The sequence below is a fragment of the Ambystoma mexicanum genome, chromosome 6q (genome assembly GCF_040938575.1).
Source record: "Ambystoma mexicanum isolate Mex_15411 chromosome 6q, UKY_AmexF1_1, whole genome shotgun sequence".
Classification (NCBI taxonomy): domain Eukaryota; kingdom Metazoa; phylum Chordata; class Amphibia; order Caudata; family Ambystomatidae; genus Ambystoma; species Ambystoma mexicanum.
The window spans coordinates 1,231,195,904-1,231,267,992 of NC_090937.1; positions in this window are offsets into that span (position 1 = coordinate 1,231,195,904).

A 72,089-nucleotide genomic window follows, 5' to 3' on the forward strand; every position below is an offset into this window, starting at 1 on the left:
CACAAGTGATATCCCCAAGCCTGGTGCACAAGCAGAGGGTGCCAACCAGGGCCCAAGCCAAGTGATAGGAAAAAACAAAGCTGCTTAGCCAGCTGGAGCATAGACAACAGGATTGTCTGTATCAGCAGGCCCTGCACTTCATTGCCCCCACAGCAGCCCAGACATGAGAGCGGAGAGTTAGAGTTCACAGTGGGATGCAGGGCTCATCCGCTCAAATCACAGCCAGCAGATTAAACAATAATGGCAGGCCCACATTGCCGGCATCCACTGTGCAGGGCTATAGCAGGGGCAGGCCTCCACAGATCACAAGATACTGCAGTGTCCCAATGGACTCATTGCCTCAATATGACCAGCAACATCAAATGCTTCAGCGCCTCCCCAGTCCCATTGAGCCCTATGGGGCAAAAATGGGAATGGGAATGGGCCAATGTTCAATGGGGAATTACCGCCCCGCCAACCTTGGAATGGGGTGGTTATTCCCCATGGAATATTGGCGGACTCGTTACGATACCGGCACCAACCATGGTGCTAATAGGGCCATGGTTCAGCGCCAGTATCGTAATTAGGGCCCATGTGTTTTATAATCTTATGTATAAATATTTCGAACTATAATATTTTACAATGTATCTTGTATGAAATTGTATTTTCTCTGTTGTTTCTAATTTGTGCAGAATAAAAGCTATATTGATTGATTGATTTATTTGATTGATTGTTCACCTTCGTAGTCAATGAAAAAGCGTTGTTGTTTTTGTGAATACAGTTTACTTACCGTTTGATGGGGCATGTTTGTAGTTTGCACAGTGCCTCCCTCCCCACACCCATATTATCCCTCATTTTCCTCTCCTCTTTTAATGAAGAGCTTTGCATGTTCAGCCCGCTTCTCCTTCTTTGTGTTGGTCCTTTCCGTGTGCTGAATTCAAGGACGTGCTAAGCGCTCTTGTATGGTGCAAAGTGGGAGGGACCAGCACAAAGGACGATGTGTGAATTGGAAACTTTTGTCAAGTGCCGTGCAAAGTGTACTTTTTCGGAGCAAATTCAATTTGCACCGTGCTAAACATTTTGTAAATTAGGCCCATGATGTCCTATGAGTGTATCATTGCATCCCTTCCACAAGTAGAAGCTTGAGTGCACTTAAAGGTAGGTAAGTTCCGGGGAAGATGAAGTGGGATACAGAGGTAATGCTCAGATGACTTAGCAGTCATTTACATTACTACTAGTTGTGCTCTTTTTTGGTCACAGTAATATTGAACCTCTGTGCCCACCGTAAATGAGGAAGGTGACCTGAGCTTGCTTAGAAACTTGAAAAATGATGATGGTTAAGTGGAGGCTATACCACCAGTTAAGGAGGGGCGTGGTCAGAATAGGGGAAAAAGGTTCCTATGTGAGAGATGGCGCTTCAAAGGTAAGTATTGTTATGAGGAATAGTAGAACTTGGAGTAGTATAGTTGCAATTGTTTTTAGCACTATTAGTCAGTTTTCCTTTGACAGGCACATTCAGCTTTTGAATGTGAGGCTGTTGAATAAGAAACTAACTTTAGCAACATTTTCTTCTGCCCTGAAGTAGGACATAATCTATTCAGCTTTGCTTATTATATATAACAGGCAAGCTAGAACATAGTATGCATCTGATTCAACACTACTATTACGTTACTGGCAATACCTTTTCTAGGATGCACATTTGATACAAAACTGGCTATTAGAAGTACATTCATGCGTAACTTTAAGAATATATTTCTTTTAACAGAATTTAAAAATGAAATATATTTATATAATTCCAGGCCCAAGCATTTTTATATTCGACATACTCGCAGATTCGCAACGTCTGTACTAAGATACATGTTTTTGCCAAATGTTGCAAGGTGTGGGGCATTGGCCTGGAACGACAGCTATACTAGAGCTCCAAGTCTCTGCCAAATAGATATATGATCAGTGTACACTAAGCACTTGGATTCTACAACGAACAGTTTTCCCATGCGATGAAAAAATATCTAATGGATAATATTGATAACAACAGATGCAAATACACTTTACCCTAAAATGTTCAATGATGTGTCATACATGGATGAAGTCTTCTGAACAGAATGCTAACAAATTAAGAGAATAATGGCATTCTAAGCACATGGCAAACAATAATTCAATGCAAAAACTTTCAAATACGATAATGAAGAAAATGTTCTTAATTGCCATCAAATGTGCCCAGTGCAGCTTGTTCTGAACTCCATCTTCTGAACTCAATCTTCTAAAGCAATTCCAAAACCTATTCTCTGGATTTCAACCTCCAAGAACCGCTAATAACTTATAAGCAAGACTGGTTATCATATGAGAACCATATACACAAACAATGACAACTAAAATGAACGAAGTAACAATATGCATCACACATATATGTGATACATGTATTGTCCTGTAAAGCGAAGATTATACGTTAGTTGCTATTTGATTGCTTTGAAGTTTTCTTAATCTTGTTAATAGCATTTGCCACCCTAGTTGTGATTTTTGGCAAATATGGAGAGTAACAAAAAAAGGTAACACAAAGGTAAAACAATTTGTAAAAAATCACAATCCACAGAAATGTACATTTCCTTTCCAGCACGTCAATCCTGCTGTCTCCTGTCGTTTCCCATTCTCGCTAACCTCCACGATCCTAGAAAGATTGTCATACCTTTGCTTCCAGTAGCTGTTACTCATACGGTGTCATTGTCCAACGTGTTTTCTATGCACAGTGTTGAACATCACTCCTAATAAGTAAATACAATACTTCCTATTAGTTTCACATTAAAATAACGACCGCCACATACAAAGAAATTAAATAAATGGCAGAGAGCTTTGGGTCATTTATTCAGCATGTTTTCAGTGCCCAGCAAGTAAATCAGTATTCATATTTCAAAATGATTCATTTTTATTTGTTTTCATGATCTTCTTAAAACGTGTTGATTACTCTTTTGTTTAAATGTAATAACACATCATTCCTCACACATAAACAATGTATTACTTGGTAGTGTTTTGTTGTTATCATTTGGAATCAATGGGCAATGTTTCATTTTTTACAATATTTGTTTTGAGGAATTAATAATCCACTTTTGTTTCAACATTATATTTATTTTTGTTAGGAAAAACGTAATGAAACGACAGGCAGTATTACAGAAACTAGACAAACATTGCCCTACTGAAAAATACATCCTTTAATGCATTTTTATTCCAATGCAAAATGAATAGAGAAAACATTGTCCCATGTGAAAATACATACAAATAATGCGTTTTGCACTAGGGCAATGTTAACACTAGTAGTATCTGCATTTGCACCACTGCACATGGTCTGTAATAGCAAAATGATTCCAAACTGCCAACCAATTAGGGAGCTGACCATCTATGTGATATCACACCTGACGTCTACTGAGAAAATTACTGTAATCTATGTGTTTATACCTGTACTCCTTGTTTAATAACAATAATAATAATAATAATAATAATAATAATAATAATAATAATAATAATAATAATAATAATAACATGCTAGTGCTGGCTTCACATCATTAAGGCATTTCCATAATCAAGAACAAGAAAAAGCTGATTTTTTAATTTTAAAAAGAATTTTTTAAAAAAAGGAATTTGGAGCAAATGTATTTTATTGTGCATCCCGCTCTACCTGCCTGTTGGCTCAGTCACTCTGGGCAGAGAACACACTGGCCGAGGTGAGATGTGCATCAGGATGCCTTTTTCGTCGCAGGCCAGGCAGCAATTCAAAGATGGCCACCACCTTCCCTAATGATTAAGAGGCTTCCCTTTGACTTCAACAGCTGCCACCTGCCTGCCGATTGGCTACTGGCAGAACAAATCTGGCCTAATGTGGACCGGCAGGATTTAGCTGGCCCACACCTCAAAGGCCCACGTTCGAATGCCCTGCTAGCTGCCTGGTCGGGTCTGGGTCCTCCTCTACACCCCACATGAATGCATGGTGTCCGATGTGATCCGGCACTCTTTTAGAGCTCACTGAAAAAATTGTCAAACTTTCACTCCATGTGGGTTAGTCACTTCTACTAAAAAATGCTTCCTACACCTCTAACTGTCCCTTCCTCACTCCCTCTCACCTGGACTCTTAGTCTCATTACCTCTAGATGTGCCTAGTGGCTTCATTGTGTTTTCATATTGTCCTGCTAATTTCAAACTTAGCTGTGCTCAGTGGCTGCATTGGGTTTTCATATTGTCTTGCTAATATGAAACTTAGATGTGCCCAGTGGCTGCATTGTGTTTTCATTCTGTCCTGCTAATTTGAAGCTTAACTGTGCCTAGTGGCAGCATTGTGTTTTCATTCTGTCCTGCTAATTTAAAACGTAGCTGTTCCAGTGGCTGCAATGTGTTTTCAAACTTATCTGTGCCCAGTGGCTGCTTTGTGTTTTCATTCTGTCCTTCTGTTCCTGCCTTGTTCCGTCTCTTCTGTTTCCACCCCGCCTGTGTTCTCCCCCAGTGTCTCCACCCCTCCTCCGTTCCTCTCCCATTCCCCACCCACCCCCTCTCTCTCCTCTTCCCCCTCCTCCACATCACCTATGGTGCTCTCTGTTTCTCCTATTTTCTCCAACTCTTTATTGACTATCCTACCCTTTTCACTAAGTCTGGTAGGATTTCCTGGTCACCAACCCAGATATCTCTATCGCTGATACCTACACAGGCGCTTCCTCTAGACAGACCCTCACTGACATTGTCTTTGTCATTCCTTCACCAGACCTATGACTCTTCAGATGATCTCTGTGCTCTCTCCTTTCTCTTCCTCTCGCATTAATGGTGGCACATTGTGTGAGGCCCTCCAAGCTTCCTTCCACTCCTCTAAGGTCATCAATGAGCACCACACACCGTGGGTAATAATATGCAGTGCTCAGATACCTGAGGGTTTGTAGCGCTATATAAGTGCCACATTATTATTATTATTAATTATTATTATCATTAATGTTTACCTTAAACACTTGTGTATAGGCGCGTTATAAATGCCATATCATATCATATCATATCATTAATGGCACTGTCTTGTTCCAATGCCCTCATTCCAACCTCCTCTTTGATAGACACTTCCCGCACCTCATCAATTTCCTTTCCTCTCCCACTGTGCCTGCTCTCCCTTCTTCGGCTTCCTTGCCTCCACCCACTGCCACTTCTCTGGCACCCTCTTCCTCCTCCTCGTCCACCTTGCCCTCTCCTCCTACATCCTCTGCCATCTATCGGGCTCCTTCTACACCTCAGCAGGGAGTACCTCTGATTTGTACCCCTCCCCCGAAGTCTTTCAAGGATGGCAACCTTCTCCACCTTGCCACTCTGAACTCTCACTCAGCTGTCAAACACTCCTCTGACATCTGCCATTTCCTGGAAGAACTCAACCTTAATGTCCTTGGTCTTACTGAGACATGGTTCACAGCCAGCTCTGTCACAAGCTTTGACACTCCTTCCTGATGGCTACAAGTTCCTTTCCCGCCCAGAGCCAACCATTCCGGTGGGGGTGTAGCTTTGATCTTCCCACAGTGGATTCCTGTCTCTATCATTCCTATGCAGGCCTACTCCTCCTTTGAATGCCTGGTATGTAGGCTTTCTCTCTCGCCTGGCCAAACTCTCACAGTGGTTACTATCTACCAGCCACCTGGTCAGATCACATCCTTCCTCTCGAAGTGGGAGGACATCTCTTCCCCCCTTTTGGCCCCAGCCACTCAACTCCTCCTGCTTGGAGACTTTAACATCCACCTGGAGTCTTCCTGTCCCACCACGGGACTCTTTCTCAACCTTTGCGACTCTCTCTCTCTCTATTCTTCGCTCTGGCCTGCTTCACTCTGCAGGGTACACTCTTGATATTCTGATCTCCTCAGACCTCCCCTTTCTTCCCCTCAGGACAAGCCTACCCCCACACTGCCATCCACTTTCTCAGTCATTTGTCCATTGAAGCATGTGTCAGGTGAGGCTTTCGCTGCATCTTTCACTCCCCCTCCTGCCCCTCTGGCTGACTCACACCGTGACACAGTCCTTTCCATGCTCCACTCTACTATCTCTGATACACTCAACGTACTTGCCCCTGTCATGAGGATCCACATCAAGCCTGAAATCAACTGCAACTCCTGGTACGACTCAGACCTCGTCACCCTTAAATACAAGTGTAAGGTAGCTGAGAGGAAATGGTTGGCATCTTCTACATCGTCTGACAAACTGGCATGCCACCTGCTCTAAAGGCAATACTGACTCTCTGTGCACACTAAGAAGAGAGCTCACATCCAAGCCTGTGTTTCTGCGGTATCTAACAATTCAGCTGAACTCTTTAAAATCTCCAAGGAGCTGGCCAATCCTGCCACAGTCTTTACCTCTCCTGTCGCTTCCCAGGCTCTCTGTATGGCCTTGGCTGCTCACTTCATCTGTAAAACCCAGGACATCCTGTTCTCCCTCTCGGCTTCTCCAGCTCCTCTTTCCAGTCTCTCGGCTTCTCCTGCTTCTCCCTCCACTCTCTCTTCTTTCTCTGGACGCCCTGTGGCCACCCCGCTGCCTTCTCTGCCTTTGTTCCCTTCTACCCTGATGAGGTTTCTAGACAAGTCCAATCTATGAAAACCTCATCTAAACAGGTTCTTCCCTGATTCCATAACAATCAAGGACCACATTGACACCCTCTCTCAAGCCTTGGATGACTTCTGCAACCACGCTTTCACCTTTGGAACCTTCCCCTCCCATTGTCCCACTGAAGCACTCTCTTGTGCACCCTCTTCTTAAGAAACACTCAGCCGACCCCTTACTTCCGGCTAATTATCACCCAATCTCTATCACTCCTTTCCTGGGCAAACTCCTGGAAAAGCTAGCCATTTCCCAGCTTGAACTTCACCCCAAATTTTTGGTTGTCTCCATGACCATCAGAGCAGCCAGAAGCACAGAGATTGCTCTCCTGAACATCCACAAAGACCTTCTCTCTAACCTTGATTCTAATCTCCCCTCTGTCGTCATCTTACTTGATCACTCTTCTGCCTTTGTCATGGTCAACCACGCTATCCTGCTTAAACGGCTCTGTGATAACCTGGGTATCACTGATCAGTCTCTGCCTGGCAGACATCTTTCCTGCCTGACTGACCTTCCCAGTTTCAACTTGGGTCTTTAATCTCCTCTATATCTTTCTCCACCTGTGGTGTTCCCCAGGGGTCTAACCTTTCTCCCTGGTTGTTCAAACAATACCTGGCACATCCCGCTCACCGCATTGCTGCTCTCTGCCCCAACTTCCCGTTCTATGCAGATGATTCCCAGCTCGTTTTCAGGCTCCCCTCTGCCACCTCTTCTCCTTCTCTCATCCCGGATTGTCTGTCTGAAATCCAGGAGTGGTGTGTCATCAATGACCAGTGCCTGAATGCCAGTAAGATGGATATCGTCCTCATCGGCACACCTGCACACCTCTTTCCACCTGTGAGGGTAAGAACCTTGGGGGTATCTTCGACTCCACAATCTCCTTCTCTCCTCACATTTCCGATGGCTCTAAGAAGTCAAACTGCCAACTGCACCTCTTTAGAGCGATTCTTCCTTTCCGTTCCCTCCCCCAAAAGCTGTCTCCAGAGCTCTGGTTCTCTCTAAGCATCACTACTGTAACAGCCTCTTTTTAAATCTGCCCGCTTCTACTATCAGTCCTCTGGAACTCATCCAGAACAGTACTGCAAGACTTGTCCTTGACCTTAAGCCCTGGGATTGTATCTCTACAGCACTGAAATCTCTCCATTGGCTATCAGTAGCTGCAGGGATCAAGTTCAAGACCCTTTGCATTGTCTAAAAGGCCCTCTGGGACCTGTGACCAAAATATCTCCAGCTTTTTAGTAACTTCCTGTTTGGGGGGATTCTCAATATGTGCTAATCTCCCCTACCTTTTGAGACCCCCAGCAACTTTGCTGGATTTCTACGATTTGATGTTTTACCTGGGAAGAGTGTGAGCCCTTTTTTCCCCACTCTTTCATGTATTTTGATGTGTGTTTTTCTTTTGTGTTCTTTGGTTATGGAGTTTTGAAACAACTCCAAGGCATCATCTGTTTCTGTGTGTCACACGGCACCTTCAGTGCAGTGGCACAGGGGTGTCTTTCAAACTTCCCAAGGTTTAAATTCCTTCTCTGGGACTGACTACCGTCTCCCAGAGTATGTAAAGTTAAATTGGCTTTACTAGTCTTTTTAAATTTACTGACCCAGCACACACTATCTTCCTATAGAGTTCTGGAGGGGTTGCTTAGCTTCCCCTGGTGTTCCCCCAGCATGTTGCATCCGCCCCCTGGGTGGTGACGCCTTCCTGGGTGGAATTAAATACCCAAAACCCAGCGCACCCACGTGCGCACCCGCAAGTACTAAAAAGTACTGTTTATTGTGCAGGAGTGCTGCTGAAGCCCTTCTGGAAAGCCGTTGACTCCAGCACTACTGCCGCACGCTGCTTCCTTCCAATGCCGACAGCTCGGATACACTCTGACAGCACGTCTTAGAGTGCAACACCAACTTGCCTGACCTTGAGAGAGAAGGTGACCACAAAAGTGATGGGTGGAAGGTTTCAAATGAATGTAAACCACTGGCAATTGCTCTGGGCAACCTGCCACACCACCGTTTTTTAGCCCGTCTGCACCATTGCGAAAGGGGACTAGCCATGTGCAAATCAGTCAGCAGCTGCCGCCACTGAAGGTAGCAGCCCAGCCCGAACTGCTAGGCCAGGTCCCCTCTGCACAAAAAAACAAGCAACCCCAGACATGTTTCGGCCTTGTTGGACCTCCTCAGTGAGGTGCAGCCTGGTTCCCTGTGGCGCAGCGAGCAAGGGGCCCACGTCTGGGCATACACTCTCTCACAAGGAGAAACAAACTGACCACAAAAGTGATGGGTGGAAGGTTTCGAATGAATCTAAACCACTGGCAATTGCTCTGGGCAACCTTTCACACCACCGTTTTTTAGCCCGTCTGTGCCATTGCAAAAGGGGACTAGCCATGTGCAAATCAGTCAGCAGCTGCCGCCACTGAAGGTAGCAGCCCAGCCTGAACTGCTAGGCCAGGACCCCTCTGCACAGAAAACCAAGCAACCCCAGACATGCTTCGGCCTTGTTGGACCTCCTCAGTGAGGTGCAGCCTGGTTCCCTGTGGCGCAGCGAGCAAGGGGCCCACGTCTGGGCATACCCTCTCTCACAAGGAGAAACAAACTGACAACAAAAGTGATGGGTGGAAGGTTTCGAATGAATCTAAACCACTGGCAATTGCTCTGGGCAACCTTCCACACCACCGTTTTTTAGCCCGTCTGCGCCATTGCAAAAGGGGACTAGCCATGTGCAAATCAGTCAGCAGCTGCCGCCACCGAAGGTAGCAGCCCAGCCCGAACTGCTAGGCCAGGTCCCCTCTGCACCGAAAACCAAGCGTTCCCCTTCTGTAATGGCTTGGCAGGTGAAGAGCGATGGTCTGGAGGGTTGCCCAGAGCAATGCCAGTGGTTAAGATTTATTCTAAACCTTCCAGCCATCACCTCTTTGTTTTTGCTTTGTCACCCCGAGTGGGACGGGTATGCCCAGACGTGTGTCCCGTGCCTGCTGGGCCTAGAGACCCAAGCTACTCCTCACTGATGACGCCCAACAAGGCTGAAACATGTTTGGGGATGCTTGTGGTCTCGTGCAGAAGGGATGTGACCTAGCAGTTTGGACTAGACTGCCCCTTTTGGGGTGGGGCCAAGTCTGATTTGCAAATGGTCTTTCCCCTTCTGTAATGGCTTGGCAGGAGAAGAACGATGGTCTGGAGGGTTGCCCAGAACAATGCCAGTGGTTAAGATTTATTCTAAACCTTCCAGCCATCACCTCTTTGTTTTTGCTTTATCACCCCGAGTGGGACGGGTATGCCCAGACGTGGGTCCCGTGCCTGCAGGGCCTAGAGACCCAAGCTACTCCTCACTGATGACGCCCAACAAGGCTGAAACATGTTTGGGGATGCTTGTGGTCTCGTGCAGAAGGGATGTGACCTAGCAGTTCGGACTGGACTGCCCCTTTTGGGGTGGGGCCAAGTCTGATTTGCATATGGTCTTCCCCTTCTGTAATGGCTTGGCAGGCGAAGAACGATGGTCTGGAGGGTTGCCCAGAGCAATGCCAGTGGTTAAGATTTATTCTAAACCTTCCAGCCATCACCTCTTTGTTTTTGCTTTGTCACCCCGAGTGGGACGGGTATGCCCAGACGTGGGTCCCGTGTCTGCTGGGCCTAGAGACCCAAGCTACTCCTCACTGATGACGCCCAACAAGGCTGAAACCTGTTTGGGGATGCTTGTGGTCTCGTGCAGAAGGGATGTGACCTAGCAGTTCGGACTGGACTGCCCCTTTTGGGGTGGGGCCAAGTCTGATTTGCATATGGTCTTTCCCCTTCTGTAATGGCTTGGCAGGCGAAGAACGATGGTCTGGAGGGTTGCCCAGAGCAGTGCCAGTGGTTAAGAGTTATTCTAAACCTTCCAGCCATCACCTCTTTGTTTTTGCCTTGAGAGAGAAGGTGACTGGTATACATGCTGTGTTCACTTTGTGTTCACCTCGCTTGTATATATTGGACCATAAGGGAAGCACCCTAACTAAACATCTCTTCTATCTTTAGTTAAAGGTGTTCCCTCTGCACTTTGGCTCTGCCCCCTGGGTGGTGACGCCTTCCTGGGTGGAATTAAATACCCAGTACCCAGCGCACCCGCGCACGTACCCTCAAGTACTCTAAAGTACTGTTTACTGTGCAGGAGTGCTGCTGAAGCCCTTCTGGAACGCTGTTGACTCCAGCACTATTGCCGCACGCTGCTTACTTTCAATGCCGTCACCTTGGATACACTCTGACAGGACGCCTTAAAGTGCATCACCAACTTGCCTGGCCTTGAGAGAGAAGGTGACTGTTTACACGTGCTCTGTTCACTTTGTGTTCACCTCGCTTGTATATATTGGACCATAAGGGAAGCAGCCTAACTAAACATCTCTTCTATCTTTACTTAAAGGTGCTCCCTCTGCACGTTGGCTCTGCCCCCTGGGTGGTGACGCCTTCCTGGCTAGAATTAAATGCCCAGAACCCAGCCTCCCGCGCACGCACCCTCAAGTACTCAAAAGTACTGTTTACTGTTCACAGTGCACGGCGCGGGGCACGGGGCTCCTCGCCAATAGAAATTGCAAATTTTCCTTGCTGTAAAAAAGTTTTTGATTGGCCTGGCCTTTCATGAATGTGACAACCAACTACAGGTATTTGCTACTGCACTATTGTTAGAGGGTGACTGTGGGCACTTTGCCCTTGAACCCTGGAGATTGGGGAATAGCGTGCACAGTAAGGATCGCCCTTACAGGGTGACTGCAGGCTTTAGGCCTTTGAACCCTTGGGGGCTGATCACACGTGGACGTGAGCATATGTATTACTGACTACAGGATAGTCACTTCACTGTAAAGGGTGACTGGGAGTTTCTTGAAGTCCCCGATTTCACCTGGGTTTATTGTGTTTGAAAAATGAGATGTGCCGTTGAACGTCTTCTAAGCACCGAGATAACTGTTTTCATGTGTTGCCACAAATAGTGCTAAAAGGAGAATTGGAGATAAATAAGTTACTTATAACTTACACAGACTCATGTTATTGTAGCGATTATTGTATGTTGTGTTGTTGCTTTATTCTTGGTTGATTCCACAAAATCGAGTGTTGAAACCTTGGGGTGGCGCACTATTTCTAATAGTTGGCCTGGGACACTATGTGTTGACGGGCGGTACCTATACTCCATATAGTGCCAGCGGACACCTTCAATTGTGTTGGTCATTGCTGGCACTACGTTTTTGGATACTTCTTACCTGTAATCACATGAGAGCGGGGATGCTGGGACACTTATGATTCTAGCACCAAATGGTTTACCCTCTACATAGTGGTCGACCACCTTCCAAATCAGTGGCCAATCGCACACAATCTAAAAAATCAAATAAAGGCGCAAGTACTTCATTGTCTCCCATTGTGGAAACCGCAAACATGGAGCGATCACAAGGGGAGCGAAGTTTCGTCGCTAGCTCAAATACCGCCTCTGCAAATGACCTAATTTGCCATGAAGTGGGTTTTGCATATGCCCACGCTCAGGCTGAATTAAGACTGCCCGCTTTGCCTAATTTGACTGCTTCCCCTCCTACATTCGCTTGACTCTCACGTCCTCATCCCGAAAACATTTTTTGATAATGAGAATGAATGAGCCCCGTCCTACTGGGGAGAGTAACATATAGATGCATTGAATACTTCCCCCGCTGCCAACTCTATTCTAGCTCCGACAGTTCTTGCTGCCTTAGAAAGACTTGTACATCTTTCCGATGGCCCCTCGACTCCGGTAACTGTTTTCATTAGTAGAAGGGCGGATGTGCACTTACACTGCAAAGAAAGTGCACATTCGACATATCCAATATGTCGCCAAATCTCAAGGCTGACAAAAAACGACTTCTAACCACTGTACCTCCCAAACCCAATCCAACTGCATCTCTTTCTGAAAATATAGATCTGACTGCCCCGACCTCAGGAGCTGCTTCCTCGCCTACTGTAGGCGCTCCTGTCCCTCCTCTGGGCTTTGATTTACTATATCCATCGGATGATATGCAGACTTTAGAGGCTTCATATCCAGTATTGTCAGGGATATTAAATTTGTTAGACAGAGGACATGATTATACTCATTACGAACTGAGAGATTGTAAGTCTTCCTTGAATCAAATCCTCTTCAAAATAAAGAAACTAGAATGATTTATCTTTGCTGATTCCCTTTGATCTGAGGGTGCATCGCCCCTCCCGGGAAAGGGTGCATTGCTTGACCTTGGGAGGAGTGCATCTGTGGGCTCGGTGAGCACAGCCCCACAAACTGATAATATAGAACAGGAGAGGTGCCCATCGACCGCACGCACCCAGTACCAACAATTGCTTATTTATTTTCCCAATCATTTGCACAAATAGTTGCCGCCCCACCGGCTGCCCCTCAATACCAGATACTTACTCATGCCCAATTGTGCCAAAAGGTCATCAACAACACTGAAAAGATAGAACAACTAATTTTCTTCATCCAAAAGAATCCTATTGAGGTACCGACCGACTATGTAGAACCAGATGAAGATATCGAGGTGGGCGAAATCTGCCATCCCAATAGGCCGTCAGCCCTTACAAACCTCTTTTCAGAGTCCCAGAGTAGGATTGCTTCTCCAGAAGGCAAGAGTAAAGCCAAAAAGGGACACTCTGCCAATGCTGGCCAACTTTTTGCCTCCCGGAAGGAGAAGTGCCTCTTTTTCAGAGAACTAAAAAGAAGGGCAGACAAAAAACTTCCGGGTACCTGTAAAAACAGTGGGATCAAAACCAAATAAAAAAACTATAAATGAAAAAAACAAAGAAAATTCCTTAACTGAAACACCAGCGAACCTAGATCATGTAGAACAGTTGGGTGAAGAGCCTGAGCAAGGCTTCCCCATCGAGGAACTATCGACCGAGAGTAAAAAAGCATTGGAGCCAGTCCCTAAAGTTGAGGGTCCTGGCATTGCACGACCGAATAAGAAAGGGAAGAGTACACCGGCGCAGGCAAAAGGCATTGTAGCTCACCCGTCCGGTGTTCAGCTTTCCTCCTTTGACAAAACTCCAATCACTGTGCAAACTCATTTATCAGCATTTTATAAGCCTATGGCTACTAAAGTTGATCAAGTGGGGAAAGCGGTATGCAAACTCCCTAACTCCTACAAAGCCCTACAGACTTTGAATCCATCTGTGAACGACCAACTAATGGCTGCTCCCACCTAAATTTACCCCTTGGACAGACCTCTATCCCAAATTGTGAAAAGTATGAAAATCTCAAGGAATCACCGCACATGGCAGATCCTCTGGTTGTCGTCCCTTCACGAGAGCAATTACCCACCTCCAGATCCAGTGACACATTCGTAGTACCATCTTCTTCGATTTTGGGGTGGGAGTCTGACCCTGCCATATATGGCAACAAACGCCTGAATCGTTCTGCCTTGTTGAAGGCAGTTAGGCAAATTCCTGCATTACACACTTTGGATGACATAGAATGGATCACTCTTCCCCAAACTCACAATCATCGGATGGTGTGTAAAGTTCAAACTAACACCATTACTGACTTAGTATGGCAGTATAACCGCGAATTGCAAGTGATTGGACTTTCTCCGGTAATTTTCAAAATCTCTAGATGATGCAATCGCTTTTAATGAAACTCCCCTGGCCCAGCCCTCTGAAAATATATCATCAGTTTCTACTCCAAACACACAGAGAGTGCTTAAATCGGAAGTTATAGCCCAGTTGGCTGCCCAATGTCAGCAAGGATTGGTCATGGCTGACATCAGTGGCTTCCACATTGAATCCCGCCATGGACAACAAACCCGCCCAATAAATTAAACCACTTGTGCATTATTTCGTTTAATTCATGTGGATTTAAAAATTTGAACAAATGGTTCAATAAATCGAGCTATGTTGATAAATGTGACTTAATTTTCTGTCAAGAAACTATGGCTACACAAAAAATCATACTGCCAGGCTTCACTGTCCACCAAGTTTTTGCTGAACGTGGACAGGGAGGCCGCCCTCACGGTGGTGTAGCTATTTGTATAAATACAAAATTGCACATTATCACTCACGTAGCTCATGAACCAACTTCCTTTTTAGCTGTTTTAATTTCTTTTCCCGTGGCCTCCTCGAACCACTACCTGCTATAGTAAAAGTTGCAAATGCATTTGATGAACTCGATAGTCTTTTTGACAAAATTCTAACACAGTATCCAACATGTCGAATACTAATGGGCGGTGACTTTAATGCTGACTGCTTGAAGCTTCTCGCCCATACCACAGCATTTGATTCCCCTTCCACATCTGCTGGTAGAGGCAGTTTGTGGAATAAACATCTAGAATCATGGGATATATATTTGTTGCCTCTTCAGGTGCAGGGACCACGGTTTACATGGAAGAGGGGATTCCTAACATCGTGCATTGATCATTTTGCCATTTCGGCAAACCTTCAGGATCGGTGTAATTACATCGTGACATTAGATCCAGATCTTGGAAATCATATGATAATTCAGTTGAGTATTGACATCACCAGATCCTTCCTAAATCATGATCCAAATCAAGCCTTCCTGGAAGGAGATCGCCCAGGTCTCTCCATCAGATGGAACAACAGACTATGTGATAGAATCAATACTCGTATCCAGGGTTGGCTTGGGCGGCTCCAGGGCATAACTAAATTCAAACTACAAAATAAAATAGATCCAAGGAAATACTTGGAAATTATATCTAGTGCTATTATTACTATCCGTAATGAAAATAACAGCTCTCATTACGTAAACCCACAACTTGGTTGCCCTGAAATCCATCTTGCCAAACGTTTATAAAATGTTGAACTACGCAAACTTAAAAACACATCCTATTCATTAGAGGGTTACACGAGGCAGAAAAAAAAGATCTGCAATGCCTACCGTAATAAGAGCATGAATCTAAAACGCCATCTTTACAATCTGGCTAATCAAAAGATATTAATCTCACTCTGGCGAAATGATCGACGCACAACCTGGGCAAAGCTCAGGTCAGATTCATGCACTTTAAGCACTAATCAGGCTTCTACTATAGCCGCTGCCTCATGGGTCAAGTTCTACGAGAATAAATGTGCGCTTCCCTTGTCTTTTTACAACATAAATGCAAAAGAACCGACTATTCCCAAGCTACCGATACCTTTCTGGTCCCTGCAAGATATTGAATGCGCAATCCATGCGCTAAATTACTCCAAGGCAGCTGGCCCGGATGGTATTCCCCCCTGGGTCTTAAAATGCAATCCTCTGCTTTGGGCCACATTATTGAAATCTCAATTTGACAATATCCTAACAACTTTAGATATCCCTTCCTCCTGGCTAGGCTCAATAATTGTACCAATCCACAAAGAGGGTGCTAGGGACAACCCAGCAAACTATCGGCCCATCACCTTGATAGATGCTGCGGCCAAAGTGTTTGCAATTTTATCGCTCAGGGAACTCCACGCTCTCATGAAAAAACACAACATTCTCTCGCGCTTTCAAATTGGCTTCCGTGCCCAGATGGGGACAGCACTAAATGCAACGCTAATGGCACACTTGCTTGCAAAAACAAAGATTCCCGACTCTGGGCCCGTATACATGGCTTCAATAGATTTGACAGCCGCTTTTGACTGCGTGGTACGGGGAATGCTCTGGCAAAAAATGCGCACAATGGGTATTCTATCGCATATCATCTTTTTAATAGCAAAACTGCACGCAAACACTGTTTTCTATGTTAGAGTAAACCAGACAGGTGCAACCACCAATCCTATCCCTATTGAGGTGGGGGTCAAGCAGGGATGAGACCTGGCAGCCACATTGTTTAATTTCTACCTATGTGGCATTAATGACATCTGGGCACAACAAATTAGCTACCCAGCAAGACTAGGTCACCTAAGAATTCAGTGGCTTGCTTTTGCTGACGATATTGTGGTTTTCGACCGCACTCCCTTAGGCCTGCAAACAAAGTTGTCCCTATTTGCTGAATACTGCTCTTCCCACAATTTGTCATTTAATGCAGGAAAATCATACATACTCATATTTAAGAATCTTAAGAGACGTCTTTGCTCTTGGAAGTGGACCATTGGCAGCACACTCATTCCTAGGGCAACCACAGTTAGATGCCTAGGTTACATAATATCCGACTCCAATTCAAGTATAATGTGGAAGAATGTCCTAAATGAAAAGGCCAAAATTCTTAATACCCAAATGCGCATGGTATTCAATCAATTTTGCAAGTTTTCTTTGCTTCCTCTCTTTGAATTTTACACCCTCAACGTTGAGTCTATTATACTCTACACCCTTGATATGTGCTTGGCGGATAGAGATCAATTCCTTGATCAATTACAAGGACGCCTATGGAAGGGTGTGCTGCGCTTGGTCAATTCCCTGCCTAATGTGGTATTAAGACAGGAACTGGGCTTAACGTCCTTGTCTGCCTGCTACAACTGGGAAAAATGCTATTTGCCCCGAAAAACTCTTTGTATGAAGATTTGAGGGTAATGCTAAATGCTGCCAATCCTCCATCGGTTGGAATTTTTTATAGGAAAATGATTGCAATATTGGCTGATCTAGCACTAACCCCTGCTGAGCTACAAATCCCGGCAAGCGCATGTTAAACTCTGTTTATTTGCGTATGATTGGTGTAAAACAATAAATACTATTGAAAAATGTAAAAGTTACACAGAAGCGGCCACATTTTCCACAGGTTGCGTACCGCGCAAGCCTTATCTGTTGCAATTTCCATGCCCTAGAGCAAGAGACTTATATCTGAGGTTTAAATTATACCAACTGTTAACACTAGACAGAACAAAAAATTGGACAACGCACATTGAAGTTTTGTCTGGTGACGGTTGTAGATTTTGTAAAGAGCCTAATATGCAGGAATCCCTAAAGCACTTGATTATTGATTGCGTATATTTTGACACTGAACGCAAGGAAATATTTGGAATCGAGCTAGTGGGAGCCTTTGGCTCGCATGCATGTGGGGTAGTACCACCAAAGACATTTTACAGCTTACGAGATTTCTATCTATACTAAATATTGAATTGGAAAAAAAATATAAAAAAGAAACAAGTTGTATTCCTTTCAAAGATGCTGTTTGATCATTTCACCAACTTAGTGGGAACCTGCCCTTTTGTGTTTAACAAGCTGCGGGCCCACTCGCATGCAGGTGATATAAAGCTTACCAGCAGTTGAGTTATACTAGAGGCTTAAATCTAACAGCCCAAACATTCGACTAGCAAGTGGAGAAACTATGACATAAACAGAATCCTCCGATGCTAAGATGCTGTTGTTAAAATGCAAAATGTATCTGTATACATGTTGTTGTTAAATGGTAGCTTTCTCTAAATGCAGACAATTTATGTAAATGGAGGGAATTCCACACGAGAAAACCTTTTTAGCTGTTTTAGTTGATCATATAATTTTTTGGGGGGAAATTGTATATAAATTGTATGTAAAAATGATATGTGGAACATGAAATGCAAAAATGATATGTGGAACATGAAATGGAAATGAGGTTGTAAAAGTTTGTTAATCAAACTAGAAACAACTGTTTTGAATAAAAAAAAGAAAAAGAAAAATATTTTACCAGTCTCTTTAAATGTACTGACCCAACACACCCGATCTTACTATAGAGTGCTGGAGGGGTTGCCTAGCTTCCCCTGAGTCAAAACACACGTGTAACAGTAAAGTGTTACCCTTTCCTACTTTAAATGGCTGGTGGCAGTGGTTTAGATCAAACTACCATGATTTTTCCTGACCACTAACAACAGTAGCTAAAAATCGGGTCAGCCATGTTTTTCAATATTATGCCCAAGACCTATCTGTAAAAACAGACTCTGGTCATCTTTTTTCACCATTTCTTTTAGGAAAGGTCCTTCTTGTGTTTGTTTCTGCGTGCCAAACCAGGGTTGCTCCCTTTGTTTGTTGGCCTTTGGCAGGCTTCAGTGTTGAAGCCATCATCTGGCGTCTGAGTCTCTGGGGTGGACAGGATGTGAGGGAGGTGCCTGAAACTCCCTGTGCTTAGTCTCCTAGGAGACCTGAATGCACTCTGGCATGATTGGCCGGCTGGCTGTCCGGCAAGGACAGTCACCCTGCTGTGTGAGTGACAGCCAGGCTGGAATGAATGGGGGAAAACTGTTTAAAAGCAGGTCTCTGGGACTTGGAAAGGAGAGTCGGCCACTGGAATGAAAGAACCGAAAAGGAGAAGAAGGAAGAGGACTGCTGCAACTCCTGGATGACCGGTGAGTCACTGCTGCAGGTCCGAATTGCCTGAAACTCTGACGACAGAGAAGCCCTTCAAAGTTAACTTCTTTCCTTGAGTTTGGTGGGAACTAACTTGCAAGCCACCAGGACACCGTCCTATTCTGGTTGAATTTTCATCAGAGGTTTTGTTGAAACCCGGATAAATAGAGGGAAGGAAACCAGCTTGTTTACTTTAAGGCACTCACACCGTAAAAAGGACATCTGGCTACAGCTTTTGGCCTCTTCCCTGGGCAGTGCAGGAACCTCCCGACGTCCTCCTTCTTGTCCCCACAACTGAATCTCAGGAAAAACGAGATCTGCTCAAACTGCCAGGAACAACTACCTCAGCTACAGCTTTCTTCATTGACAAGGTACTGTGCAAACGCGGTCCGGAAATCTTTTCGGCCATAGAGAAAGTGTGTGAAACTTTCCACAACTACGAATGCTTGTCCTTCCCTTAACATTCGTCAAACTTTTCACCTAGCCAAATCCTTTAAAAATCTGTGGCAAAGACTTAACCGTTACTTACCAGAACTGTGCTATCCTATACGAAAGACTCTGAACCATTGACTTTGGCCCAGGCCTATTGAGAAGAATTGCTGGTTGTATTTAACTGAAACCCTTTGCTCTGCCTATGAATGTATTTGGGCTGTCTATTATTATAACCTTGTCTTTTCCCTCCTTTATTAAGTATCTGAAGTGCCATTTTGCTCCCACTTCATTTTTGAGCTAAACTAGTTCAATTACTTACCAGTTGTATTTTTGTGGTGTATTAGTGTTTGATATTGAGCTGCTTGTGCTAGTGTAATGTTTTATAAATGATTGAGTAAACAAATGTATATTCTTTTACTAAGAAACCTTGAGTAAGTGTATACTTGAACCACTGTATTGGTTGGTCCTTTGTGTAACTTGTTCTACTGCTCACTTAAACTCTTGAGATAAGCCTGGATGCTTGCTTTTTGCAAATAGAAGTAAACCTAATGTTGCTTCTATTAGGCCATCTGATAAACTATCTCTTCCTTTTCAAACTCTAATTTCCTTTAAAATGGCTCCGATAGGCAATAAGGACGCTGTGCCTCCTTCCTACTCTATTAATCATAGCCCCGATTTAGTCCCCTTCTGTGTACAAAGAAATGGCACTTGACCAATGGGAGATTTTGAAGGTTGTGTGAACATTGTAAATTTGACCGGAGAGAACAGGCCTCTGTATGTAGGGGGGCCTGTTTATTTCGTTTGTGGTAATTCAGCATTTCCCTGGTTGCCCAAGGATTGGCAGGGAACCTGTTATTTAGGAATCCTGTTACCGGGGGTATTCATAGCTAGTACTTTGGAGGTTTCTAAGGCTCGCCCACGGCGGGACGAGAACGGGGATACCCCTGGGCAAGTATTGGGAGATATAGCAAAATCAGTTGTGCCCTTTTGGGGACAGATAGCAAATTCTGAAAATATTAGGGGACTAGCAAGGGTACTGGAGAGAACCATCAACCGGACCATGGATATACTCTACAATATGACCTTAGAACAAAAAGCAATAAGATTGGTAGCACTCCAAAATCGGATGGCATTAGAGGTCATTCTGGCAGAACGTGGTGGAGTATGCAAATTAGTGGGGTCCGCTTGTTGTGTTTTCACACCAGATTCCTTGCCGACAATTTTCAAAGCAATACAGAACTTGCACATCCTTAGTTCTGAAGTGCATGTTCCTGTGGGAGATTGGAATATTAGCGCCTGGTTCTGGGATTCTCTACGATCCTGGGGTTGGAAGGTGCTTTCTGTTATCCTGGTTATTTTGGGAATCCTGCTATTTCTTTGTTGCTGTTTCCAATGTCTACCTAGTGTATGTGCAATGCTAGGGGGATGCTGTGCTCAGGCAGTGAGCGCAGTGGGGCACAAAATGTATGCCCCATACACAGCATCTAAAGAGTTTGTGTTACAAGAGGTTCTGATGAACGACCCAATGGCTATAGACATTACAGATAATGATTCAGGACGTATGGATGACAATGCATGGAGTTATTTACAAAGATATTAGAAATGATATTAGCACTTGGCATAGGCCAAAAGGAGGGTTTGTCGGAATTGAAACAATGTTATGCCTCCTATCGCAACAATTGTATGTGTATTGGCCTACGCCAAGTTGTCTAAACATCATATGCGAACAAACTCCACGACAAGGTCTTGACCTTAGAGAAAGTAATGTAAGTCGTCATCTTGGATTAAGCCGCCATTTTAGGTTCTCTTGTTATATGGAAGTCACCCTGAAAATCAAAATGGAGGCCGAATTACATTCTGAGTAAAATTCTGGCCGTTGTGACCTCCGTACACATGAATAATTAATATGCCTGCAGGCCACCTGTCGGGGTTGCGAACTGAGACCTTGTCCTACTTTTGACCTATGTGTAAAAGTACAACTATATCAGCGAAACTAATCAAAATGCATCTATTATAGGATTGACCTAGCAAGGAACCCATAGGCCAACTCCTAGAATGGTTAACCCGCGAGAGGGTTGGCCAAGGGCTGGATAAAGCGTATAAAAGCCCTAAATAGTCCAATGTACGGTCTCTCTAACTAATGCATCGAACCTTCGTTGAAGTTCGTTACGTTACTCTGAGAGCCGAATAGCTATCCATTTGTCAATTGACTTTGGTAACTGTTGTAGCTTTTGAATAAAGCACTTGTATGTTCTTTGTAACCTGTGTTGGTGTGTTTCTTTTGGGCTTCCCGGCCTCATATTATTTTTATGTTTTCACACAGCCATCGCTACCACTTTACTGTGTAGTACAGGCTTGTAGCAAAGGTGAAATTGTGCTTACACTTGTAGTCCTAATTGCCTGTAGTGTTCTCAAAGGGTACTGCAGGTGATTCTGCCTAACACTTCCTACTCAAGCTCTTCTTTCCTCCACCTCCAACTCCTTGAGGATCAGTCGATTTTCCAAGCAACGAGTTGTGGCAGATCTCTCTTTTTGGCTGGCGCCTCCTTCTGGAACATTCTCCCTGCCTCTCTGAAACTTGAGCCGAACCATCTCCGGTTCCGGGAGCAGCTCAAGACTTTCCTCTTTGCTTCTGCCTTCTCTCTTCCTCTTCCCAGCTGATCTCCTGTCTGATACTGTACTGGATACCTGGCCACCATGTGAACCGCGGGCCCAGGTCCCTGTCCTCCCAGTTGCACACCTGCACTGCCTCCTGACAAACCTGCACTTGGGACTTCCTCTGCAACCCTACAGTTCCCCTACCTGCACTTATCTAACACTTGTGGTCTGCACTTAACCCCTACACTGCTACCTGCTGGCCACACTTATCATTTTTTCGATGTTTTGATCCCATGTCTTGCACTTGCTCCTCTTACCTTTCTCCTGGCACTTTTCCCCTTCCTTCTCCCCTGCACTTACGTGATCACAACGTCACTTGGCCTAGTAAGATCGCTGTCTTGTCCTCCGTTTGTACCCCTCCCTTTTGTCCCGTCGCTCCTTGTAACATTTGTGTATAGGCACGCTATAAATGTCATATCATATCAAGAAAATCATTCAAAAAAGCATACTACAATAGAAATCGATTAATGACTTTTAAAAATAACAAGGGCTGTTCTGAGATAGACCTATGAAATTATTTGATGCTTCTGCACCCACTTAGTGATAGTAAGTAGCCATATGCAATGCACAAATTGATCATTGTATCTGGAGGCATTTCAGGAGGAAAGATTAACAAGCTGAGTCCTAACCCCATGCATGTGGCCAGCGTGAACTTTCAAAATGTGAAACGCTGCAGGTTTATTTGAGCTGTTCGTTCTTCCCAGGCCAATACATTGAGTTACATTACATTATTACTAATACTAGGCAGGAATTCGAGGTGATGTGATACATAGATACCTAATAATATGTTTCTAATCATCCGGTTACCTACAGAGACTGCACACAGGGTCACATGTTCACCTGTGTGCAGTCGAGGACATAGCACAGCAACAAGCAAACGTGCCACAGCGCTCAAACCTATGTTCATATATGAATACCAGTTGCTCTCTCAATACCCAGCTAGCCATTACCAGGCTGCACCCGTACTTCAGGGGCGGAAAGGTAATCGAGCAAGTCAGGGCAGGCAGCCCTTCCACTTGCTTTGGTTAACCTTCCTCTTGGTGGGTGGCAGAAGGACCATATTCAACAGAAAGGTGACACAGAGGACGTGCATCCCTTTTGAGAAGCGTATGTGCTCTGGGCAATGTTAGCCACACAACCATAAAATCCCAACCTATGCCTACTATTTTTTGGGTCCAAACGGCATGCACCAGGAGATTTGCAGGAGTAATTTTGATTCATTTAATTGGCTCTTGAGGTGAAATTGACTTGTTTGGTCGACTTTTTCACAATTCAAGCATTTAGTCTATGTTGTGTATGGATTCCACAGGAAGCCATTGGCGTCTATACTTCTTTCTAAGTGCTGTAGCCTGCTACCGAGATGTCACAGCAGAGGAAAAGGGAGCATGCATCGCATTAGAGGGCCGCAACGTTTCCTTTGTCAGAAATGGTAGTTTTCAATTTGAATGGTAATGGTTGGGTCAGGGGAGAGGGAACCTGGTATTTGTTACCTTGTAGATCGCTCCCTCATGTGTCCCTACAACACCTGAAATGCTGGGCAATGGGGAAAGCACGTGGGTGGAACAGGGACAGGGAGTCGTTTCGCTACTGGCTGTACTGGCCTCAGAGTAATAGCATAGTCAACCTGAGCGTCGCTGTTTTTGTCCTTCATTCGAAGCCACCCGGTGTAATATACCTCGTAGTTGAAAGCTACTCATCTAGAATTCCACTTGCATTCTTCTGCCACCTGTTCAAAGACTATTTTCAAACAATCAAGCATAACAGCATGCAGATGACTTCTTGTAATAACCAAATTCAAGCACTAAAAGCCCACCAGGTTGACATTATTGTGAATGCTTATTTAAGTTTCATTCATGGATGTTTGCCATATAAATTCACTTAGGACTTTGCAAGTGAATGGATGATGATGTTTAATGGGAATGTCCCATGTCTAACCAACAGCATGGCAGGTTTCCTGACAATATTCTTTCTGTGTGAACCTTCGTGATTGATGCAGATCTGTACTTGCATAATGAGAGCTGTGGGAGATGAGAGGGCGTGTACACATGTGTTAAGCATCTTTCCTTTTGACATGAGTGGACAGATACACACAGGTGGGCCGTAACAGCCACGGTGCTTAGACTACATCCTGCCTTGTATTTCATTCATAAGATTCTACACTGCACTTTGTTAACGGTAAACTATTCTGCATCATTATCTCCTACTTAGGTTGATGGAAACATTTTGTTCTCTGGTTCAACATGACAATGAATACATTATAAATTATACATTCAAATTAGCGCAGTAATTAAACATGAATATTACACTCTGCCACAAACAAATGCAACGGTTACAGGAGTTGCACAGCTATTTGTACAGTTCCTTCACTAGACATTAATTACACATTTATTTAAGCAATTAGGCATGAAAGGGGCATTATGTCAAAGATGTAATTTACAACCTGCTTGTAATTTGGCAACTGCGCAATAAGAAAAGCGTGCAAAGCTGGGCCGGGATTCGTATTTTGGAACGTTTTATTGAGAGTGCTGATAATAAACGTCGACAAGATTCACACAGAGATCTGTAGCTCACCAGACTAGAAAAGCATTGGGTAGCCGCTCAAAATATCGCAGGAATAAATGCCGTTTTTGAAACATGTTTACCTCTATTTGAAACAATATTTTTTTTTGTACGTCCTCACCTTAAAAGCATCATCACTTAAAACGAATATTTTCTGAGTCTAGAATTAGAATTGTAAATTAACCCCATCTTGGAATAGATCGGGAGAGCTTTTAAACAATTATTTTCTGTCAAGGTTTCTCCTTTTTCTGAGGTCATCATACTAGATTTTGGCTAAATACCATGAATCATAGATTTTAATTATATTTTGCGAAAGTATCGTTTAACGTAATGTTACATGATATAGTCAGCAAAATGGTTGCATATCATTTCCACAAATTAAATTACTTTGTGGTAATTTACTTCGTGGAAATTGCTTCGACAGTTTACATCGAAATCAATTATGTATGCGGGTCCACGCAACCTCCTTCCCCCTTCACTACAACCCTTACCCCTGCCCACCAGCCTTTCAAACCCATAACCCACAAATAAATATATTTCGATGTAAACTGTCGAAGTAATTTCCACAAAATAAATTGCCAAAGTAATTACCAAGTAATTTACTTCTTGGAAACAACGTGAGACCAAGCAAAATGCATGTTACACCATGTGAACTGCATGGTTAGTTTGCAGTTCCCTTCAATCATGCGTGATAAAGTAGTGATGGGATATACGAGCAAGATTCCCACAAGTCCATCATCACTTTTGAAACGAGATACATGATTGCTGGGGTCAGACCTCCCGCTACACAGGTGCAGGGTGAGCATATCACGTGCTAGGATCTGTGCGATCCATCACTCGATATGCATGTGTTATACGTGCGACCCTTTTTCATGAGAGGAAATGTAAACAAAAATAGTAGGTACTTTCTTGTCCATAGTTCAGGCAGTCATTTCCATTCTGTCTCAAAAGATCCCTTTCTGCTGTGTTTACTCCTGCAGCTGACCTGTGCAAGGGCAAGCCAGGCATTAGGGAACCAGCCCGAGAGAGCAGGCATTCCTGACCATATCCCTTTCTGAGGAGGTGAGGCACACCGTGAGTTCCAACGCATGTAGACTTTGGCCGAGCTTGGTCCAAAATTGTAAGTGCAAATGTATTTTCACATACAGGGTCGAATTTCCAAAGAATAAACGCTAAGATTGTGTTTAGCTGCTTCACAGAAAAAAACAGCGTGCAGAAACCTGCAGCTCAAAGTAAATCTTTTAGTGGCAAACACGACCCCAGCACATAACAAGATTGCACAGTCAAAGAAGTTTGTACTGCAATCATTGGGCACACCAATGTTAAAAAAAGTAATCTAGAACTACTTACAGTTAATCACCATTACCCCGACCCATCTTCGTCACAGTGCCTCCACCTATCAACACCCACCATTCGTCTTCCTAGTAACACCTTAAATCAGCGGCCCTCAAATGTAAATTAAACCTACACCGACTCTACTGTGTCTCAGTACCTGCACTAATCTGTGCACCCACGAATGTTCATGAAGCTCACATCCACTCTTCTTCAACACAGTACATCCACCAATCTGCACCCTCTAAAGACATATTACGCCAACACCCACCATTCCTCGTTCCAGAAACTCCCCAAATCTACACCCCTCAAATGTACACTAAGCCTACAGTCTACCTCTTCCCAGTATCAACACTTATCTGCATACCCCCACATTTTCATAAAGCCCACAGCCACTTTTCTTTGTCACAGTACCTCCCAATCTAGACACCCTAAATGCAGATTACACCAGCATCTACCATTATTCGTCCCAGTATGTCCCCAAATGTTCCCCTTCAAATGTTCTCTAAGCCTACATCCACTCTATCCTGTCCCAGTACCAGCACTCATCTGCACATCCCCAAATCCACACCAAAACCTACTCGTCACAGTAATTTTCTTTAGGTGTCACAGTAACTGTCAGTACTGAGAGCAATACCCTTTGTACAAAGCTTGGCTCTGATGTTCTCGAGGAAAACGCAGGCAACCTTTGTAGGTATCCCAAAACCCTACTGCATTTCATAAGACTGCTATCTCGCCAACTGTTGAATGCAGGTCTCATTGTGTTCCCTTACACTCTGGAACCCAAACCTCTTTTCTTGCAAATCGAATACAACAGTAGCTGGTTGCTGAGCACACATAACTACGATCTGCCCTAGCAACACTACAATAGTGGCCCAGTCCCATGTGCTACAGTATTGGATGGCAGAACCACCACACAGACCCTAGAAGGTGACGAGCATGCTGTTCAGCTTTCTCACTTGGATTGATGCGTCATTGCTACGATGTCAGTAAGTGAAAGAATACTTGGAAGCTATGTTTCTTGTAGTACCATGTGCTAACTTTACATTAAGTACACCTTTTCTCATACCCCGATCGTCTAGCCTGGGTCCCCCATGATGTTCTCTATCTGAAAATGAAGCACGTACATCATGATGAGGTACATGTGCTGGTGTCACCATGACCATCAGTTGCTGCATGTGACCATGTCACGGAATCCTCCACAACCCATTCACAAATAGAATTGATGGATTGATGGTCTGTGGTGGTACACTTGCATTATTTGCCATTCAGGTGAAATGGACACGCTGTGAGGAGAAGGAGAGCCCATTGACCCACAGCAGATATACTTGAAGTTTGAACTCCCACACAGCTTAGAAGACTCATCGCGTGTTGAAGGCCATTGCCATCATACACATGGGCAAGCACATGGAGTAGGGACACCAAATACCACTTGTCAGCATTCATTTACACTTAGCACAACATTCTACTATACAGGTAAGTCAAAGTGCTGAGGTGAAGCAACTGTATCCCCAATGCTCCTCTACCCTTGCTATGAAGAACACCTTGCAAAACACATCCACAAGTGTGCTCATGTCCTTTGCATACGGTGAACATTGTACAAAATAGAAAATGTTTCTTTGTTTAATTAGATGTGAACAGAAACAATTGTATAAGTAATACTCAACTGAAAACAAATTGCAAAATAAGGAACAAGAAAATATTTGTATTCTCTTTATTCTAATTTAAGTTACATATTGTCCATACATTTCTGTCTTCCCTGTTGTATGTACACATTCTATTTTCTGGAAGACTTGGCAAAGCGTTAGGTCAACAAAGACAGTTTTCCGGACTTCCAGTTTATGTTCTTCTTTTCTTATTTTTCTTGCCTTTTAATTTTTTTTGTTTTTTCAGGCTACTGTCCCCTGCTTTATGTTATCTAATGCATTGGTTGTTGTAAATGATTTAATTTGTACATAACACAATATGAACATTAAAATTCATTTTTTGAACTATTTGAATCATTAATTACATTTAGTTTGTCATCTGTTCTATTTCTGTTGCCAGGTCAAATACATAGAGCGGGATAGAATTAAATTTGACTTTAAAGGAATTTTAAGAAAAACACAAAGGTATAAACATGTCCTCATCCTCTTCAACTAATCCAGAACAGGACTGTGCGACTTTTCCTTGGCATTAAGCCCAGCAACCACATTTCTCCAGCCCTAAAATCTCTCCACTAGCTCCTGGTGGTTGCAAGGCTCAAGTTCAAGACCCTTTCCATCATCCACAATGCTTTCAGGGGTCCTGGACCCTGTTACATCCAACTTTCTCTCCCCAAATTAGACTATTACAATGTTTTATTTGCCGCCACGTCCACCAAAAATCAGAATCGACTTGAAGTGATTCAAAATAATGCCCTTAGGGCTGCCCTTAGCATTCCCAAAAGAGAGCACATTGCCAGTGCCAGACAAAAAGCATATTGGCTGCCAGTCAAAGAAAGAATTCTCTTTAAGATTCTTTCATAACACAAAGATTTCTTTCACTCACAGCCCCCCTTATCTGACAGAAATAATCACCAGAGCAACCTCAGCAAGACCCAAAGGATCACACCTCTCCAACCAGTTTAAAGGCCCCACATTCAAAGGGCCAAAGCAGGAGGTGCTTGCTTCATGTTCCTTGCTCCTAAGTATTGGAATGCCATCCCCACAACCCTTCAAACCTAGACATCCTATCTAGCATTCTGCAAATTGCTCAAAACTGAATTCTTCAACTATCTCACTCAATACTCTCTGCTTAGCGCCCCCTGTACTCTGTGCCCTCACCTCAGGAACTGGATGCTGCGAATGTTGTTTTGTGTCTTTTAGTTTAGTCACTCACCCTCTTCCATTAGGAGGTTTCCTTCCCTCTCTAGCTCCCAGTTTATTACCTCAATCTTACTTATTGTACTTCTGCACTTCTCGCCGTTCATGGTCATTTACTTACTGTTTTATATCATTGTTTTTCTAACCTGTCTGGCAAAGGGTTTAATGTCACCAAGAACTACAGACAGGTGCTGTTGTCATTGTTCTGTGTTACTAAGTAAGCACTGCTGTAACAGCGCCACAATGTACCTGGGCCGCTTTGTGCTCTTTATAAATTCAAATAAATAAATAATTACCTCCCTGCTAGAATTCTTTGGTCCTCCACCTCCAATTCTCTTCAGACTAGATTTTTCTGCAAGCAGAGTTTGGGGGTATATCTCTTTCCTGGACAGTGGCCTCCCTCTGGAACAGGCTCCCTGCCCCTCTGAATCTTAAACCATATCTCCTTAAGTTCCGGAAGGTCCTCAAGACCTTTGTCTTCTCCGCCTCCTTCCATCTCCCCCTTCCCTGCTAGCTCTCACTGCCACTGCAACTGGTTGTCTGTGCCCCTTATGAGTCTCCCTCATGGGGTCAGGCCAGCTTTGACCAGTATTCCCCTGCACCACTCCCTATCAGCACTTGCCCTCTGGCACCCTTCCCTGACCAGCCTACGGAGGTTGTCCACCCCAAACCCTCTGACTATTGATCTCTTCCCCGGATTCCCCTGGCACTTGTCCTCTTGGGCTCCCTTTAGCACTTGGGCCCTGCCCCCACCCAACACTTCTCCCCATTCCCTCCACCATGCACTTCTCCCCATTACGCCCTCCTTATCCCACCCCTTCCCTGTCCCCTCCCCCTGCACTTCTTGATACTGCACTTATACGATCCCAATGTCACAAGGCCTAGTAGGACCGTTTCTCTATTCCCCACGGTTCCCTTCCCTCTTTGTCGTGTGGTACCCAGAAACACTTTCTGTTTTATAGGCGCCATACAAATGTTCAATAGATAAAAATTCAAATTAAAATAAATCTGCCAATGGCAGTAGGGCACTTGGGTAAATGTATGTCTTGACTACAATATAATCAAGGATCCATCTACAATGGCACATCAGATCAATACTCAGTAATCAATGGTGCATTATAACTTTGACGAGGATCGGAAGCGGCCTCTAGATGAATTTGCGAGGTGCGGCTTGATCCCTGGTTCCTGTTCTTGCGTGATCACGTTCAGAGGTGCATTCCTCTAACGACTCCAGACAGAGTCGTACTGCCCGAGGAAGGAAGGTGTGATCTCGGGCAGTGCGGGTGGAGTGCGAGTTTTGAATTTTTGAATTCGGGACTCCGGGAGAGCAGAGACCAGGTGGGGGATGTCTTGTGCATTGGAGTGGATTGGTATACTATGCAGAGTAAGGTGAAGAATTGCTTCCGGGTTCTGTTGGCTACCCTGGCTTAGGACTGTTTACAGACCCGGAGCAGCCTGAAAGCCTGGAAGTCGGCCTGACCGGGAGCAGCACCTTGGGCACTATTCTGCAACTGAGTCTCCTCTCCCCCGTTCCCCCCTTGCCCCCACTCCTCCCTTCCTTCCTCTTTAATATATCCACTAATGATGACCAGTGGCGAGAGGTGGGTGTGGGTGACATCATTCGAGGGGTGTGAGTGGGTGCCATAGGCGGGGTAATGAGACGGCCAGAACTGCTTACCTCTCTCTGCCCTGTCCCCCCTGTGGCTACAGGGTCAGTACTGGCAGATTGCTGGTGACCCTGCTGGAATACAGGAGGATTGTGAGAACTTTTTAGACAGGATAGAATAGAAATCTCAAATTAAATAAATCTGGGGTATTTTGATACGCTGGATAACATTTACCAAAAGATTGAGTCAGAGCACCTGCGGAGATAGTAGGTGTTACGATAACATCAGGAGACTGCGGACATAGTGCATTTGATCCTGTTGTGGGACTGAAGTAGGTCCTGGTAAATTGAGCCTTGTGGACAGAATCCAGTAAGTTAAGATCTACAGACTGCTGAGGGCTAATTGCCTAGGATACATAAATGGCCTACCGCAAGAGGATCACGGACTGGTCAGTCCAAATACAATCAGGAAAAGGGTGGATTCAGACCAAATACAATCTAAGAAGAACCAAGGAGACGGCAAAAACAAGAGTCTAGCCAACAAGGAGGGTGATATGGAAAAGCCAAAGTCTAAAAATACCATTCCAGCAAACCAAGGTGTGATTACTGGATTTTTTTCCACAAAATCCGCCCCTTGACAAAATTCCACTTCTATAGAGGAAACAACTACACCAGACAACTGCGAAAACGGCCCATTGAGTTCATCAAATTTTGAAGACATTGATAACAACTCGCTATTAGAACTATGCTTAATATCCAAAGAAGCGTGACACCCCACCCTGAGGTAATGCCAAGAAATAACAGTGGAACACAGGCAGATAGACTGATGACCACACCCCCGGGGACATGACATCTACCATTGGAGGGGGACTAGGTAGATTATCAATCTCACCTAATCTAGCAATGGTCTCAATGGAGGATGTTCCAGATGTTGAAATAGATTGTTTGGATAATCCATACCGAGGGGCTGCAGAGATAGCCAAGATCCAGTCATCAGTAGCATCTCTACAATTTGCGCTCAATATTCAGCTGAAGATGCCGGGGCGAATACTGGCACTAACTACTAATACTAATGCACTAACTATGGAAAATAATGGGAGGGTGAAAACTGCTGAAGAAGCAGAAACTAATCTCTCCGAAGCCATTCACATTGCAAAGGAAATCGAAGAGCAGCAAAATCTGGAGACTGACCAGAATTCGGGTAGTCCTGATCCATTCTTCTCAAGAAAACAGCAAAGAATAGCAAGAAGGGCTGGAAAGAGTAAAATAGCCAGTACTATGATTTCCCCGACAATGGAACAGGGCCCTGCTGGGTTGCCCACCAAGAAGTTCAGGAAAAGAGCAGCAAGAGCCAAGAAAAGGAAGGCAGCTAGTGAGGTTTACCTCACTAGCTGGCTGCTACCTGGACAAGTCATTGAAAACGAGTTGGAAGAGGCGATAGATATTTTGGAAGTGGAGGTTGTGTGTGACAGGGATGTTACTATTACGGACAAGGTCTTAAGCCAACTTATTCTGTTGGAAAAATCAGAAACTACATCAACTGCCATCATGGAAAACAAAGGGGAGGCGATAGGAAGTCGTATATGTCTGATCAAGAATCTCTATCAGAGCAGAGACAACAAATGGCTATCGTGTTCTGAATTTTTGACAAGACTATATTCAGTGCCACCATTGCGGGTCTTTAAATCTGACGACTTTCAATTTGTGGAACCATTTAAGGGCCCAAACCCTAAATTATCTGCATTACATTGTAAGTTCCTATCCACAGCCAAATTGTTAAGAAGCTACAAAGAGGAACTGAAAGCAGTGAATGTCGAAGTAGATGCCGATTTAAATGAAATAGACCTGAGCTGCCCGATTGGAGAGGCAGACATCCCTCTGGTAGTAGTAGATTGCTGAAGCTCACCAAAGGGAAAGAAGGTTGAGGCATCAGATGTCCAACAAGTATTAAAATGGTTGGTGGATACGTTTCCCGAGATTCTAGCAAAACAATGAGATTTCTCCATACTATCTTGGAACTGTCAGAGCTTCGCACATTTCCTATCATCGGAGGGCTCAACGAAATTGCTTGACAAACATTGCTGTTTCTACCTACAAGAGACATGCGCTATGGACCCTCTTATATTAGATGGCTATGTGATATACCATTCTGCAGCTAAAAGAGGAGATCAAGGCAGGCCACATGGAGGATTTAATACAGGGGTGGCTAATACTTTGAGCTCAAGGCAGATCAACTGTAAGCTTGAAAGCAATATGATTGCAGTTGAAGTGATCTCTGACAATAAGGGTCTCAAGGGATCATTACTACTTGTGAGCCGATATAATCCACCTGGTGTGGTGCTAAGCGAGCAATTGCAAGACTCTCTCCATGACCTATTGTTGAATTGGTTGTGCATATCTGATGATACAGGGATTATAGTTGTTGGTGACTTTAACTGCCATTTGACAGGGCACCGGGGTAAATCACAGAATCCTAAATTAAAAGTGAAGGGAGCCATGGAACACACTAAAAAAGACCTTAAAGGTGGAGAATGTGAATATCTGTTTGAGTCCTAGGATATGGAAATGTTAAATGGTAGAACAACTAGTTATCATCCTGGGCATCATACATGGTCCAATGGTAGCTCTCATAGTATGTTGGATTATATATGTGTGTGTTCTAAGATCCAACTACAGGTGGAGGACATGATAGTTATTCCCAATGAATGGAGTGACCATGCTGCCCTGAAATGTGAGATCAATATTCCTAGAGAGGAGCCCTTGTCCAGCAATATGGGTATTGTGAAAATTAATAAAGCGGGTACTACGATTTCCTGGTTGGATAAAAATATAAGGCACGCCATTGAAGCCCTGGAGGTGGTTGGATCCAATCAGCTCCCTAACGTTAACGAGATGACAATTGACTCTATGGAGGACTGGATCTATGCCTTTGCAGGAAAGCATGCAGCGGCACCTATGGGGGCTATGATAGGACTCGAGGGGAAACAACTTCCGTATGATAAGACGATCAGAGATGTAAAAAGGAATCTCAGAGCTGATCTTCGCAAGGCCAAGAATGCAATGGCCCCTCGGGAGGTACACTATGCAAATGTTAGGGAAATCGAAAACAGATATAGATCAGCCATTAAGGCGAAAAGAAGGGCCGATAAGGTTCTTTCTTGGCAAAGATTGGTGAAGACCATATGTGAAGGAAAGACCCGTAACATCTGGTCCCTTTTGGGTGATGCTCAAGGTATCAAGAAAGGGGCACTAGCAAATCCCATTGAAGCTAGGGTGTGGACAAAATTCCTGGAAAATCGGAGTGCCCAGTCAGAGGATGAGAAATCAACAGCATTGGGTAGTTCCCCACCTGAGGCACCCATTGTTATATCACACAAACTCATATTGAGTAAGATCAGAGAGATAAAATGTTCACGAGCACCGAGCCCTTATGGATTGGCCAACATTGTTATGCTGGGCATATTATTCGAGAAGATTCTAAAAACAGGTAAAATACCCCATTCATGGAAAACAGCGATATTAATCCCTGTGTTTAAAAAGGGAAATAGACTTGACCCAAGCAACTATAGGTTGCTTTCAATGTTACATGCCACGGGGAAGATATTTGCCTCACTTTTATTAAAAGAGCTACAGCTATGGGCAGAGGGCTCTGGCATACTGTCTAAATTTCAAAGTGAGTTTAGACAGGGATACTGCACCTCCCATAACATCATAGTTATGGACCTGCTACGATCTAGAGTGAAGAAAGGGGGGCTGCCCCCCTTTATGCCTTATATATAGACTTCACAGAGGCTTTCGATTAAATCCCTAGAAGTCTCCTGTGCCGGAAACTGAAACTAATGGGCTACCCTGACGGTCTGTTATATTATCTCAGACTATTACATCAAGACAATTCAGTAAAATTGAAGCTAGACCAAGAAGGCCACACTACGGCTAAAGTTTCCCAAAATAGGGGAGTAAAACAAGGCTGTGTCACAGCGCCTCTAATTTACAACTTATATGTTTACGATATCCCAGAAGCAATATCTGCTGTAAATAACTGCCCCCCCCTAAAGTTGGTGAAGCCTTGTCCTGTATTAGCGTAAGCGGACGTGTTGGTGATATTTGACTACACCATTAGTGGGATACATAGATCGGCGACAGCCCTCTGGGAGTGTGCAGATGAGAATGGCCTTAGTATTAACCTGGGAAAAACAAAGGTCATGAGATATACAAATAAGAAGGTATCTCGTGTGCAGCTTATGGTAGTCACAGTGAGCATCTCCTACGTTCCCCAATATCAATACCTGGGCATCGACTTTGAAGTTACTGGCAATTTTTGTGGCTTGTAAACAAATCCGCATCATTACAGCAGCTCAACTGACTGCCCTTTTCCATAGGTTTTCTGACAAGCAGGGCAGTTTTACTCTATGGGGCACTCGCCAACTATACGTAAAGCCTTCTCTCCAGCCATAATATATGGGCTGGAAGCCCTTCTTGAGATTGTCTTAAAGTGGATTCAGGTGATTGAAGGGAGATTCTGGTGTCGTATTCTTGGCCTAGCCCCTAGTATTCCAATGGCCATAATTAGGTTAGAGCTTGGGCTGATATCTTTAAAGGCCACAGTGTTGAAGAAGCGGGCCTCATATCTAAAAATGACTCGAGATACATATGGCAATCTAGGGATGGGTGTTATTCAGAAGAGGCACATATGGCATTGGGTAAACAAATAGACCTCTGGGATTGGTTAGAGAACTATGACCATCTAGGGAGTTTAAAAAGTTATCAATGTGTGCAGTACAGATTGTATGAGTTTAAGAAACCGCAGAGATACTTGAACATTTGCCCATCAGCAAGACTTAGACAGTTTATTTTATTGCTCAGATTGGAGCAATTACCCACTATTATGATCACGGGAGAAAGGATAAGATTGCTGTTGAATTTCGAACATGCCGCCTGTGTAAAGCAAAGGAGATCAGCTGGAGACAGCAAAGCGCCTTCTGACTGAATGCCCAAAAATGGCTAGCACATTTAATCGTCTCCTTGGTAGATACGTCCATGATAACAAGCACATCAAGGATGACCTCTTTTGGCACCATTGTATTAACTCTAATAGTATGCACCTGTTGACAGCTTTATATAACAGCTGGATGAGAGTTGAAGTTAGCTTGGGCATAACACTTTAAGATGCTAATTAAGAACTTATATTGTATTGAAAATTGAAAGCTGGACATATGATTTTATGTTTATGGAATGTATGTTTTTTTATGACATGTTTTTGTATATTTGTATTTGTATCATGTATTTTTATTTAATTATCTCAAAAGTTTGTGTAAAGTTTATAATCTAAAGTATGTCACAATAAATATTATTATTACTATTCAAACAACATTTGTACCTTTACTCACATACCACTTTCCTGACATCAGACCCAATGATAAGGTGTAGTTGCTGAATTAGGTAGTGAGCAATTAAAGCAATGTACAAGTGGTGGAAGTACCAATTCAAGGGGAATGGTAGGAGGCAGGATGCACAGCAAGCACAATGTTCCTGTCAAGTCACTGAGAATATTACTTGTACAACTGATGAGCAAAGTGGATGTGCATGCACAATTATACCATTATCATTACATATCACATGCCATAGCTATACTCTGTGTAACACTGTGATGAATTAGATTCTGCTCTGTAGGAGTACAAGGATGACTAGGGGTAAAATGGCCCACTCGGCACCCACACTTCTACACACCAAAAAACAATGCAATTATAAAGGTAAAACAGGGACAGTTAAGAGATGTACCTCGTTCACCTTTTATGGTAACATCGGCAGAGAGAAGGCTATGCTCTTAAGAGGGGTGTGAAGGTGAACCAGCAGTGGCCCAAACAGCACATTAGCACAGTAGCACAGTGCAAAATAAAGGGAATGTCAAACCAAGGTTCTATAAAAGAGGGAACAAGAAGATGTGACATGCTGGAGCTAGTAGCATTCTGAGTGTAGTCCCAGGGCTGGTAGGTCAATCAATTGTCACAAAAAGGACATTGCAAAAGCAGGAGCGATTATGACCTAACCAGTCTCGAGGGTCCAAGTGGACTGGGGCAGCAGTTCAGAATCAACAGTGCCTGCATTCAGTCCTGGTGGGCTGGCATAATCAGACCTGATGTTGAACATAGATGCAAGCTGATTAAGGTCAGTTTGGGCATGTTGGATAGTGTGCGCACAAGCAGCAAGTGGGTGTCAAGTGGGGGAAAATGCGGGTGCTCTCTAGAGTTGAAGGTCGGCTCTCAAGGATGCTGGTTGGGGTGGTCCCAGGAATGCTTTGCAGTTGCCCAGGCTGAATCAGGCTTTAACGATGAGTAATGCTCCAGAGTTTCGAGTCTGCGGGCGATGGCTGTTGAGGCGCCAATCTTGGGTTTGTCAAGTTGTGATCAATGAGGCAGCAGTTCAAGGACAAGCTTGGTCAAGTCGTGGTTGTATCTCATGGTTAGAGTCAGCATGTGACTCTCCAGGGATTCGGTTTGGGTCCCGACTTTGAGTAGTCACTTTGCACCTAGCTAGTGATGAGATTTAGCTAGATTATGCTGTGTTGAGCTGGTTTAATTTTCAAGAAACTTCGAGGTGGTGGAGGAGCACAGCAACCAGTGCTGAAAACCTCCTCTTATTCCAGGTGCAATGAATATGGAGCAACCAGTCTGGTGTGGTAGAATACTTGCGCATTTTTTGCTACTATTTGTTAGGTAAGATTTCCACAGAGCTGGTAAATCTTCCTTTCCTGGTTCAACCCCAGAACTTTTTTGCTTTTCTAGTGGGATATTTTTCATTAATACTTCAGTGAGTGGGGACCTTTTTCCACACTCTCCTAATCTTTAACTCTTTTTATGGGTGTCATTTTTAAGACTCTCCATAGTGTCTTTTTAAAGTGATCCTGTTTAACAACTTATTGGCAATAAGTGCCTGTTGCTGCTGGGTTGCCCAAGGGCTCCCCATTTAACTTTCTTGTGCTAACCTCGAGTGAACTACAGTTCCCAAGGGTAGAAAGGATCTTTGGATTCCTTTTATACTTTCTTAGGTGAAACCAGCACACCCCACCTTAAGTGGAGTGCTGGGGAGATACAATGTATCCCCTTTCACATTAAAACTGTAACAATTATGTTACAGTGACAAACTTACCTTTAATGGCTGGTGGCAGTGATACCTTTTACTAATTTGGTGCACCTTAACATGGGCGGTGATCACAGCTGCAGTAAAGGCCCCTAAGGGTGCTCATTTTACCAAAATGGCCCCTGTCTTCTTTTTCTGCAATTTTCGTGTCTCTTGTCATTTCTTGTTCCTTCCCCTGATATCCAGGGTGGGAAATTCCTTTGTGTGTGTTTTGTCTTCGGCGGGAGTCCCATGGACAACCCGCCCAGGCTCCAGTCAGTCTGTAAGCACAGGAAGTGTGGGAGGATTCCAACATTTCCCCATCCTTTGTCTTACGCCTTGCTTCAACTGGGACAAATCCCAGTGGGGGGCTGGCTGTCAACCAGACGCCCCTTTCTTGTAAAATGCAGGGAGAGAATGCAGAGGTTGTGCTGTAGTTCCTGACAAATACTGGAAACATGGAAGCTGAAGTTATTTCAACCACTGAAACAGAAAACCGAAGAGGATGACAAAGGAAAAGTGGCAGAGATGATTTCGAGCGGCAGGAGAGCCTGCTGTGTAACCCAAGCCTGCTGAAGCCCTTCCTTCTGATCGACCTGGGGTCTCCGAAAACAACGACCTGAACCCAGAGCCTGGTGAGACCCACTAGACTCAAGAAGACCTGCATTTTGAGCCATCCCATGTGTTGCTGCAACCTTGCGTTCTTGCAATACAATAATACCCTGGGACCTCCTGCCACCGTGCGGTGCATGGTCTTCTGAATTTCGAATCTCGCTGAAACTTCGTGGGCATCTTGGTGTATCTCCAGAGACACGAATCAAGTCTATAAAGTCCTGCCACAACCATGCTGGACCTTTAAAACAATGAGAATTCAACCATGATTTTCTGTCTTCTTCTGTGATCCTTGAAAAGGTGCCAAAACCGCAGAACCACATTCAACCATGAGAGAAATCTTGCCTAGAGCCTTCTTCATCAATCCCTGCTGCAAAGTCCCTTCTGAGGTCTTGTGTTCAGTCTCCAGGACAAGCAATCCACTGCATTCCCCGAAGTTCTCCTGCTGCAATCTCTTCTTCATTGCTGGGGTACTATGTTGGCTTGGGTTTATACTTGCCTTAAGCCTTTTGGGATGTCTCTGTAGTCCTGGGGTGTTTTCTGTTATTGGGAAGTACCTCATCCAGTGCACCCAATCCCACAGCTGCCACCAGTGTTAGGACAGTTTTTCTGAAGTGCTACCAACTTCTTCAAAACCAAGACTCCACTCTTAGTATAAGACTGTACCATCTGAGTACATGGTAGCATAGACAGAGCAGCCAGGCTTATCGTAGGAGGGAGAGATGGAAGTAGATACAGTACAAGTGAAATTGTAATACAAATGATCCAAAGAAATACTGAAACACTATGTTTTGTAAAAATAAAGGATTTATTTTAATACAGGTAGGCCCAGATAAATCTAGGGGTTAAGTAAGTACTAACACATAATGTGAAATCACAATATAAAACAAAACACTATACTTGAAAGCACACAGATCAAAGTATAAACCTTATTTGGAACACCTAACAGTAGTTCTAGGGAAGACACAACCTAGTTATACACATTTAGTATAAGTCAAGCCTATTCTTTGGGAGTAAAAGACCAATGGTTACTTTCAGATTACACTCAGTAATACAAGGGCAGTAGGCCCTTCCAGTTGTACAATGACTCTTGGAACAAATCACATAAATCGTCAACTGGACAGTATACTTTTGGTGAATAGTGGAAAATATATCCTAGGTGCAGTAAAAAACGAATTCTAACACTTTTGGCATGCTCTGGGATAAAGGTGGATTGCATTACATTGATTATTGATATACTTTGTGTCCAAAGGAAACCATCCAGTAGGTTTGGTTTAGCCAAGGTAAAGTGTACTTATTGCATTTAACACAAGAACCAACACCATGGCCTGCTTTAGGCCTGAGGACTTCTCTCATGCTGCAATGGAAAATGTGGTCACAATGTGTATAGAGAAGGGCCTCAATTGTGAAGGAAGGAAGCTTGACTTACTACAAAAGTTATGGGACCATATGCATGGTTTCAGTGAACCTGTGTCCACTTCTAACAATATTGCTGGGAGTGAGGATGATAAGGGTTCAGACAGCTGTCCAAACTACTCAGAGGAGGTATATGAGGGTTCTGATGAGGAGGATGTTAGTTCACCTCCCTCTCCTTCTCCTTCTCCTGTCTCTACCTTACTGCCTACCATGTGCTCTGAGATATCTAAGGAACTGGATACAAGGAAATACCTGTGGAAAAACAATTTGGAAATGTGGGAATATGGGAAAGAGTATGACATGGCTGTAGAAGACTTGCAATACCCCAATACCCTGGGACCTCCTGCCACTGTGCGGTGCATGGTATTCCGAATTCCAAATCTCGCTGAAACTTCGTGGGCATCTTGGTGTTTCTCCAGAGACACCAATCGAGTCTGAAAAGTCCCCTCACAATAGTGCTGGACCTTTAAAACTATGAGAATTCCACCACCATTTTCTATCTTATTCTCTGCTCCTTGAAAAGGCGCCAAAAGCGCAGAACCACATTCAGCCGTGAGAGAAATCTTTCCTAGAGCCTTCTTCTTCTATCCCTGATGCAAAGTCCCTTCTGAGATCTTGTGTTCAGTCTCCAGGACAAGGAATCCACTGACCGGGTATTTGGATGCAGTCCCTGAAGTTCTCCTGCTGCAATCTCTTCTTCATTGAGGAGGTACTGTGTTGGCTTGGGTTTATACTTACTTTAAGCCTTTTGGGATTTCTGTGTAGTCCTGGGGTGTTTTGTGTGATTAGGAGGTCCCTCATTCAGTGCACCCAATCCCACTGCTGCCACCAGTTTTAGGACAGTTTTTCTGAAGTGCTACCAACTTCTTCAAAACCATTCAACTGAGGCAGTACAAGACTCCACTCTTAGTATAAGACTGTACCACCTGAGTACATGGTAGCGTAGACAGAGCAGCCAGGCTTATTTTAGGAGGGAGAGAGGGCAGTAGATACAGTACAAGTGAAATTGTAATACAAATGATCCAAAGAAACACTGACTCACTATGTATTGTAAAAATAAAGGATTTATTTACATAAAGGTAGGCCCAGTAAAATCTAGGGGTTAATTAAGTACTAACACATTATATGAAATCACAAAATAAAACACAACACTATACTTGAAAGCACACAGACCAAAGTATAAAACTTATTTGGAACACCTAACAGTAGTTCTAGGGAAGTCACAACCTTGTTATATACATTTAGTATAAGTCAAGCCTATTCTTTGGGGGTAAAAGACCAATGGTTACTTTCAGATTACACTCAGTAATACAAGGGCAGTAGGCCCTTCCACTTGTACAGTAACTCTTGGAACAAATCACATACATAGTGAACTGGACAGTATACTTTTGGTGAATAGTGAAAAACTTATCTTTCTCCAACTCCAAGCCCAAAGTGTAGCATGTATCTGTGGCCTGCTGCATCAGTATCCTGATTTTCAGTGCCTTCCCTACCCATGGCATAAAGCAGGTCCATAACCCACAGATCCCTATGTGACAGCAGCAGTGAGAGAAAAGCCTCTGCCATGGAGGGGTGGCATTTAAGATAAGCTCCCTTTACCCAAACAATGATGATCATGAGTACCCAATGATGTTGGCTGGTTAATCTCTAAAATAAAGCTGTGCCTGAGTTTAGGCATAATGCATGGCATTAGTTATGATCACGGCCACACTATATCAATGGATGTCACACATGTGTCAGCTCCTGTGAGTCAGCTCTGCTGTGGAATGTGATGTGTATTCTGGTCAGCTGGTAGCCTGCCAAATGGCAGGACAGGAACATGGATGGCCAGGCCTCCTCTTCGATCTCTTTGTGAGGGCATGCAACACCTGCCCGAGACAGCCGCACAGCAGGCAGCTGTCCTGGGATTGGGCATCAAAGGAACACACCCATTAAAAAGGAGTAGCCTCATACCATGTGTGCTGCATCTCTAATGGACCTTGTTCTCTGTGAGAAGGGAAGGGGTGGGGTTATGTGAAGGGATGAGACAGGGGGTTCTCATCAGCACATTACCCTTTCTGAGACTGAACTACCTGTGCAACTTTATTATTCAATACAGATTAAAAAAAAGCCAGGGTTTTGCACCCTTTCCAGGTGGCAGTTCCGGACAGTCATGTCATCCAGGGAAACACACTGTGGTTGTACTGTCAAACAAAGCTGTCTCCCTTGGGACACCACTTTCCTCTGGATATCAACTCAATGTATTGGCCAATGCTTACGTAAGGTGCCAAAGTATGGTCATCCCACCTTTGACTTTATCTCTGCATCTGAGGAGGCAGCATATATAAATTCAAACAGTACAAGTTGAATTCTACAGGACGTGTATACACACAGGATCATGAGGGACCAAAATGACAAACATTGTGGAATATGTATAAGCAGTGCATTTTCCCTACATGTAATGACCATGCAAGTCAATGCATGAGAGGACAATGCCTCTTATGAAAAAAATCACAACCTACTCTTTGTGGTTGTGTATAATGTGCATGGTGGAACTGATGTAGATGGAAAAGTCATAAAGTTAAAAACTGACATTGCTACAACAAACACATCAGTGTCTCAAGTGTCTCCATGAATATGAAGAGGATGGAAATACTGACTGCCTTGAATTAACAGTACACTCTCATGGTTTGCATGCAGTGTGTGTAATGCACTCAACTAAACCCAAAAGGTCTAATCTGTCTTTGCAACTATTTGCATATTTCAAGTTAACAGGACTACACCCCATCACAATAAAATGTGCAGGATATATTTGATTGGGGGTGAACAAGGGAAGATGAGCTGGCATGAGGATTGTGCACAAGGGACCATACACCAGTAAAGTTGATTGTACATCTGATGTTTGTGGAGTTTTGATAAGACTGGAAAAAGATCCAGCTTTTGGGGGGCTGTTTTCCAATTGGTTTTAATATAGAGTATCATGGAACATGTGTAAAAAGGTGGCCCCACATTCTAATCTCAAAAAAGAAGATGCTGGTACACTTTGAAGGAGATTGGGGAATGAGATCATCGCCGGGGGGCATGTAAAGTGACCCTTGTGGGATTATGAGCTGGATGTGTTGGTATGGCAGTTGGGCATGGTTACTCTGTAAACTGCAGGATAGTTTTGAATAATACAGCAGCTTTCATGGCCAGAAGGGAGAAAGGTAATTTTTTGGTGTGAGTAGATTGTTTAGTGTCTTACATTAACATTCAACTGATGGTGGCATTGATGAGGGAATGCCACTACAGCAAACCTTTGTCAGTGTGTGACATCAAGTCTGTATTCAGACATTTGTCAGTGGACCCAGTTGATTATTGAATATTGTGGATTTAGCACTAGGTCCTTTAAATGTTACTCAATGTATACTGTGAACTTTTTGAGCATGTCACCTACTTATTGTTGTGATCACCTCAGAAAACCTTCAAAGGGATATACATCCTCCACATGGCAACTCTTAACGCCCGCTTAGCCAACAAACACTCTACTGACATCTGTCTCATTCTTGAAGACATTGACCTTGACATTCTTGCTCTTACTGAGACATGGTTGAATGGCAGCTCAGTCACTGCTTTTGACTCCCTCCTACTGCTGTTCCCTCTTCTCCCCCCTTGGCTACCTTGCCCTCTCCTCTGCAAGGCGTACCTCTGACCTATACCTCTCCACAGAAGGCCTTTAAGGCTGGCAACCTTCATCATCTTGCCACTCTCAACTCTCGCTCTGCTGTCACACTCCTCTGACATCTGCCACCTCTTGGAAGAACTTGACCTTGATACCCTCGGTCTTACCGAGACATGGTTCATGGGCAGCTATGTCACTAGCTTTGACGCTCTCCTCCCTGATGGCTACAAGATCCTCTCTGTGCCCAGATCCACCTGGCCCAGAGGGGGTGTAGCCCTGATCTTTCCTAAGTGGATTCCTCCCTCTATCTTTGCCATGCAGAGTTACTCCTCTTTCGAATGCCTTGTCTGCAGGCTCTCTCTCTCTCCTAGCCACTATCTTACTGTTGCTACTCTCCTACTCCCTCCTGGCCTCAACCACTCAACACCTCCTCCTTGGTGACAACAATATCCATGTCGATTCTCCTGTCAAGGGTTGTGACCCATGTTGAATCCTTAGACTGGGTAGATGTGGGGATGAGCTGTCGCCGCCCATTATTCTATCCCAGAACAAACTAAATCAATAGACTGGGTGGATGTGGGGATGAGCTATCGCCGCCCACATTCATGCCAGAATCCAGGAGAACTGCGCAGTTGGCACAAGACCACTCCAAAGATAAAACCTTCTTGTGGGGGGTTCCACATCACCACTCTACTGTAAGAATGCCATCAAAACAATGTTAATCAAGGGTCCTATACTATCAAGCAAAAGACCACTCTATTGAAATGCAGTAATTCAAGACAGATCCCAAAAATGGATGCAATACCGGCACTTACCACTATCAGAAAGCCGGCGTTTTAAAACCACCAGACTTTTGTGTAAAACTGAACAGAGGAACCCAAACCAGGCCAAGGAAAGACTTGCTAAGAGGTGGATACAATGTAAAACTATATTCTGAAATGACTTGAAGGAAGTTATTATTTAATGTATATGTAAAAATTGGAAGTTGATTTACACTGGGAACTAAAGTGACATTTAGCTGAATTCTGCCTGACAACTACCCCCGACAGGAGAAACCTGCTCAGCCACTCTTCCCAGGCCTAGCTGCATCCTGCTGCCCCCACCAAAAGGAGATGACAACTCTCTGATTAGATTAGGGGAGGGGCACCTGCAGGAGGTTGAACAAAGCCTTGTCCTGGACTCAGGCAAATGTTATATTGAGGGGGCCGTAAAGTGGCTTCCTCTTGGGAGAAGTGGGAGGAGAAGTGCCTCTGGGAGCCACCCGAGCTGGAGGCAGGGACAGCCAAAAGCTTCCCCCATGTGCTTTGCAACCTAAACCACACCCATCTGGGCCAGAGCATAATTTTTAAAAAAGATGGATAATTCATAGTATTGACTTGTCAGAATTATATAAGTAATATCATTATTCTGGTGATTTTTCTGTGCACGTTTAAGAGGTGTTAGGACCCTGTGGTGTATTCTGGGGGGTTGCTAGCGGAAAATAGGGTCTTACTCCAAATGTCTGCATGTTAAAAATCTGACACTTCATCAATTAATGTCCATACTCCTTGCGCACATGTGTGTAATTTTTGGTAAATATCCGATATTGGTAAACCAGTCAAAAAGCGCAAAATGTTGTCATTTTTGAATGCAAGCCCCCAGGAAGATCAGAGGCGGCAAGCATGGACCATAAGGAATATATAATGTGTACATGTAATTTCAACAAATTGTGTATCTGGGAAATATGTATTTGAATCAAATATAGATTTGTGGGCAAATTGACCAGGGGAGGATCCTCTGACCCATAAACAGACCTCATCATGATGACAATCCATTTCCTTCCCCCAATCATGGGGGAGGGGAGAATTGGGCCAATGACAAGTAGAGAGGGGCAGGCTCAGTTATGCCACGCACACACCCACTTCCAAAACATATAAAAAGAGACTGCTGGGACAGGTAGAGGATTTCATTTTCCATTTCTGCGGAGCATTTTGATGGCCAACATCCCATCCAGACAGAGACCAGAACCAGAGACCCATAGACTACAGAACTTTGAACCTAGAAGGCCCACTGCAAGCAAAAGTATTCTCAGCAGGCCTTCAGAATCCAGCAAACCTAACCAAACTATTCAACAGCCAGGCGAGCTGTTTGAATTCTTTGCCAAGAACTTTTGCTGGAACCGCAGACCAGACCCAGATCGCTGTGAGCAGAACCGGTGCCTGATTGACCCGCCGAGCAGAGAGAACCGCCGCTGGACGTGTTGACCAGATCCGTGACGAGGCCTATTTCAAATTTATATTGTGAGTACCTAGCAGAACTGTGCAGAACCAATCTCTTAGTTAAAATAATCTAATTCAAACTATTTTAGCCTATTAGAACTGCCTCCTAGAATCATGTCATTCTGTCATCTTTAAAACTGAAAACTGTCACCTGTCATTTTGAACTTTTAAATTTCAAATCCGAAAAACTACCTTCACAAAATCGTCCGTATCTCTGGAACCAAGATTTAACTTTCCTCTGAAAGCTTAGAATCTAAGCTTTCCAACAAGCCTAGAACCGACTTCCTGCTTCTTATACTTTTACCGCAATTGCGATTTACGCACTCGCAAAATTTACCGCGATTTGCGATTTGGCCTGATTTTGTCATCTGTAAAAAGATAGCCGCTTTTGCCTGAAATGCTAAAATTCGTTTGCAACCTAATAACCATCCCTGAACCATTGTTAGGGCTGACCTGAACTGATTTAAAGTGTCTACCACTCACCCTGAACCTCCCATAGGCAATTAAAAGCAATTTTAACATTTTTCACTTCCTTGCCACCACATTACAAAGCACTCTTGTCCGTGTTTTAAAAAGCATACCTGTTGTCTAAGCTTGCTGGGGGGGAACTGAATTCCGTATTGTATTTGATTGTATTCCTGAAGACTGTGTGTGTTACTTGCATCTCCTTGCATTGCATATAGGGGGGGGGTGAATTGCCACCAGGGGAAAAGTGAACATATTATCTCTTGTGAAACCATATCAGTTTATTTTCTGTACTGCATTTATTCCACCTTGCATTTCCTTGAAACCATAAAGCATTTCAGCTACCTCATCCTCTATACTGCTTCTAAGTAACCAAATCAGTTTACCAGTAGAACATTATCCATTGTTGATCACTGTCATATTTTAAGTGTGATATCCAATATTAATTCATTATAAAAGTGTGATAGATATATATATATTGTTATATTTCTCAAATAAACCTTTTAAATTTGCAAAACAGACCTACTTCTTGGCTCAGTGGGGTCAGGGGGATTCTAAGAGAGGGGTGTTATATAAGGGTTGTCATCCAGTATACATGAACTGGACCTAAAAATATATCAATAAGGGTTTCCCTCAGCATCCCAGACTAGGCATTGACTTAGCTGTAGTGTTGAAGTGAAGCCGCTTAACACTCCCTGTTCATCGTCTGTGCTCTTTCGTGACCTCTGCAATTCCCTCTCCCTTTCTATCCTCCTTTCTGGGCCGAACCACTCTGCAGAACACACACTTGATGTCTTGATCTCCTCTGGCTTCCCCCTCTCCATCCCTCTGACCATTCCACTCTCCTGGAGCAATCAATCCCTCCTCTCCTCTCATCTCTCACTCTCTTCCCCCCACCCGAACACTGCTACCTACCTACTCAGGCATCTGTCCCATGAAGCGTGTGTCAGTTGAAGCTTTCGCTGCCACCTTCTCTCCCTCTCTGGCTGACTTTCATCCTGACACAGCCCTGTCTATGCTCTACTCCTCTATCTCTGTGGCTCTTGATGCTCTTGCCCCTGTCATGAGGATCCCCTTGAAGCCAAAAGCCAAATGTAATTCTTGGTGTGACTCTGCTCTTGCTACACTCAAACGTAAGTTAAGGGGGCTTAGAGGAAATGGGGGGCCTCTTGTTCATCCTCTGAAAAACTGGCCTGTCGCCTGCTCCAAAGGCAATACTGACTCTCTGTCCACACTAAGAAGAGAGGCCAGATCCAAGCTTGTGTCTCTGTAGCAGCTAACAGCTCGGCTGAACTCTTTAAAATCTGCAAGTAGCTGGCCAACCGTGCTGCAGTCTCTACGTCTCCTGTCGCTTCCCAGGCCCTTTGCATGGCCCTTGCCTCCCACTTCATCTCTAAAACTCAGGTTATCCTGTCCACCCTCTAATCCCCTCCTGCCTCCCCCCTTCTGTGGAATCTGGTTATCCTACAGCCACCACCCTAACTTCTTTCTCATAGTTTCCAATTTTCTCCCCCGACAAGGTCTCTAGACAAGTCCGATCTATGAAAGCCTTGTCAAAACAGGTTTTTCCTTGCTCTTCCAAATCTATCAAGGACCATATTGACACCCTTGCTCCTGCCCTGGCTGATTTCTGCAACCTCTCCTTTGCTTCTGGAGCCTTCCCCTCCCCCTGAAGCACTCTCTTGTGCACCCTCTTCTCAAAAATCCCTTCTTGCCCAACTAACTATCACCCAATCTCCATCACCCCCTTTCTGGGCAAACTCCTTGAAAAGCTGGCCATTGCACAGCTTAAACTTTACTCTGATTCTGTTGGTTGTCTCCACAACCATCAATCTGGCTTCAGAGCTGCCAGAAGCATGGAAACTGCTCGCCTGAACATCTGTGAAGATCTGCTCTCCAATTTTGACTCTAATATCCCCTCTGTTCTCATCCTACTTGATCTCTCTTCTGCCTTTGACTCCGTCAACCATACCATCCTGCTCAACCATCTCTGTGACAACCTGGGTACCACTGATCAGGCTCCGGCCTGGCTGACCTCTTTCCTCTCTAACCAACCCCCCCAGGTTCAACTTGGGTCCTTCCTTTCATCTATCTCCCTGTCTACCAGTGGTGTTCCCCAGGGTACTAACCTCTCACCCTGTTTTTTTTAACCAATACCTGGCAACTCTTGCTCATCGCATCACCATTGTCTACTCCCACTTTCAGTGCTATGCTGACAACACTCGACTCATTTTCAGGCTTCCCTTGGTCACCTCCTCTCCTTCTCTCATCTCTGATTGCCTATCTGTCATTTAGGATTGGTGTGTTGCCAATGATCTCTTCCTGAATGCCAGCAAGGCAGAGATCCTCCTCATCGGCACACCCTCACCATCCATTCCTCTCACTCTCTGGCCGGCCTCCCTTGGCCCTCCTCCTACCACTACCTGTGAGGCTAAGAACCTCGGGGTCATCTTTGATTCCACGCTTTCCTTCTCTGCCCACATCTCTGACGTCTCTAAAAAGTCAAACTTCCTACTGCACTTCTTCAGAGTTATTCTGCCTTTCCTCTCCTTTCACCCGAATCTCACTGTCTCTCAAGCCCTGGTTCTCTCTAGGTTGGACTAGTGTAACAGTATCTTTCTAAAACCTATCTGCTTCTATTCTCCGCCCTTTTCAACATATCCAGAACAGGACTGCAAGACTTGTCCTAGGCCTCAAACCCTGGTATCCTATCTCTCCAGCCCTGAAATCTCTCCACTGGCTACCAGTGGGTGCAATGCTTAAATTCAAAATTCTTTGCATTGTCCACAAGGCTTTCTGGGGCCTCGGACTAAAATACCTTCAGCTGTCCCTTCATAAAAACCTTCCCTCTCGAGATCTTCTCTCCTCTACCTTTAACTCCCTTAGGGTCAATCGTTTCTCAAAGAAGCAAGCTGGGGGTAGATATTTGTCCTCAGCTGGGGCCTCCCTCTGGAACAGTCTCCCTGCCACTCTGAAACTTGAGGAAAACCATCTCTGGTTCTGGATGCTCCTCAAGACCTTTCTCTTTGCTTCTGCCTTCGCCTCTTGTTTCCCCCGCTGTTCAGCACTGTGGCCTGTATCAGTAACCATACACCCCCCTTTTCTTTTCTCTCTGTATTTACCAGACTCACCCTGTCTGTTGCCATTAACCAAGCACCTGCCACCTTCTGGCTGCACTACTACTGTTTGTTGCTTGTTACTATTTATGTATTTATTATTTATCTGCATTTCTTTGCTCTGCACTTTCCACTTATACCACCTTCCATGCACTTTTCTTCTTTTTCCCTCTCCCATCCACTTGCACATTTTCAATGTCAATGGGATTAGTAAGATCATTGTTTTTGTTCTCCTTTGTTACCCTCCCTTGCTGTGTCACGCTCTGAAACACTTGTGTATGAGCGTGATATAAATAAACTATCAATTAAATTAAATTCTCCCTGACAGCTTCAAGATCATTTCCAAGCCTCAACCTCACTGCACTGGTGGGGGGGGGGGGGGGTTGCCTTAATCTTCCCTGAGCAGATTCCTGCTTCCGTCTTACCTACTCAGCTATACTCTTCCTTTGAAAGCCTGGTTTGCAAGTTGGTCATCTGTCCCATATCCACTCTGACCATCACACTGTTCTTCTCTGAATGGGTTGACTTCTGCTCTTCCTTACTTTCATCCCCATCCAACCTTCTCCTACTGGGTGACCTCAACATCTAATTGGGCTCCCCTGGCTCTGCATCCATTCTCTGCACTGACCTCTAAACCTCACCTTCCCTCTTCAGTCTCCCTTCTGGGCCAACCCACTGCAGACAGAGCGTTGGCGTCCTGCAAGGAAGAGGCGTGCGGGGCACCTCGGTGACGATAGTTCTGGACCGCAAAGAGATGAGGAAGAACTGTGGCCCAGCGTCGAGTCGTCGGCGTCTCTGCGGTCTTTGGGTGGCGGGAAACCCACCGGTGGATACTCCTCGGCGCGTCGACGGTCAGGCCTTCTCCCACAGGAGACGGCACGGCGATGCAGACGAGAGCGTCCGTTGATCAAGTGAAAGTTCTTAGGCAAACGGGAGCACGGCGGCTCCGGTCGGCGACGGCGGTCGTCGACAGTGGCGGACAACAGTCCGGGCGCTTCGCTTTGGGATTCCTCAGCAGTCCCCGTATCGGGTCGGCAGCCTGTCGTAGGTCTGTCTACCAGGGAGCGTTGGCAAAGGTCAGCTGTGCACGATGGTCCCTCGTAGCTCGGGAAGAGGGCGCCTTACCAGGTCCTCTCTGGGTCAGTCCTTGGAGACACAGCAGCCTTTAGATCGTGAAGGAGAGCCACGGCAATCCTTCTCTTCCAGCAGGGCCTCAAGGTCAAGCGTCAGTTACTCCAGTTACTCGTTGTAGTGGACTTCAGCTTCTGAACAATTTCCAGTGGTGAGAGGTCCCCAGATATACTATTCGGTCTCTCATCCACACTGCTGGCACACACTCAGCAGCCAATCGTACAGAAGGGCATTCATGCAGTCGGTCAGCCAATCAGGCACGCAGGGCATTCAGGCCATTCTTCTCCCGCTCAGACACTCACAACAAGGAATGTGGATTGAGACAAGTACTCAGCCATTCAACTCTACATACTGCATTCAGTCCAGTTTCGGGCAGGGCTGTCTCAGTCTTTGTCTCTCATGGCAGAAACCAGACAGCCACAACACGGAGTGCATATTGGTCACACTCCCCATTCACCCAGGTCCCACCCACAGGAGGTACCCACAACATACAGTCAGCGGGAAGGCTCCAGTAAGTCTAGCTGGGCCTTCACAACAACACCATATACGGAACTTCCACCCAACAGCCAGTCAGGGGGAAGGGACAGAGTCAGGGCTTCCCGGGACTTCGGGAAAACAAGGTATCAGGGGATAGAAAGCAAGAGGCCACCGGGGCCATCTTGTTTCCTATCAGGAATCAACTGATTCCAATGGCAGGGCCGGGGTACCCCAAAATGGCGGATACCCAGCGCACCTGTCAAATTCAGCATGTAGCTGCCACCAGCCCATACCCGGCTCTGTGGGCCACCCACGGGTGCCCAAAAACATACACTAGGGGCTCAGGGTTGTACCCCTACCCATGGGTGCCATAAGGGTATCCCATGGGTCTGTTCACCAAACCAAAAGAGAGAGCTGCACCGCCAGGAGTCCCGCATGGACTTCTGCGCGGAAAACACGACAGAACACACGATAAGAACAGAAAAAGGACAAGGATACGGAGGCCCTGTCCCTCCGATGCATTTCCAGCATCACAGTCGCCCCCCCCAGACTGAGGTTAGGGTGCCTAATCTCCCACGGGATAGACACCCTCATCCAGACGGTCAACATACCTTCTGGAAAGGCCATCTGCATTATCGTGACTCTTCCCTGGTCTGTGCTCTATGGTGAAGTCTAGCCCTTGCAGGCTAATGGACCACCTGAGCAGTTTCGGATTTTCACCCTTCATCTGCATAAGCCATTTCAGGGGCTTATGATCTGTTTGGACCTTGAAGGTGGACCCCGTAAGGTAGGGCCTAAAACGCCTAAGGCTCCAAACTATACTAAAACATTCCTTTTCAACAGTAGCCCACCTAAGTTCTCTACCCTTGAGTTGTCTACTGATGAATATGATAGGATGTTCTCTCCCTTTGTCATCTAACTGGGACAAGACAGCTCCAATTCCGGTGTCGCAGGCATCCGTCTGGACGATAAAGGGTCGGCTGTAGTCAGGTGCACACAACACGGGTGCCCTACACAGACTTTCTTTCAAGCCATCAAAGGCCCTCTGACAGTCTTCAGTCCAATTAACCTTCCTAGGCTGTTTGGGTGAAGTCAGAGCTGTCAGTGGTGCGGCTATGGTCCCATAGTCCGCCATGAAATTGCGATAGTACCCAGTGAGGCCCAAAAAGGCTCTCACCTGGGTTTGAGTAGTGGGAGTCTCCCAGTTCTGTACGTCCTGTACCTTACTGGAAAGAGGCTGGATTTGACCCCCTCCTACCTCATGACCAAGATAGGTAACTTTCCCCTGAGCTATCTGGCACTTGGTAGCCTTGATAGTGAGGTTAGCCCTTTTCAAGGCCTGCAACACTTTATCCAGGTGTGTCAAATGCGCTTCCCAGGTGGAACTGTAGACGGCAATGTCGTCTAGATAGGCCACACAAAAGGCCTCCAGCCCACTGAGCGCATGATTGACCAACCTCTGGAAAGTGGCAGGGGCATTCTTCAACCCAAAAGGCATGACCCTAAACTGGTAGAGTCCCTCTGGTGTGGAGAATGCCGTCTTTTCCTTGGCATGGTCCGTCAGAGCTATTTGCCAATAGCCTGAGGTGAGGTCAAAGGTGCTCACAAATTTGGCAGCACCTATGGTGTCCACGAGCTCATCAGCCCTGGGCAATGGGTGCGCGTCAGTTTTGGTGACGGCATTAACTCCTCGGTAGTCCACACAGAACCACCAATCTTTGGTACCCGCCTGGGAACTTGCCTTGGGGACAAGGACCACTGGACTGGACCAGGGACTGGTTGAGGGTTCAATTACACCCAGATCCAACATCTTGGCGACCTCAGCCTGGATGTGGTTCTTAACGGTATCTGACATACGGTAGCACCTGCTCTTGACAGGCACGCTGTCACCAGTGTCAATTTCATGCCTACACCACGGTGTAAGGCCCGGTGTCAGCGAAAACAGAGAGGCATACTGCTGGAGCAAAGCCCGGCAGGCCCTCTGCTGCTCTGTTGTCAAATCGGGAGAGAGCTGTACTCCCTCCACTGAGCCATCCTGAGGGTTGCTATGCAGCAAATCAGGAAGGGGCTCACTCTCATCCTCTTCTTGCCCTGAAGCTAGCAAGAGACTTCTGCTCGCCGGTGGAAAGGCTTGAGCCTGTTGACATGGAATACCTGAGGGGCTACCCCGGAGGCACCCAGGTCAACCAGATAATTGACTTCGCCCATCTTGGAGATTATCCTGAAGGGTCCAGTCCATTTGTCTGCCAACGCTCTAGGCTTGGTAGGCTCCATCACGAGGACTTCCTGTCCCGGAGTCCAATCGACCTGCGAAGCTTTAAGGTCATGCCAATACTTATTCAATTCTTGGCTGGCCTTGAGATTTGCTGTTGCCTGACCCATCATCTGTGTCATCCTCCGTCGGAGGCCTAACACATAGTCCCCCACTTGCTTGGCGGGACCTGGAGGGGTGGCCTCCAAGCCTTCTCGGATCAAGGCGAGGGGCCCCCTCACGGGATGTCCAAAGAGTAACTCAAAGGGGCTGAAACCAACACCCTCTTGAGGTACCTCTCTGTAAGCAAACAGCAGGCATGGCAGGAGGAGATCCCATTTCCTCCGTAGGGGCTCTTCCAAAGCACCTAGCATGCCCTTGAGAGTTTTGTTAAATCTCTCAACCAGACCATTGGTCTGGGGGTGGTAAGAGGTGGAGAACTTGTAGGTTACCCCGCACTCTTTCCACATGGTCTTCATGTAACTCGACATGAAGTTGGATCCTCGGTCGGAGACAACTTCCTTGGGGAATCCAACACGGGTAAAAATGCCCAGGAGAGCCCGGGCCACCACCTTGGCAGTAATAGTCCGAAGGGGTATAGCCTCAGGGTACCTGGTGGCATGATCAACCAAGACCAGGATGAACCGATGTCCACCTGAAGTGGGAGGGTCCAGGGGACCGACAATGTCGATGCCCACCCTCTCAAACGGTGTGCCGACCACTGGCAATGGCTGCAGTGGGGCAATGACCCTGCCTCCAGTCTTGCCAGATAACTGACAAGTGGGGCAGGTCCGGCAGTGGGACTCCACTTCCACTCCCATCCGAGGCCAGTAGAAGTGGGCAGAGAGCCTCTGCTTAGTCTTCTTGGTACCAAGATGACCAGCCAAGGGCACCTCATGCGCCAACTGCAGTAGGAAGGGCCTGTAAACCTGGGGTACCACCAACCTCTTGAGGGCACCAGGTTCAGGCTTAGTGGGCTCACTAACAAGGAGCTCACCCTCCCAATAAATCTTGAATGTCCTAGGCACTTCACCTTGTGCCTGGGACAGGGCCTGCGTCCGCAGACCCTCGAGAGAGGGACACTCTCTCTGCCCTTTACAGAAGTCCGCCCGGGAGGGTCCCCCTTCAGCTAACAAGCATTGAAGGTCGGGATGATCCTCCGGGTTGAGAACCTCTCCCACAGGAGAGTCTTCTGTCTCTTCTCCCACAGGAGTTGAGTCCGGGTTTTCCACTGGACCCAGCCCGTCCGGAGCATGGATCCCAATGGGTGCTGTCGGAACAGCAGGAAGAGAAGGTGTTCCTCCCACAGAGGTGGCCTTCTTGGTCTTCCTTCTTCGTGCCTTAGGCCTCGCCTTTGGCTCGGGTACCTGACTCACAGCCAGACCCGGTGTCACCTGTGACCTAGTGACCGCAGCAGCAGTCATGGGAAGACCATCCGAGATCAACCCCAACTCTACTAGATCATTACCTAACAGAATGTTAGCAGGGACATTGTCCTGAACCAGGACAGGAAGCTTTGCTGTCTTGTCTCCAATCATGAGTGTGACTAAGGCTACAGGCGATAATTTGGGAGGCCCACCAGCTAACCTGGTGGTTCTCAGAGGAGCACTTACATAGTCCTCTGGCTTGAGCAGGGTCCTGTCCACCACTGTCATGCTTGCCCCAGTGTCTCTCAAACCAGTAGAAGGCTGGCCATTCACGAGGACACTTCTCAAAAACCTACGGGTGTTCTGCGGGATAGTCGCCAGTACTTCTGCGTACTGGTCCCAGGCCCCAGGGGACACTAAGGAAATCTCTACTGGAGCACCAAATGTGATTCCGGTAGAGGAGGGGAGGACGGTGGCCTCCACCTCAGACACGGGGTAAGGGTAGGTCAGGCTGACAGCCTGTACTCCAAGTGCCTTACCTTTACACTTGGAGTCACCCCTTCGGTGATCCAGAGCCCCACAATCCCAACAAGTGCTAGGAGTGCGAGGTACGGTACTGGAACCACTGGGAGCCTGCTTTGCAGCAGGTGGACCACTACTCTTATTCCCACCCACAGAGGACTTATCCCCACTAGATTTTTGGTTCTTAGGAGAGGAAGGTTTTGTTTTATTCGACTGTGACTGCTTGGGGGACTCCTCAGCTTTCTGAGAGGCCCCCTTCTCTTTATCCTTGTCCTTCCCACTGGAGTCCTTAGGGGACACCCGGTGGGAGACCCACTTGTCAGCCAACCTAGCCAGTTTAAAGGGGTCCAAAATGTTCTGGTCAGCAACATACTGACGCAGCTCTGGCGAACAGGCTTCAGAAAAATGCTCAAAAAACAACAGGTGGGATAATTCAGCAAAAGTTTTCACCTTGTACCCATCAATCCACCCCATCATGTTCATGTGCGCAGCACTCACCCAGTCAACCCAAGACACATTCTCTCGTTTCTTAAAATCCCTGAACCTTTTAAGATATTGGGTAGGTGTCTTGCCAAACTTGGCAATTAAAGCAGACTTCATACACTCATACTGACCCCTTTCTTCCACACTCAGTTTCAGAATACAGTCATATCCAGTTTGAGGCACTCTGCTTAACAAACACTTAGCCCAATCTCTTTTATCCACATCATGAATTGCACAAGCCATTTCAAACGCTTCAATCCATTGGAGGATATCTGAACCCTCCAAAAACACACCAACCAAATCTTTCATAAACTTGGTGGCTGGGGACCTGCCACTCTCAATTGGTTTAGCTGAAGTCTCCACTCGAGCTTTCTCTAACGGGATTCTCTGACATTCAGTGTCCTTATCTTTGAGCGCAAGATCCCTATTCTTGAGTTCCACTTGCTGTGCCAGCTCCTCTTTCTTAAGCTCAGCTTCTATTTCCAACTTGCGATATTCAAAGGCCAATTTCATCCTTAATAACTCAAGTTCCATGGAATTGCTGGGGTTCGGAACAGAGGCAGCAGGAATGGCGGCATTCCCAGAAACAGATTCAGCGACAACCCCAGGGGCAGAGTCCTCACTGGTTGCATCCCCCCCTTCATCAAGAGTTTCACCATCAGTCTGGTAGTCCACCAGGGCAGCTATCAGCTCAGCCCTAGACTTATCCACAAAGTCTAACTCCCTGGCTTCACAAGCACTCTGGAGAGCCTCTAAGCTCATCCGAGTCAATTTACCATTCGCAATGGTCTCCATCGCTTGTAATGCAGTTATTTGGAACACACCTAAACCTTAATTCAATAAAGTGCAGATATTTTGTAAGTGGCACGGTTATACACTGATTCTTAAAACCATAAGCATCCCACCGCTGCCACCAAGCTTGTCAGGACGAGGTGGGGGGGTCTGTACTTCCGCTCTCTATATGGCAGAGGAAAGGCACAGAGGACCCCAGCCAAGATTCTCTGATATGGTAACGTTGGACGAGCAATCAAGGCCTAGCTTCTCAGGAGGTGATGCAGGCTGGTTCTTAAGTACAGTGTATCCCCAAGCCCCCACAAAGGAATGTCCACACACTGTATTACTGAAAACACAGTCTTTATATAATTAATATTCAAAGGTTATGTACACTTATCACAATAATGCACTTTGTGCTCCGGAAAATCAACAATGGTAAATATCTACAATTCTAAAGTGGTACCACTAATATTCGATTAGAGTGCATTCAACAAGGCTGTGAAAATGCCACACGGATCAATAGCAATGAAACCAGCAATAGAGAGAAGAGAGAAAGCAGACGGATGAAACAATAGGCAGACGGGTCTGTTCACCAAACCAAAAGAGAGAGCTGCACCGCCAGGAGTCCCGCATGGACTTCTGCGCGGAAAACACGACAGAACACACGATAAGAACAGAAAAAGGACAAGGATACGGAGGCCCTGTCCCTCCGATGCATTTCCAGCATCACACCCACTCAGCTGGACACACTGTGGATGCCCTCATACACTCTTACCAATCTCTCTCCCCTCCACTAGTCACCCATCTCTCCTGGTCTGACCATTCTCTCCTCTCCTCCCACTTGAGTCCTCTTGGCCCCCTGAACCATCACACGGCCCCCTCCGAAAGTCCCACCAACCTTGTTCGCTAAAACATCCACCCGATGAAACGAGTGTCTGCGGCTGCCTTTGCTTCCACTTTCATTTCCCCTCACCCCCACCTCTGACTCTAACTCTGACTCTGCCCTCAGCAACCTCCACCTTTCCATCACCAACACTCTTGACATTCTTGCCCCAATCATGAGGATCTGCTTGAAACCTGCTAAGTGTAACACCTGGTATAATACTGACCTTGCAGCCCTGAACTGCAGGGCACCAGAACGGAAGTGTCAAACTTTAGGCTCATACTCTGGCAAACAGGCCTGCCGCCTGCTCCACTCCATCCATGCCAAGAAAAGAGCCCACATTCAGGCACGGGTTTCAGGTGCATCCATTAACACGGCTGCCCTTTTCAAGTCCTTCAGAGAATTAACCAACCCCTCCTCAGTCTCCTCCTCCCCTTTTCCCTCCAGGGCCCTCTACAATGCACTGGCTTCCCACTTTGCCTCAAAAACCCAGGACATCCTTACCACCCTTGCTACACACCACCATAACCCGTCCCACACCCCCTCACCTGCATCCCCCATCCCCCCTCCTCCATCCTCATTCCCTTGCTTCATCCCTGTCACCCCAGAAGAGGTTACCAGAGTTGTCTACTCCATGAAGGCCACTTCTAAGCAGGTTCCCCCTTGCTCATCCAGAACCATTAATGATAACATTGGCTCTCTTGACCCTGCTCTCGTTGATTTCTGCAATCACTCTTTTGTCACAGGATCTTTCCCCTCCTCCCTTACACACTCCATTGTGCACCCACTCCTGAAAAAACCTTCCAGTATTACGCATACGACATGCAGCTCTTTTTTAAACTCACTGCTGACCCTCTTGCACCCTCCATCATCCCTGACTGCCTATCTGCCATCCAGTCCTGGTGCACCACCAGCAATCTCAGCCTCAACGCCTATAAAATTGAGATCCTTCCCATCGGGACCCCTGCTCCCTCCTTCCTCCTTCACTCTGGGTTTCCTCTTTGGGCTCTCCCCCTGCACCCTGTTCTCAAGCCAGAAATCTTGGAGTCATCTCGACTCCCTTTACTCACTTTCCCCCAGAGTCTCAATGTGACCCAAGCCTCCTCCTGAATCTACCATCTTCCACTCTGCGACCACTCCAGCTAATCCAGAATAAGGCAGCAAGACTTATCATTGGCCTTAATGTCAGGGACTGCATCTCTCCTGCACTAAAAAGTAATCACTGGCTCTTGGTTGCTGCACGGATTAAATAAAAATCCCTCTGCATCATCCACAAGGCAGACTGGGTCCGGGGACCACGCTATCTTCAACTTTATCTTACTAAATGCTCTCCCTCTAGACCACTACGCTCCTCTGGCTCCAACTCTCTGTGTGTCAAGCAGTTTGCTAAACAGAGGGTAGGTGGTTGTTCACTTTCCTTTGCTGGAACAGACTCCCCCTCCCTCTGCGCCTAGAGCAGGATCTTCTTAAATTCCGTTAAGTTCCTTAAGAAGCTCCTCTTTACCTCCTCCTTCCCTTATTCTCTCCCCTGCTAATCCCATAGTTGCTGTTATTGGTCTCCTTGGCCCTTATGTATCCCCAGGGCACTGAACTCCTGCACCCAATCGGCCAGCTCCTGTCTATCCCCTGCACTTGCACTTAGTCCGTCTGCCCTGGAGGCCTGCACTAACACCCTTGCTGCTCCAGGCTGTGTAGAACTCAACATTCCTAGCACTTCATCTGTGGCTCACCCATAAGCTCAAACTCCTCAGCACTTACCCCCTGCACTCTTCCCTACTGCTTTGCATGCGCTGAATACTCACAAGGAACAGTAGGTTTGCCCTCTTTTCCTTTTCCCCCCACTGCTCTTAAATGTTTTGTGTTTTATGTATTTTAATGTATTTCCAACTCCTGCTCCCTCCCTTGCCCTGTGGGTGCTTTGAAACAGTATTGTCTTATTGTATAAGCGCCTAACAAGCAAACAATACATAAATAAATACATACATAAATAAATATTTCAAGCCACGGTGTCTGGGATTTACATTGCTTTCTATTTGGTGGCAGAGCATGTGAAGGGGATTGGTGGGGACATTCTAAGGGATTGCTGTTTTGATGGAGGAGTTGGGGACTATTTTGGCATCATATAAAAATATGTTTGGCCAGTGTCAGTGCTCACCTACCTGGCAAATTATCTATTATCAGAGTGTACACCATCAAGGCTTTCAGCAGGGAAGGTGCAGAACTTGTTCAGCATGCTGGATGTATTGGAAACTGCAGGGAAGATTGAATTGAGAGAGGTTCAGCTATAGATTAGACTTTTTATGTTTTCCTGCAAGGGGTTTACTATAATATATTATAAAGGGTCCCTGGCTATGTCTTGATATGCCGAGGCGAGTAACTAGTAATAATGAAAACAATCAGGATGGGAGATCAAGACAGCAAGTTTCTGGATTAATGTATTTAATCTCAAAATAGTAACATACTGATAAGTATTTACTTTTTCACAAAACAACAGTAAACGGACAGGTTTTTCACTTTACAAATGGGGGTACTGCTACGTACCAACCTCTTCAATGAAGAGGGTATTTTCCTCGCATTAGTGCACATTCTCTAGCAAACAATTAGACATTTCAATACAAAAACGAGTAAGTGCTGGCCAGGACTATTAGTGGTCCATGTTTTTTTTTTTTTAAACATAACACACAACAACATGTGAAAACAGAAAAAGTGTAACAATGCGTTGTGTCACAAATCGACACTGTAGTGTTTCGGCCAACTGTAGCGGTTGATTGAAGCTAGTTGTTGGGGTGGCCTTCTTCAGGATGGGGGCGAAGGGTAACTCTGTTCGTGTGGTATCTGTCAGAGTGTAATAAAGATGTGAAAGGCTGTTATGAAGGTGTTTGATCTCTGTAACATGGTATTTATACTTTATAATACTTGTTAGTGGCTAGTTGGTGCCAAAAATACACTGGAAATGTGTATTAATGTAGAGCTTACCATCAAAGAGCGATGCAGCGGTAAAGCTTCTACAAAGAGTCCCGCAGATTTTCATGGTGGAGACTGATGGGACGGTGTTACGAATTCACTGCTTTGGAGATTCAAGAGTGTACAATCACTCTGGAAGTCCTGGACACAATCTGTTGGCCAGGGTGTGTGGCGCCCGCAAGTGGTGTATTGAAACCACAGGTCTAGGAAAAGAAAACGGAAGACTGTCATATGATCCGTCAATGTAAATTAAAAAGGCGTGATGGCGAGTGTTGAAGCATGCCTAGTGATGCTATAGTAATTGGTGTCGGGTGGTGGCATGCCGTGGGTGATAAAGTAGCATTCGAATTTGTAGAGTCATCACTGTGGACTAAATGCCACATAGGAGGGTAAACATGCAGGGGATCAGATACGAACGTCGGTAGTGTGCGCATGCCGCGGGTGATAAAGTGGCATACAAATGCGTAGAGTCATCACTGTGGACTAAATGCCACATAGGAGGGTAAACGTGCAGGGGATCAGATACGAACCTTTGTAGTGTGAGCATGGCAAAAGGATAGTGCCTAAATCCATGTGTCCACCCGAGTGGTTATGGGGGCGTCACCAGATCTGTACGATGTATTTTACTTGTCTTTGCTGCAAGCGTCTGAATCTCACTGCGTGAACGGCAGTGTATACTGTGCGTTACCCGGGAGATAAGGCCAAAGACAGTATCGGAACCCCGGCCATCGTCCATCGCTGCCAATCCTGGTGTGCCAGATGGGCCAATAGGGAGGGGGGGTGCGTGTGACGAGGCGCCCAGTCAAAATGAAAGTGAAACTGGTTGGCTGCGGCTGCATACTGCTAGGTACCTGGACCAATGATGAATGGACTCAAACTGGTGACAGTTATTGATTGGTCACATCCTAAGTCTGGTAGAAAAAAGTGCGGTAGTGTTGGCAAACATGGGAAAACAGGCCCCTGATGCCTGACGATGGTGTGTGATGCATGATGGGGATTGTGGTCCTGCACGGAATTAGAGTGCTCTGGAGGCAGGAGCGAGGAGTGCCCATAAGTGAGCCCTATCTCTGAGTTAGGCAGTGTGCACATGTGTGGGTATGGAATAATATGGCTTGGTTTGCAGGGTACAACTGGTGACTGGTTCCGACATTTCATTAATATAATACGTGCAAGTTTCATCAAAAAAGTATTTTGTTACACAACTGCGTTATTGGTGCCACAGTAAGGATCACATCCATGTGAAATAAATTCAACGGAGTAAAACACAAAATACATTTGGTCAATTTCCCAATGTCCTCTGCCCCCATCCTGAAGACGGCCACCCCAACAACTAGCTTCAATCAACCGCTACAGTTGGTCGAAACACTACAGTGTCGATTTGTGACACAACGCCTTGTTCCAATTTTTCTGCTTTCACATGTTGTTGTGTGTTATGTTTAAAAAAATAAAGAAAAATAAAAAAAACATGGACCACTAATAGTCCTGGCCAGCACTTACTCTATTGATTGAAATGTCTAATTGTTTGCTAGAGAATGAGCACTAATGCGAGGAAAATACCCTCAACATTGAAGAGTTTGGTACGTAGCAGTACCCCCCATTTGTAAATTGAAAGACCTGTCAGTTTATTGTTGCTTTGTAAAAAACTAAATACTTATCAGTATGTTACTAGTTTGAGATTAAATAGATTAATCCAGAAACTTGCTGTCTTGAACACCCATCCTGATTTTTTTCATTATTACTAGGTGTTTACCATGGTGCACACAATTGCCAGGAATATTTCAAGAACCTCTCACCCTGGCTCTTCAGCCACTACTTGGCACCTCTGGCCACTACCTGGCACCTCTGGCCCACCACATCTCTACCTTCTGTTTTAATATTCAGTGTTATGCAGATAACACTCAGCTTTCCTTCAGGCTCCCCTCATCCTCCTCTGCTCTCTCCCTCATACCTGACTGTCTATCCGCGAATCATGAATGGTGTGCCTCCAACAATCTCTGCCTCAATGCCATTAAGACTGATATCCTTCTCATTGGAACCCCTGCTCCTGCTTTCCCTCTTTCACTCTGTATGCCCACTGTGGGCCCTCTAACCACACCTTCCTGTGAGGCGATGAACCTTGGAGTCATCTTCAACTCCACCCTCTCCTCCTCTCCTCACTTCTCTGACATCTCTAAGATGTCACACTACCAGCTGCACCTCCTCAGAGGTATTGTTTCTTTTCTCACTTTCCCCTAGAAGCTCACTGTCTCCAGAGCCCTGGCTCTCTCTAGGCTGGACTACTGCAACAGTCTCTTTCTAAATCTGCCTGCCTCTACTCTTCGCCCTTTTCTCCTTATCCAAAACCTGTAATTAGCCTCGAACACAGGGATCATTTCTCTCCAACCCTGAAATCTCTCAGGTGGCTCTCGGTGGCTGCAAGGATCATGTTCAAGACCCCCAGCATCGTCCACAAGGCTCTCTGGGACGGGGACTACACTACATTCAACTCTCCCTTCATACACATCTTCCTTCTCGAGCCCTCTGCTCATCCACCCCCAACTCTCTGATGGTCAGACGCTTCTCCAGGCAGAGAGTGGGGGGTGGATCTCTGTCCTCAGTTGGGGCCTCCCTCTGGAACAGCCTCCCTACCTCTCTCAAACTTGAGCAGGACCACCTGTTTCCTGAAGCAACTCAAGAACTTTATCTTTGCTTCTTCTTTCTCTCTCTCTCTCTCCCCTGTTGTGCTAACTGGATACCTGGCCATCCACTGAACCTCATGGGCACCAGGCTCCTGCATGACCAGTAGCCCCTTGCGCTGCCTACGGACCTCCCCTACCTACTTAGGGACTGTATCTGCAATCCTACAGTTCCCTGCCTCCATGCACTTACTTGAGCCACCACCCTGGCCGCACTTAACGTGTTTTATCCACTGCAATCACCCCCCCGGCACTTCTCTTCCCTCCCCCTCACACTTGCATGATCTGAATGGCACAAGGCCTTGTAAGATTGTTGGTTTTGACCTCCCTTTGTCTACCCTTTCCTGTCTTGCCGCACCATGAACCACTTGTGTGCAGGAGCGTTATAAATGACATATTATATCATATCATATCAATGTGGGAGGCAAGTTTGCCACCTCATAGGGTGCATGTATTGTGAGGCGTACAGGAGTATTCAAAGGAGTGTTAGAGGTTTTAGCAGGGCTCCCACAGGGTGTCCATGTGGCTGCAAGAGGTCCCCAAGATATTTGAGGAACATATATTTAGTGGTTTGTTTGGTGCAGCAGGTTCGGTGAATAACAGAAGTGTTGGTTTTGTGAAATGAAGTGTCTAGATCATTTGAGGACTGAGGGACATTGAATTTCTTTTGTGGATTTAGTTACACTTGTGGAGGCATTGTCCTTATGATGGCCTCAGTGAGCAGACTGGGAGATCTACTTCCATGTGGACAAGTAAGGGGTGGTGAAAATGGCACTTTCAACAGGACAATGGTGTATGTAGACTTTGAAGGATTTTTGTTCTGAAGTGCTTCAGGAAGAATATTGTGTTCATCGTAAAGCACCTGTATTACTTAAAACACCAATCTATTTAGCTGCCGTCGACCTATCTATGGCATTTGATTTAATGGATAGGGACACATTATGGGGCAAATTAAAAGAGCTTGGAATACCGGGTAATATTCTATCACTCCTGATCCACCTACAGAAGGATTCACAAGTACAAGTCTGCTTAAATATGGATGGTTTACTATCATGCCCGATTAAAATAGCTAATGGTTTGAGACAGGGTGCATATTTTCCTCCACCCTTTTCATTCTCAATGTATATGATGCAAGGAAATGCTTGGATGAGGCCTCTTTCATACCACCGGGAATAGAAGGGAATATGGTTGCCTGGTGTGTGTATGCAGACGACTTTCTCCTTATTGACCAGTCACCAAAGGGTCTTCAGCGCATGATCACGGTCTTTAGTCTTTTTACCGAAGTAAATAATTTACGTATTAATGCTAACAAAACAACTATCATGAAGCTAACGAATCGCAAAGCACAGAAGGGATACACATTGTTTATTAACAAGGGAAAATTGGAAATAAAAAACGCGATGAAATATCTGGGTTTTCCTATCTTTGACAAGTTTAAGAAATATAAATATTATGACCATTTATAACAAAAAGTAAGTCTACAAATTGTTCAAATGAGAAAGGAAGATCATAAGTTTGGTAAATTTTCGATAATCCCGCTATTGCGATATTACATCTCAAAAATGATTCCAAAATCATTCATGGTTTAGAAACTTTTCCAGAGGGTATAATCTCGGAACCCCAAAATTTGAGGCTACGGTATGGAAGACCATAATGTATTGCCTGCCAAAATCGGTACCTATTGAGGCAATACGATATGAGCTGGGTCTGTTCTCAATGGGTTTCTGGGTTCTTTGGTGTTAACTATCAGTCTACATAAGGCTGATGTTAGACACAGGGGATAGCTTATGTAGAATACTAGGAGCGGGCCTCAAACAAGGGACTTCTGAGATTGAAACCTTGCTAAAGCTACAGACAATTTGTTTGATAACACTGCAAAATCTGGGTCTTTCAGTTAATGTTCTTATAGATAACTGACTCTGTGTAAAGAAGCTACTCCAATTTGCAGATTGGGCGGCCACTATGGATAGAATGGTTTCCACTAAGTTGTTCGCTCAACTGGTTACACATCAGAAGCATTTGGGCCAAACAGAAACATATTTAACCATATTTCTAAACAAGAGATGGAGGAACGGGTTTATAAGAATCCTCTTCAATGTGTGGCCACGGGAGAAATTCTGGAAATAAGAGCAACTAGAATATTACCAGAAAAGATGAGCATTGCATTCCCATGTAGATTCTGCAAACATTCAACAGAAAGGGAAACGCTAAGACATCTCCTTTCGGATTGTAAGGTTCCACTTTCTGAACGCATAAAGGTCTTTATATAGTTCATCCATAAATTAGAATGGGTTGATTCTGATCGATTGTGGTGGGACATGATGCATGGTACATGGGGTGTCCCTTAAAATTGCTGTGGTACGTTTTTTGTCTTCAACATGCAGTATTTTAACAATGGATTTAGCAAAAGCTATTACCCCTGAGGACAATTTGATTGAGGAAAAATCCTTTGAGTGCTAAATCCTGAATTGTTATCTTAAATTCAAATGTGCCATGTTAAAATACTGAGTAAATTGCATGAGTCCTGGTAGACCTAGTTGGCAGGGAAAGCGTCATCTTAGTGAAAAATGGCCATGTACTAAAATATGGTTAGGCGCCAAATTAGAAAGAAATATCAATGTTGACTGATGATGCCCTATACAAGTGATGTCCAACAAGATGTCCTTATTTAGATATGCTGGGAACTATGCTACTCTATGGTTTGAGGAAAATAATTTTCCGACACTATTCATCATTAATGAGGGAATGCTTTGTCTGATAGGGTATTTTCTTTCATTGTTTTCCAGTTTTTAGTATATGGGAAATTGTTTATCGTATTTGTATATGATCCATTGTAGTGGCAACAATGAATGGCTGATTAGGATGGTGTGTTCTAACAATGTAAAGAAAATCCTTCTTGTCCACTTTTCTGTTACTGGGCAAGCATTTACTACTCAGATGAATTACCTGTAAAACAATAATTTCTTACAAGGTTTCTTAATATGTGTCATTTTAATGTTTTTAAGTTTGTATGTGATTTTCTTTTTTGTAAAGGTTTTTTTACAAACCATAGACTAATAAAATAAAAGAATTAAAACAGTAAAGCACCTGGCCTGAAAACCTAACTGTGACACTGATGGCTTGTCTCTTTTTCAGTGGCAGAGGTTTGGTGGGTTGCTATGAGAGGTGGACACCGAAGTCTGCAGCCCACTTACAATGCTACATTAATATATTTAGAGTGATGTTTAGCAATATCTTAGGCCGGTTGTCATGCCGAATGAAGGGAAATGGATGATGTCATTGTATACATGCTGAGACTGATGGACCTGGATTAGTCCAGGATGACAATGGAACCTAGCATGGATCGTGCTGTTGGGGAATTGTTTCTGGTGTTTCCAGATGAATGGGGGAAAATAGGCAGAAGCACGTTGTGGGGCTGGGATAGAGAAAGGGGTCAGTGGGGTCGGGAAGGAAGTCCTTTACACCTGTACTACTGGGCAGGATCTTGAAGATGCTATGGAGAGTGTTTTTGTCATGGTTGGAGGTGGTGTTTAAATGCAGTGTTACATTTATGTTATTCATAATATCAGAGATATTTTAATCAAAAGATATGGCTGTGGTGCTGTGTGAGGATGTGTGGCAATCCAACAAAGTGCTGCACATTTTGGTGGGACGGTTCAAGAGGGACCAGTAAACAATAGGGTAGTGGGTTACAAATATTTGTTGGGGCACACAGTGGTGACCAGTAGTGATGGTGCAGGAAGGGAGGTATATTTGACGGGCAGTATTGGTGTATGTTTTAATGCTTCATGAAAGTGAAGAGATGACTTCAAGTCATGTTTTGAGGGTTTTCACCAATGCATTGGTGTAAGTCTGGGAAACAGTTTGGTTATGGGACTCCTTTCAAGATAGATGCAGCATTGAAAGTGTAGTGACTGTGGATGGGGAAGCAGGTTTTGTACATATTGGCGTCCTGATAGGCGTCCGGATAGTCAGATATGTATACAGGGTAAGTGCAACATCAGGGTTCATTAGATTGGAAGGAGTGCTTTGGGGTGTGGAGGGCAGGGTGTTGGTTAGTTATGTATTGTTTGTCATTTCAAAGGCATTGAATGATGCATTGGGGATCCTCCGGTGTGTGTTTGTGGTCACTCTTTTGTGTAATGTGCATGAATGCAAGACAGGGAGGAGAAGAGTGTTTAGAACACAGATGGGTTGTTGATATGAATATGTGCAGGAGAGGTGTTGCAGTTTTGGGTGATTAGCGTGAGAACAACTCCTTTAAGTGTTTAGATGAATGATAGAAGACCTTGATGTGCCACCAACAAGACCTATGAACAGGTATGATTGATTAGTTAAAGAGCCTGGGGTGGTCTTGATTATGAGTTTGAATGGGGACCTGTCAATATTGCATCACTATTGGCCATTTACCTGGCTACTGTTCACTGAACTCTTACCAGGAAGGACATGTAGGGTGGCCATGAAAGAGGAAGCAGTGTGGAGAAGTAGGAACACATAGAACAAGGTTATTTTGAAATATATCAAGGGATGTGCTGTGCATGAGGTGCACCACTGAGAAAATATGAGGTACATTGTTTAATCCAGGATGGAGTTCGTTTGGACTAAGGGTATTTTTGACGTGCAGATGAAAGTTGAGCAGGTGGTATTGTCCTTGAAAGTTGTAAGGTCGGTGCAGCAGTAATAGCTCCTTGGCACATTTTAGTACTGGGTGAATGGGAGTACCACTTGTAGGAATTGTTGGGTGAAGGTTAGGGTTTGGAATGTTGTAAAAGAGGGGAGTAGGCTTTTAAGAGAATGATGCAACAGACTGGTGAGGTGATAGAGCGATTGTTATGGACATAGTGGGAGGAAGACGAGGAGGGAATAGTGAATGGAAGTGAGTGAACATGTGAGAGAGTTCCTGGGCAACAGCTTTACAGTGTTCATTTAGTAATGTCCATGTTACTTCTTTGTTAGTCTGTGAGGTTAGCAGGTGTTGTACACTTTAGACTGTGACCTTAAAACTTCAATGTTTAATGAGTCTGGACGTGATTTCAGTGTAGATGGGGTGGCAGATTACATTTTCTGTTACAGAACACACACTGTTTGGCAATCCAAGACAGGAATTAACTGGGAAATAAGAGTTGCCAGATTTCATCATCATTGAAAGTCATCAAGGATGTGAGTTTGGTGTTTTTGTTCCACCCAGAATGTAATTTATGTGAAGTAGTTTTGCACTATCTGAAGGCATGTGCCCTGTCCCCTCACCCTTTGGACTGCTAAGGGAATGGGTGGTGCCTGTGGCTTAGGGTCTGACTTGTGTGCCTGTGGTAGAATACGTTGTATGCTGTAGTGTCGAGCTGTAAAGTGGTTTCTGATCATTACCCAGCTTTCCTTGGGTGGTATTTGTGTATCTTTCTGGTGCTTCTGCGCCAGTGCTTCTGGGACTAGCCAGTCTTCGCCTTAGTCGCTCCTCTTAGTCTTACTTGTGTGCATGTGATGGAACGCTTTGTTTGTATGCTGTAGTATGAAGCTGTGAAGTGGTGCCTGATCGGAAACTTACCATCTGTGTCTCTAGACCCTTTACTTCCCGTGTGCCTCAGCAGAGAGAGAAAGCACTCTCACTTTCTTTAGGTTGCACATACTCTTGTTACAGTAGTCCGGTTAACTACATTACCCAGCATTCCTATGTGGATCTTTCTAGCACTTCTGCGTCGGTGCTCCTGGGACTAGCCGGTCTTCGCTGGTCCGCACCCGGTCACAATGGCAAGCTGCCTCTCCTGAGGGCTCTTCTTCTGAGTAAGTATCCCCGGTCTTGAGTAATACTGTGTACTTTTTCCTAGACCCTTTGCCTTTTTGTTTCCTCGACCCACACGATGGGCACTTAGAGAACATTAACTTACCAGGTGCTGTGCATAATAGTTGTCAACTTGCTATTGCAGACAAATCTCAAAATGAGACTTGACCCTTTACCTGCCGTACTGTCAGACTCAGTCTTGCCTTATTTAGCTACCTCTAGTAAGGATGCGTTACCTGTCTTTCTCACAAGTAAAGGCAGCTGACTGTTACATGACGTTAACTCACAACAGGCACCCCCAAGTCTCGAAGACTTCTTCCCTCATTACCCACATAACCTATCTTCCTTTCCACAGTTCCTCCATTCAAATTCCGGGGGATGGTGACACGAGACGCTTAGACTCCATTAATACTAGTCATCAAAGCAGACACACTAGGCTGCCTACTGACTCAGCGGTCTCTCTTATAAATAGCGTAACCAAAACTGGAAAAATACCACTGCATGATGAAGTCACAACCAATACCATTCTGAAATGTGCCTTACTGAATACTCGCTCCCTCATTAAACATGCACATAATGTTCACGACTACATTGTCGACCACGAACTAGACCTTTTACTTCTTAAAGAATCTTGGACAACAGATTCCACAGTCCCTTATTTTCCCCTGCTACACCAGACGGATACAACATCTACTGTGAGAATAGCTCTATAGGACAGGGTGGTGGTGTTGCAATCATTACAAAATAAAACTGGGACTGTTTCAAGTAACCAGCTCCTGTACAGACTGTGCAATTCTTCATGTAAAATTGACTCCTACTAACCAAACTTGTATGAACTTCATATTAGTATAGCACCCTCCAACTAATATGCCTAACTTCAACCAAGATATTGGGCCTCATTCCGAGTCCGGTGGTAACTCTGCCGGTGCTACCAGTGGTTTGCCGCCAGATTTGGAATGAATTACCAGTGCCTGACTTCCTGGTGCCACTGGGCTATTCCAAGTCCGGCGGCCGGGAAGTCAGGCACCGGCAATTTCGTTACTCCCCATTCCCATAGAGTCCTATAGGACTCTATGGGAATGGGGACACAGGAGCACTGGTACCGTTAAGAAAAGTGTTGTGCTCCCATTACAAGTCTGCCTACCGTGGCACCTGCCCCCGGCAGGGTCACACCTTTCAGGCACAGCGGTTCTGGCACACAGACTTGTAGTTTGCCAGTCCAGAAACAACAGTGCCGGTAGGCTTACCGGCACCATTGTTTCCAGACCGGCAAACGTATAATGAGGCCCATCGTTAAATTCTTACATAACTTACAGGGCAGGAACTGTGCAACGCTACTGGCTGGTATGGTAAGGTATGGTATTGTTTATTTATAAAGCGCCTATACACAGGCAAGTGTTTCAAAGCTCTCAAGGAGGGTGGGACCATGGGAAAAAAACAACAGTTGTTCAAAGCCCTTGATTTTCTGAGACGATAATAGTCGGCACAGGCTTAGTAAGTGCATAAAATACATTTAACAGGTTGGTACAGCAAATAGACCTGATGGCGATTCTGCAGTTTTACCAGTGAAATTAAGGGTTGAAGACAAGGGAGAACAGACAGACGATCTTCAGGCAAGGTATGTCCGGATCATGCAAGTGCACACGGTCACAGGGAGGGGAGGGCCAAGTATATCTGGTCGGTGGAGACTGGCATAAGTGCAGAAGGAGCCACTCTCTTGGGTTAGTCCTGAACTGCAGTGAGTGTGGATGGGTGTAGGGAAATGAGGCAAGTGCAAAAGAGGACTGGCGGGGGTGCCGAGGGACCTGTGAGACTCTGAAGTACACCAGGTGGCCAGTCGGCAAGCTGCAATGAAGAGGAGGGAGAGAGGGAAAGAGCAGAGAGCTAGGTTAGCAGGGTAGAGAGAGAGAAGGAAGAGGAGAAGAAGAAGGTCTTGAGGAGTCTCCCTCCAAATCTCTGCTTCGAGAACCGGCTCACTTGCAGATTTTAATCGCTGGTGCAAAAATTACAACGATAAAGATGCCATTGCTCTCAAAACAGCACTAAACAATGCAGAATACCATGTATTTAATGACGCACCCACCCATGATAAAGGCAACACCCTATACTGGGTTGTGGCTAAAAATCTCTGTACACAGATCAAAAGTACCCAACCTTGCATTTGGTCTGATCACTACTCGATTACATTTCAAACCTAATTCCAACATCCTAAATGAGGTTCAAACCAGAACTGTAAAAAGATTACGGTGGAAAACATAAAAGAATGTCTGAACCTGATAATGAACAACTCCATACTAGATACAGTGGCCCCAATTCGAACTAAGTTAGCTAGGGTGAATGCTAGCAATCAAAACTGGTACACTGAAGAACGAAGCATAATGAAAAGACTTGAGCGACAGGCAGAGATAGTATGGCTAAAATTCCCCTCTGAATCTACAAAAGCTAGTTGGAAAGCTTGAGACAAAGTTTATAGAAATGGCATCCATGACGCAAAGAAAAATGTCTTTAATAGACAGATAGAGGAGTCTAAAAACAACACAAAGGATTTAACACCTTGGAGAAAGCAGGTACCTCCTCCGCTCCAGTAACACCTACGGGCCAAGACTGTTATAACATAAAAAAGGCTTTTGAAACTAAAATTGGAAAGGCTTGTGACAAGATTAAGCAAGTATTTAATACAAACCTTTCAGTTATTGCTTCTCCATGTAATCATACCTGGACGAGACTCCTGTCACATTTGACTTTACCCCCGTTAATATCGTAGACATGATAAATACACTCTGCTCTCTTTGCCCCTCTCAATGTCTAAAAAATGTGATATGTCTGAATATCATTCTACAACACAAAGTAATGTTTGCCCCATTATGTGTCAGGTTTGTGAACTCCTCATTACTATGTAAACAAGTCCCTGATTTAATCGAAAATGTCACTGTCGCATCTTTACTTAAAAAACATGGCCTTGCCCCTAACGGACCAAACAACCTATGCCCTATCACAAACTGTAAATTCCTTTTGAAGATTCTGGACAAAAGTGCCACAATGCAACTTCAATCTTTTGTTGAATGTAACAATAGTCTTCATTTCAGACAGTCAGGATTTCGCCCCTGCTTCAGCACAGAGACTGCGCTTTTAGACCTACAATCACACATGCTCAACATCTCATACAAAGGAAATGTCGGCCTATTAGTCCTTTTGGATTTATCTGCCAAATTTGACATTTTAGATCATGATGGATTACATCATACTCTCAGCAGCACTGGTCAATGCAATAATAACGCTGTCAAGTGGGTTCAATCCTTCCTTTCGCGTAGGACATCTGAACAGCGCTAGCTCACTTTCAATGCCCATAGTGTGTGCAGCCCAACAGGGAGCATGCATTTCCTCACTACTTTTCAATTTGTATATCAAAACACTGTTTGATCGCTTGCCTGATCTCAACGTGTTTTTTAAAAACTACGCTGACAACACACAGTTGGTATTGGAACTGTCAGGAGACTATGACTTCGACTCCTGCTCTCTCCAAACCATCTATAATCACATTGAAACATGGATGACCCGGCATTGGATGTGCCTTAACAGCAATAAAACCGAGCTGCTTACCTTTGGTACTGCTCATGCCTGCTTCAATCCAAATTCCAGACAAGTTACACAAAGGACCAACTAATACAGTGATTCAAGTAAACGCTTACTCAAGGTTTCTTGGTAAAAGAATATACATTTATTTACTAAGTAATTTAGAAAACATTACTCTAGCATATGCAGTTCAATATCACACACTAATACACCACAAAAATCCAACCGGTATGTAACTGGACAGGTTTAGCTCAAAAATAAAGTAGGAGCAAAATGGCACTTCAGATACTTAATAAAGGAGGGACAATGCAAGGTTATAAGAACAGACAGCCCAAATACATTCATAGGCAGGGCAAAGGGTTTCAGTTAAATACAACCAGCAATTCTTCTCAATAGG